Consider the following 72,089-nt stretch of genomic DNA (forward strand, 5'->3'; position numbering starts at 1 on the left):
ATCAAGTCCAAGTTGCGCTAACTATGCGCTGAAGAAAACGGCAACAGATAATGTTGAACATTTTGATGAGAAAACTGTTGAGACCGTTCGACGCAATTTCTACGTAGATGATTGTCTAAAATCAGTCGCTGACGAAAATGAAGCCGTCAAACTCGCAAAGGATTTACGAGATATGCTTGCACGGGGTGGCTTCAAACTCACGAAGTGGGTTTCCAACTCAAAGAAAGTTCTAGAATCGGTACCAGAATCTGAAAGAGCGGCAAAAGCAAAGAACCTAGATTTCGATCAAACCTCCATCGAAAGAGCTCTTGGTGTCGGGTGGAATGTGTCATCCGACACATTTGGCTTCTCAGTCGTTATCAAGGATCGACCCTCGACTAGGAGAGGTATACTTTCGGTCGTTAGTTCTGTCTACGACCCTTTGGGTTTTGCTGCTCCTTTCATACTAATTGCAAAACTGATTCTGCAAGATCTTTGTCGCTCGAAGCTCGATTGGGATGACCAGATCCCTGAAGAACATCTAAACCGTTGGCAAGCGTGGCTGATTGATCTTCCTAACTTGGAAAGGTTAGCCATTAATCGTTGTTTTAAACCAAAAACTGCGAATCAGCCAGGAATCAACTCCATTCAACTTCACCATTTCTCTGATGCTTCTCAGACTGGATACGGGGCAGTGACGTATCTCAGGACAGAAAACAGCTCGGGTGAAGTGACGTGTTCATTCGTCATGGGAAAATCAAGGCTAGCACCCATTAAACCTGTAACGATTCCACGAATGGAACTGTCAGCTGCCGTTGTTTCAACGAAATTAGAAAGAATGGTAAAGAATGAACTTACTCTACCTATCGATCAATCGTATTTCTGGACAGACAGTACATGCGTTTTACGTTATATAGAAAATACAGAGAAACGTTTTCAAACTTTCGTTGCTAATCGAATAGCTTCGATACACGATGCTTCTACACCCAATCAGTGGAACTACGTTGACACTGAGTCGAATCCTGCCGATGACGCGTCGAGGGGAGCTTCAGCCAATTCTCTACAACGTTGGATTGAAGGTCCGGATTTTTTGCGCAAATCTACCGAATCCTGGCCACAAAGACCAGCTGAACTAAGTTCAAACGTACCTGACGACGATCTCGAGATAAAGAAGAGCTCGGTTGTATGTGCAAGCAATTCACCGAAGCCAGCGCAAGAACCGTTTGCGGAAATATTCCAAAGGTTTTCATCCTGGACAAGATTAAAAAGAGTGATCGCATGGATGCTCCGCTTCATCACAAACATACGTCGCCGACAGCCGAAATTGAACCACAGATATTCGAACATCTCCACTTTCCTTGAGAGAATTAGCAAATGCAGAAAATTGGATCTTGAAGAGTGTACAAGCAAGTTGTTTTGCAGACGACATCCGTCGTCTTCAAAGGCTATCCGCGTCAAGTAAAACAATCATCCAAGCACATCTAACAAGTCCAGTACTTTAGTCAAACTAGACCCAATCATGGAAGATGGTCTAATCCGTGTTGGAGGTCGTCTCCAACAAGCACCGATCGTATGCGACGCACAACACCAAATTATACTACCCAAGAAACATCATATAGTCTATCTGCTGATCAGATTCTATCACTACATGTCCGGGCATTCAGGCTTGGAATACACCCTATCCTTAATCCGTCAAAGGTTTTGGATCATAAAGGCAAGATCAACCATAAAGAAAATATTGAACGAATGCGTTAGCTGCAAGAAAAGACAAGCATCGGCTGTAGAACAGAAAATGGCACGTCTACCGAAGGACCGCGTTACGCCGGCAAAGCCGCCCTTTTCATTTACTGGTGTCGATTGCTTTGGGCCATTCCAGATTCGGCATGGTAGAGGGACAGCGAAACGTTATGGCATCATAATTACGTGTCTGACACTTCGAGCCATTCACATTGAAGTAGCAAGTTCGCTGGATACAGAATCATTCATCAACGCGTTGAGACGGTTTATTGCGAGGCGAGGCCAGCCAGAGGAAATGCGTTCAGATAATGGGGGGAATTTTGTTAAGGGAGAAAGAGAACTTCGCGAGGAAGTTGAAAAGTGGAACCAGTCTCAGATTCATGATTTTCTTGTCCAAAGAAGTATCAAGTGGACGTTTAACCCACCTGCGGGTTCACATCATGGCGGAGTGTGGGAAAGATGTATTCGCACCGTTCGAAAGGTTATGAGATCAATCACAAGAGAACAAAACGTTAGATAGATGAAGAAGGCCTCAACACGCTGATGTGCGAGGTTGAATCGATCGTGAACGGACGACCCCTGACTAAATTATCAGACGATCCACGTGACCTAGAACCCTTAACCCCTAACCACCTGTTACTTTTGCGAAGTGGTACGAAGGTTCCACCAGGCGTTTTCTCCAAGAGATAGCTATGATAGAAGACGTTGGCGACAAGTGCAACATCTCGCAAATGTTTTCTGGAGGCGATGGATACGGGAATATCTACCCTCACTACAAGAGCGACAGAAATGGAACAAACAGAGACGAAATCTGGCCGTTGACGATGTCGTTTTGATCATGGACGAAAAGACGCTGCAATGCTCATGGCCTCTTGGACGTATACTAGAGGTTTACAAAAACCGGAAAGACGGACTGGTACGTTCGGTGAAGGTAAAGACCAGCACATCTGTGTTTGTGCGACCCGTGGACAAGATCATATTCCTGGAATCCGAGGCAGATACAGTGAACGATAAGTGAACCTTAAAATACCTAGCGCATGCATCAATTAAGTTTAACGTAGATCACACGGACGGTGATGCTTCTATATAGTTAATGATTATTATCAATTGTTTCGAACCCATGTACGTATTTGTAAAGGCTAATTTAACGCCTTTAAGGGGCCGGAATGTTGGTTTCGAAACGGAAGAGACTAACCAACGGATGTTTTCTATAATATTGTATTGGCAAAAACAACCTTGTTATTTTTCGCAGCCACAACCGCTAAACCAAAATGCGTAATTTTAGTCAGTCAAGCAAACTTAAGTCAGTGTTTAACGTGAACCTGCTTGTGAGTAAGCAACTGTCGTTGGTGCCTTTATTAAATAATTGGCGTATATAAAAATATAATTGTTATTCTATGCGCTATGTTCACATTTTGCGCCATTTGTTTATTTAAGTAATCTGCGCATAATTCTTTGATAATGTGTTAGTTCGCATGCCGCACATTCTAGTTAAGTATCGCTATTCCAAAACGCTAAATTCGCTGATTATTTCGCATGCCTAATTCAGTGTGTTTTGTTATATCATTGATAGCCACATATATATCGGCAATAGTAATTGTAGTGTTAAAGCATGTTATTCTCAGTATAAGTACTTGTTAATTGTCATATCATATGTTATCCTAATTAGCTTTCTGTGTTATATAGTCGTTTATAGTTAGTTTGTTTAATTGTTATATTCTAGTTCGAACCGATATCCAGTCGATTCTCAATCGATCTACAGTCCGTTTCCAGTCGTATTATCTACGGACAATCATTTCTAGCTCGACTGTGTTATCCCAACGACGAGTTCGTGTTTGTCAGTCTATACATGTAGTATCGTTGATTTAAATTAAATCCTCAGAACATTGTTATCAGAATCGTCTGTCGAGTTCGTTTTGTTATCCACGCACCCGTCTATTTAGTAGTTTCGTTTGGATTGTCGTTGCTATTCAAATTCTGTTCAGACGAAAGCTACACAGCATGTAATTTAGAAGCAGTTATTTTGCGCAATGTTATATTCAATTATTTTAAGGAACAACAACAAACTTCCTTAAGAGTTAAGTGAGACTCTGGCCTTTTCTCTGCTATTGTTAATTAGACCTGATGTAAAACCATGTTTTGACATTAAATGTATAGCTAGAACTTATATGGCTGATTGTGCCCAATGCCATATTATTGTGCCAAATGCCACCGCATTGTGCCAAATACCACCACATTGTGCCAAATACTATTGTATTAGGAACATAGATTATCCTAGTTCAGGTTTATCAATTGAAATAATTTCATACAATTTTTAGAATGTTTATTGCCCTTCCAATTCTACTTGCTATCAATACAACCCTATAGTTTTGTTCATGACGTATATTTGCACAAAAGATTCCTCTCCTTGTGGGTAACCGCAATCAACCCCCATACTGTAAGCCGTAATTAAATTTCCGTTCACTGGAAAGTTCCCTCTGTTTTTTCCGATGTTGTAACAACGAAGTTCGTATTTCCTGATGTCTTAAATGTTGTATTCTTGTTTATTTTTCTCTGACGCATTATACAATTCCAAATAGCTACTGTATAATATGTACTTATATAGCATCTGACAATATTCTTTTTTACTGATCTATAGTATAATTACTGCTTATACTATAATTAACAGGGGTCGGTTGTATCAAGCCCGTTTAGCATGGTTAAGTTGAAAATACAAAGCAAGTCTGCCGTTTTATTCAAAAAGCGAACTAAATGTTTTTGACGTTAATACAAAGATACTGTTTAAAACTACATATTCAGTGCATAATATTCAAGTTGACTCATTCAAGAGAGTTGTAAGAGTGTTATTTAATTTTGACTTAGCTATCCACCGTTTAACTTTCAGTTAAACGGGCTTCATACAATCGGCCCCGGTGCTCTATACGCATGCATTTATCTGTTTGCAGATTATTTAAAATTCTCTCCTTCTAGACATGTTTAGAGGTCGATTAGCTGTTGCATTTTCGGTTCAGATGAAACTAGCTGCTGCGCACTACGTCACAGAACCGCTCTAAGTTTTGTCGATCTGGGGCCGGTTGTATCAAGGCCGTTTATTTTAACGGTGGATAAGTCAAAATTACAACTCTCTTGAATGAGTCAACTTGAATATTATGCACTGAATATGTAATTGAAAACAATATCTCGATATTAAGGTTTAAAAACATTTAGACTGATTTAGTGAATAAAGCAATAGACTTGCTTTCTATTTTGAGCTTAACCACCGTTTAAGCTAAACGGGCTTGATACAACCGGCCCCTGCAGATTTTTTACAACTGCTGATTTTTATAGTATCCGGATTTAACATTATCCTATTCTTAATATTAAGACAAACCATATCTATATCTTTTTAGACTCTGCCCTAAGGGTCGAATAGAGACAACTTTGCAATAAGTTTATGTGAAGCGCTAAGATTGTCTATTTCGTCTTATAGTTTAGACATACACAAGTAACTACGGAATTTCTGAATGAAGTATTTGCATGCTTACATTATAGGGATTAAGATCAATCGCATTTGCATTACGCCCTTTAAATTTGAGAGTGACGACACTTGAGAAAAAGGACTATTTGGTGTTTACAAATTTAACAAGTTTCTTTACAGTGAAATATATATATTAGAGTTTCTATTTAGTTACCATTTCAGTAAAAGCGGCATTCCTGAATTACGGTAGCACTAGGCTACTATAGAATGCGCTAGCCATTGTTTTAAGGCATATCAGTAAAAGATTGATTGTCAATCAACATACAAACATCAATGGCCAAGGGTGATCGTTAAATGTGCTTGTGTGTGTGCTAAAATTCATGTTAGCAGATCGTAAAAAAGAACAATTTGAAAAGAAACAAATAAACCTGAACTTGAAAATATTAACAGTACAGTAGCCCCCCCATTTAACGATGTTCCATGGCCAGTACTGAACATACTATCGTATTTAGATTGTAATTAAAAACCACTTAAAAGTCATGACCCTATTAACGCATTTTATAAAACAATCTGTTTAGTCAAACCATTTAAATTAATTAACGCGCAATAAAAACATACATACCGCAACACAAAATTACGTGCTATTTCGCACGTATTTTCAAATTTTAAACACAATACAAAAAGCTTACAAAGTCAGCTTTATTTCATTAGCATATTGAAATCAAAACTGAAGATGGATCTTTTCTGAGCAAATGCATGTCATTAAACCACAATAATTTCCAGCATGCAATTTAGAAGCAGTTATTTTGCGTAATTTTATATTAAATTATTTTAGGAACAACAACAAACTTGCTTAAGAAAACACCAAAACAATTATTCTGGATTTATTTAAACAATTATAAACTGGATTTATTAAAACCTCACAACTCACAAGAGTACAAAGATAGAAACTAGACAGAATGATATTGCATGTTGTGGGTGATAGCTAAATTAATACTGCGTGTAAAAAGGACTAAACAAGTTAAGATATGTCAGGGGATGTAGCTTTATGTTTTTCATCGAAGGTTAGAATAACTACGTAATAAAAACCGCCAATATCCCACATCCTAATCTGCATCCTTTACACACCTATTTCCGTGTGCATCAACAATAAGATAATGTATTACGTTTACATAACAGTTTGTATTCCCATATAATATAAATACCCTTCCATCATAGTCTTTAAGCAGTCTGTTCTGAACAGCATAGAGAACGATATTTCATTGGTGACCGTACTTTTTTTATGCGAAATGTTGTGTCGACACTTTACAGATATTTTTCCGCCGAGCAAGTTGGATTTTGTGAAAAGCTGTATTGCTAAGATGCATGATATTGTGGAAAAGGTAAGCAATAAGTTATTCAAGCATTTTACTGATTTTATATTCATTTTTATATCACTTATTCTGGCTAATGAAATACAACGGCAAAATATGAGTCAGCTAATTTTTTCGTCAGGGTATAACTGCACTGAACTTTAGTAATTAATTCCATTGGTCTGCAGCAATAATATAGGGGGTAGTATAGTTATAATAAAGTAATAGTTAAATATATTCAAATAGCCTTCTCAAGAGAAAAAATGAGGAAGCCAGTTATATAAGTATTTGTCGAGAATAACCGGGCTCAGCCAGCGCACGTGCATGCGTTTTCCGAAAAAGATAAAAGGAGACAATGCAGTGAAAAGCTTTCAAAAATATTGATGATTGATGAAGATATGGTTATAAACCATTTCAGAAACCATGTTAAAACATTTCATATTTCAGAAATGAACATTTTATATTTCAGAAATGAGCAAAATTTTTCTCCACTGCCTTAGTAGGCAAGGATTTTAGCTGATGCATTTCTGGATCCATAAATGTTTTTTTACAATTCAAGAATTGGTTTAGTTTTTATTGAAGGGCACCCATTCTAGTCCAGTGAAAATTTCAACAAGTCAGGATTTGTTTTTCTAGGTAATGACACCCCCTATCCAAGGGTAGCACCAACTTACACTCACAAGGATGACTCGGAGTTGATAAAACTGAATTTGCTTTTATTTATTCCTCTGGAAAGCACGGTATGACATGCTTTGCAGCAACTATATATAAGTAGAGGGACGAATCAATTCAACTTGAATTAGATGCATCTGTTATTTTCTTGTTTAGACTGAACTTCAATGCACTATTGATGAGCTTGAACTGGCTATTGATGAATTGGAAGTGGCTGATATTCAATTTATCAATGAACAAAGAAGTTTAGACTACGAAGAAAGCCCAGAACTTGTTATCTCTGATGAGGAGGGTTCTAGTAAGGACCTAAACCAAAGAAGATTTAGGAGAAAGCGTGCCAAGGAAGGTAATGGGAAGGACGACGAGAACATGCAAGCATTAGAAAATGGGTATGTACCATTGAAATAGGAACCAATATATTAATAGTATATATATCAAACTACAGTCAACCTCTACTCGCTGCAGGTGGATGCAAAGGCCTGTATATTTAACAAGTATCTATGAGTATATAAGTATGTCGTCCAGTTTTCATAATCGAAAATTATACTTGTGAGTAGCTTCCTAAGTTTAGTAAACTTTGTGTCCAATAGACTTAGAGAATCCAAAGACTTTTTATTACCGTTGTGGCAGATGTATAAGGTGCTCTCAATCATTCTTAGGCTAAAGAAAAGCGAGAATGCCCATTGTGTGGTCAGAGCAAGGCTGATATGGTTAGCCATCTAAAGAGAGTACACAAGAAGGATCATAGAGAAGCTCTTAATTTATCACAAGCTATGCGGAAGACTAAACAGGATTCAAAAACTGTTTTAAATCGAGTGGAATGTCCAATTGAATCGTGCAAAAAACCTGTACAACGACTTGATAAACACCTCAAAACCGTTCATAAACTTCAACCTGGATCACCAAGTTTTATACGGTGAGTTTAGATATTCATTCCCATTAAATTTGCTGTTTTTTATCAATACAAACGCCCATATAATGTACACTCCATTAACTCAGTCAATATGCTCTCAATGTGCTCTTTCTTATATTTAATTTAACTATATTTGATATTTTTCTAAAACATATTTCGAAAACGCAAAAAAGTCTAACCCTCTCTTTTTGACTTTGAGCTGACAGACTTAAATATATTTAAGACTGTATCAGTCCCAGTGAATTACATTTCCCATGTATACTCAGTTAAATTGATTCGATATACTTTTATTTAGGTATAATACAGAAGCTCAAAAGTTAAAGAAGGAGAACGATAGTAAAAAGCTCGTAAAACAGTAGAAAAAATATGACCCACTTAAAAAAAGGGTTCCAGACCCTCGTCCCTCCAGGAGCAGATCAGTTAAACGTAGGCTACACGTAGAGGAAATCACTCCTGAAGTTTCATCACCGAAAAAGCGTTCTTCGGATAGTTCTTCCCCACAACATTACTCTTCTGAGGATTATATTCCGAGTCAAGACTCTTCCAATGAATCCTCGCACAGCCGATCAGCTGATCAGATCTCGGACCGTGAGCACTCAGACGCTACTGCAGAGATTAATGTAGAGGAAATTGTGCCTAAAGAAATTCCAAGAAGCTCAATAGCAAAAGTGTGTGAAACACAACCACTTCTTGATCGTTTCCTTAAACATTTATTATCGGTTGAAGGAGGTCGCCGAGGTGAAAAACCTTCAAAGGAAGCCCAATGGCGAGTTGGCCGACTTCTCTATGAAGTGGACGAAACATTAACAAATGTGAACCTTCTGTGGAACGACGATGCTATGGTCCACATACGTAGTGCCTTCATTGAAGGCAATCATCATTTAACAAAACCCAGGAAAGTAGGCACGCTTAGGGCATATCTTACCGCTTTACTAACATTCTATAACTTTTTGTTAACCCGAGCATCAAGTTTGATTAATGAGTTTGGTTTGGTGGAAAAGGATTTTGAATTGGTAAAAGAATTTAAAGGCAGAGTATCTAATTGGATGAAATCATTTACGGAGGAGTCAGCCAATAGAAGAACCGAAGTACATCGTGAAGATTTTGGGTCACTTTTCACAAGTTCCCAAATGTGGAATCTATTCAATTCACCTCTGCATGAACAATTTGAGGCAAGATTTGTTGGGGTTATCAATCCAGAAGTAGAGTTTGTCGAGCTCCGGCACTATTTAATAACCATGCTCCTTCTTCAAAGTGCTCAACGCCCTGGGACTGTGTGCAATTTAACTCTAAATGAGTTTGAAGCTGGTGAGTGGGATGTTAGCACCGGTGTTAAACAATTTGTCACATTGACCAAGCGGCATAAGACAGCAGGTGAGAGACAGGTTTGGTCAGAATACCAGAGTTTGTTTAAACATATCTTGTTAACACTTTTTACATGTGCATCTTAAATTATATGGGTGTCTCTACACAAGTAATTTTCACTATCTTTTTAAGGAATGGGGCCAGCAAGTCTGTCCTGGGATGAGCATACTTACAAATGCGGTGTGATTTATTTGGAGAAACTAAGACCTGCTGTTGCAAATAACAATTCGTTTCTTCAGCAAAAAGGCAAAAAAGAAAAAGAACCACTCTTCTTCTTGACAGTGAGAGGGAATCCTCTACCTTCTTCGCAAATTTCAACCAGGGTTACAAAGGTGGTTAAAATGCTTGACCCATCTATTTCTGGAACTGTTACTGGAAAACGAATACGAAAGTCGGCGGTGTCCTGCCATAGACAAGTTGCTGAATCAGGCAAATCTGGTGGTCTTTCCAAGCATGAACTTGCCCGGCAAATGTCTCATTCCACATCGACCGCTGAAGGACACTACGCCATGAGAGATGCAGTAAAAGGTAATTAATTTTTTTGTTATTTCATGAATAGGGAATCTTCCTTTTAAAAACTAAGATGGGACATAAAGAAACAGTTCAAAACCTGTAGTTTAATTAAGACGTTTGTAGTAGACGTTTATGTAACAAGCAGTTTGCACAGTAAGTTTGCATATTAACATATTATTCAAATCACATATGGAAGTTGCCATATTTTTTCTTGCATAAATCACTCTGATGAAATCGTTTCTTTTCCCAAGGTCATGCAAAAGTATCAAATTTTCTACGATATGTCGCCACAACTACCCCTGAAAAAGGTGTTGAAAAACATCCAGGTGAAAATGACCCAAAATTTATTGAACAAAGCCCTGAAAAAAGTCCGGAAGACAGTCATTCGAGTCCAGAAAAAAGTCAGGAAAAAGTGGAGGGAAGAAGTCCTGAAAAAAGTAAGATACTGGCTGAAAACAGATACATAGGGACTGTAATAATAGCTACCGGTATATTAAATGTGATCCATAAACATAAATAATTTAGTTCTACATTGCTTTGAATGACGTTTGAATGGTGATTGTGTTGTCCCTTTTTATTTTCTTATACCTCAATCTCTTTGTCTCAGAAAAACGTTTGATGCAACAACAATGGAGGCCTGTTAAACGTGCGAAAATATCGCCGAAGAACCTTTGCGAAGTGTGCGAATGCAACTGGCATGTAAGTCTTGAGTGTGTGATTTGTATGATAGGAAAATATTTGCTCCTCTGAATTCCAAAAGCTCATTCTCTCGTATTTTCCCCAACCAACGAATGCTTAACCTAATCAGTTTCTCAATTATTTCGTACTGTAGCAAGGCGGTTTAGTCCAAAAAAGTCCAAAGAAGAAATATTTTTTGGCAAAAGAGACAGCAGCAGTTTTACAGGCGACAATAGACCTCCAACGTAAAGGCAATCTCAGCGATGACGCTATTTGGAAATGTATTATCAATGACAAGGTCTGCAAAGAGTTAGGACTTACAGAAAAGTACAGCAAATACAGCTTATAAAAGTAAAACGCTGCAATAAGAACGGGAAATATGCTAATTTCAAGTGAACATCATGTAATACAACTTAATAGGATAATAATTACGTGATGCGTTAGAGAATAGCTACCTTCACTCGGCTAATCAGCTGCCAGTATTTGCATGCTTTATATATTCTCATAGTGTCGGGAATTCATTAAATTCATTTATTAATTTAGAGTGGTCTGATTACGATAAATGTACTGGGAGCCAAAGGCCCCTGGTGATCTTTTACCTAATTCTCGGGATTCTATATTCTCATGGAGACGTGATTATTCTAACCATTACTTAGTCATGCCGAATTCAATTGTATCTTAAAATTACATAAAATAATCTTACGACACGTGCCTTTGAGAGGTGTGACAGGGGACTATCATTTGCAAGTGATTTTTCCTAATTTACAATAGGCCTATGACAACTTGCTTTTAGTTTAAAAAGAAGTTGAATTTACTTTACCAGGTTGTAATTACCTATGCAATTTGTAACAATTAAAGCATTTCTTGTTTTTTAGTAAAAAATAAAAGCCTTAAAGTTAATGCTAATGTTTTGTTTTGACTATTTTTAATTCGTTTACTAGGATCGCTTGTGACAAAGTTCGTTGTGGTCAGAACGAAGTTTTCAAAGTAAGATATATTCAAGCCAAATCTTGAATAGTTCTTGTATGGAATATAAATGTTGTTTGAGATTTTTAAATCATAAAGAAGCATAACATCTTCCACTTCCAAAGCATCTTCTAAAAACATTGCTAAAATAGCCATCTGGTATTCAGCTCTGTTTATGTTTAAAAATTAGTACCGTGTTCGTAGTCGTATAACTTTGACAGAACTGCTAAATTCAAATATCCTGCTGCACGAAGACTTAAGACGAAGACTACTATTCCCAGTCTACCTCGGCCAAAACAAGTCTTCCTCTTCGTACTTCCTTTCCTTGCTCACTCGCTTGTACCTGTTCTGAAAAATAATTTTTCAATACCCACAGGCATTCGATATTGAAACAGCATAATAAAAAAAAACGCATTTTTAAATGTAGTGAATTGATTTAAACGTGTATATTGAAAGTAAACTTTTATCCACAAACTTAGGTAATTAGATACTATATACATGCATGAGGTAGGGAACAGCATCGCAGCCAGGGCCGTAACTAGAACGATAATTGGAAGGGTGAATTATTCATATATTCAGTTCTGCCTGACGGATTTCGATTCTAAGCTCTTTCGCTTAAAACGAAATACATACTAAAAAGTAAGGAATGGTAATCCACGGCATAGAAGGGGGAGGGAACAGTTAAAAGTTTTGAAAAAATCAGTTAAAAATGTAAACACCATGAATAGAGTGAGAAAGTTCAAACAGGGTAAAAACTAGGACTAAAAAAAAGTGAATACCTTCACAATGCAGTAAAAAACAAGGTTAAAGTAAAAACAAAAATGGCCGTAAGAATATTTAAAAAAATTAAATAATGCCTTTACCAGGGAAAAAGCTTTCTAAAGATGTGGATAACAAGACAACTTGCTTCAGTCAGAATTCATGTTGAAAGACTCATTGGACTGACAAGGCAAAAATACACAATAATGCAAGGGCCTATTATGATTCTCCTGCTTAAGAAAGACGATGAGACTGGTTTAATGGCATTTGATAAAGTTGTTCATGTTGCTTGTGCTCTTGTGAATCTGTCAGAATCTATTGTACCTAAAGAATAAACATTAATATATGCTTTATTCATATCCAGTAAACCATTTACTGTAGGATTTATTTTATTATAATATAATTGAAATAGATTAGTATATATCATGTACGTACTGTTAGGCTAAAATTTCAGTTGCCCTTGCACTTTTCTTTAGAGCTTCTCTCTTTCCCTCAGCTTCAATTGGCCAACAATTAGGACAGAGGTATTTCTTCTTCGGTTTCTGCTTGAGCCCAAGACATTGCAAGTGGAATTTCTTAAACTTACAAAAACCAGATTGGCATTCAACAACTAGATCTTGGTTTTGTTCAGACACAAGACAAAAACATGACAGATTACCACTGATGATTGCTTTGGGTTTTTTTTTCGGTGGAATACCATTTACCAAGTAATTCAGGTTTTTAATTCAACATAACTTGTAACCAAACTGAAGAATTGCAATCAAATAATCCATATTAAATGGAGTAATGTCTAACTTAAAGTTTGATATATTACATATGAAGTTTGAACGAGTAGTGTCTGAGATATTTGCGTTTAAAGTTGTAGCAACTTTTTGAAACTTGTCAAAAATCAGGAAAAAATGGCCTATTAAACTTGTTTCAACAATACCGGTTCGTAACATGGTATCTTGTAACTTATTTTTTATTGTTTTTTTAAAAATCGTTTTTTACTTGTTCTTATTCATCTGCAAATTCATGTCCACCAGCAGCAACGCACTTTCTTGCCCGTTTCAGCATGCTATCAAAAGACCTTTGAATCATGTGGGCGTCCAAATAGCGACATGACTAATCGCCTCGCGAAGATCTCCAAGTTTTGAGGTTGTTGGTCATGAGAATTCCAAAATCTGCTGTTTAAATAGCCCAGAGGAAGAAATCACACCGGTCAGGTCAGGGGAGCGTGGAGGCATGGCCAATCGCCGCGTTTACTCATGAGTCGACCAGGAAATTGCCCCTGTAGATATCGGATTGTTGCATTAGACAATTCCCGTATTAGACTAATTTTTTTATGTTGGCAAAAAAAGTATATTCCCGGAAAGAGCATACTAAAGTTAGTAAAATTGCGAAGTTTGGTTGCGAAATGTTGTAAAATGTGGAAGATATAGCCTTGCAAAGTTTGCAATTTTCTATACTTTTCTATTGCGTTCGGAAATTGCTACCACATTTGGGCCGAAAATGGTAGCAATTTAGACGCGGTGCTAAAGTATACAAAATTACAAACTTTGCGAGTTTATATTTTCCACATTTTATATTTTCCCAATTTTGGTATGCTCTTTCTAGCTGTGGTGATTTTTTTTCATTCCCATGCCTAGATAAAAAAATAGTGTAATCTGGGAATTGTCTTTTAACAAGCCATTTTTTGCTGATTTTTAACACATTTTAAAACGCTACTGTGTCTTTCAACGCGAATATCTCGGAAACTACTTGCTCAAACTTCATATGAAATATATCAAACTTTAAGTTAGACATTACTCAACTACACATGGATTATTTGATTGTAATTCTTTAGTTCGTTTTTAAGTTATGTTGAATTAAAAATAGGTACTTTTTTTGGGACACCCGGTATATGTCTATAGTCAAAACTGTATATACTGTATATTCTCGCTTTTATAAACTCGCTAGTCTGTATATAGCTAGTGTAAAGTAAAAAGCAAATTCAGAATAAACAAGACATCTTGAGAATAAAAATATAATTCAAACAAGACACATATTGAGACTGTAAATTTTCGACTTTATTACAAAGTCATCTTCAGACAGAATTAAATACAATACTTTACAACGCATATATAAACAACAGAGAGAGAGAGAGAGAGCGCACATGCCAATCCAGCATGTAGGCGGAAGGCAGGTAAACCAAGCAGAGCGAAACATGATAAGGTATATAGTGTATATATAGTGTATCTTGTGTATCTATTTTAATCTATAGCCAATTACATTTGGTCTTTGCATCTCAGTTCAGATTCTAAATCATTGTTAAATCGCTCGTTTACAAACCAAAACAAAACATTGCGCTTAAATTGTAACATCTTTCTTGTCAACTTAAAATACACATTCAATCTACGGAAACCTTGCTCACATGATTCTGTGTTCGTGCCTCTGATCGCATCAAATTCCAGTAACAGTGGATGTTATTTACATTTAGGATTATTTGGAGGTATACGCACTTCTTCTGTATGTTTCGATACATGGAAAATGTCCACCAAAAATTTCACATTTTCCATTAATATCTTTGCCCCAGCACTGCCATTTCGACGTTGGTTCATCAAGAAAGGAACTAGTCCACATTGCGCGATCGTAACCAACAAACTTTAATCTTTGAAAATCCTCGGTATTATCACAAAAGGTTCTTAGTATGAAAAGGAATACTTGTGTTAGTGATTCACAAAGTAAACATCTCCGTCATGCTTACCACAATACCACATGGACATATAAGGGCAAGCATACCGGCTGTTGTTTCGAAAAATAGTGAAATATTCCCCTTTTTCTTGCATCCTTCGTCACTCTCTTCTTTTTCTTCAACAACACACGAGTATTGTTCAGCAGCAGAATTAAATTCTATAGGCATATCCACCTGATCGCATAGGTCCTCCGACTTGTGCGTTGCATGCACTCTACAGAACTTTGAAGGAGCTTCGCTTTTCCCGCCACATATTGGAGAGTTCGTACAACACCTAAATACTTCGAGAAGGTCACAACATAATCTCACTTTCTCCTTCGGTACAGCACATTTTGCATGTTTCAAGTACTTGTTTCCATCCACTGTAACATAACCTTCTGCGCATCCTTTAGTTTTACATTTGTGCCTTACCCACTTTTTCGGAGAGCAGCATATATCTTTCCATACTAACTCAGACAGTTCTTCCGTATTCAGATGTTAACTTTTTTCATTGTACTTAACATCTAAGTGCGTCCGCTCAAGTTCGCCTTTCTCGTGGAAATAATTTACCACTATCCATATGAACCAGGCATCGTTTACGCGATCTTCATTTATCAAACACTCAGCATCTTTCGTTCTAGCAAATTCTTTCATATCTGCTAGTCTCTCGTTATTCTTTTGCGCGAAATTAGCGTTATAAACTTTAGCACACGACTGGAATGTATAACCACTCACCCATATGTTATTTGAAATATCTTCTAACAACTGTTTATCAAACACTGTTTGTGACGTTACTTGAAAATATTGCATGTTTTCATCACATGGATTATAGTAGACACGTTTGTTGTCCATAGTTTTATAGCTCAGATAAAATGTTGTTTTGCAGCCAGTGCATTGACTGTGGAATTGCGCTCCTACGTATGTCCCATTCATAGTGTATACGAAAGGAAATGATGGCCGGTTGTCCATTTTAATTCGCTTGCCACAACAGTCTAACACAGGGGGTAGGAGAATAACTTTTTGGTTTGAGCTCCACAATTTTTCAAGATTTCACCTTTTTTTCTTGTATTTTTTGCATTATATGTTGTCATTTGTGTGTTAAATATGAGTTTGTTTAATAAAGTAACTAAGGATGAATTTTTGGCATGTCTCGAACAGAAATTAGAGGAAAAACTACAGCCAATGTCGAGAGTTATGGACAGCCTGACCGAGAGTATCTCTTTCATGAGTAACAAATTCGATTTATTGATTAAAAGGATTGATTCTCTTGAGACAAAATATAATGATGTGCAATCCGAAAACAAGTGTTTAAAAGCAGAAGTACTCAGGCTTAGCCAACGTGTTGGTCAGTATGAAGAAGAAATGAATAATGTCCAACAGTATATGCGAAGAGACTGTGTTGAAATTGCTGGAATACCCCAACATAGGGGGGAGAATACAAATCATATTGTTATAAAGGTTGGTGAAGCTATGGGCATAAATCTTGATGAAACAGACATTTCAGTCAGTCATTGTCTTCCCGTAACATCAAGAAATGAAAGTTATAGCTCCAGATTGAGATCTGGTAGTAAAGATAGAGTCCCACCTACCAATCAGATTCCCAAAATTATAGTCAAGTTCACCCGTAGAGAAATGAAAGAAGTTATTATAGCAAAAGGAAATATTTGCGTGATAAACCATCTTTGGATATTGGCATGGACACACCTTGCCATAACAGGATTTACATTTCTGAAAGTCTGAGCCCCAAAAATAAGGAACTATTTGCCAAATCATTAAAGTTTAAGAAGGTCAACGGTTTCAAGTACATATGGACACACTCTGGTCGAATCTACTTGCGAAAGGACCAAAATGCACCATCTCATATAATTAATAATCTGCAAGACCTGGATAAATTGTGATAAGTATATTATTTATCTCTATATGTTGTGTATAAGAAATGTTTTCTGATGTTATCATTGATCTGCCCAGATTGCAATTATTATCTGGCTTAACAAATATATCTACATTAAATGATTTTGATGTAGATAGTAATTTTGGAAATAATGTTGATTTTAGCTATTATTCAACTAATCAATTTAACAATAATCAAAATATTGATAAGATGCTTACTGAACTAGGTTCATTTTCTGTATTACATAATAATGTAAGAAGTTTATCTGCCAATTTCGACCACCTGATTAATGTATTGTCAGTTGTCAAATGCAAATTTGACATTATTGGTTTAACAGAAACTAAGATAAGGTCAAATCACCCAACAATTACCAATACTGTTATACCCGGCTATAACTTTATTTCACAACCCAGTCACACAGAGGCTGGAGGTGTGGGTTTCTATATCAGGGATGACTGTGAGTGTCACATTCGTAGTGACTTCACTGTTTCGACTAATGATTATGAAATTCTTACTGTTGAAAACACAGGGAGTCACAAAGCAATATTATTTGCTCAGTTATTTATAGACATCCAAATGGCAATTTTGATAATTTCCAAAATTATTTTTCTAATTTAACCAATAAACTCTCTAATGAGAGGAAATATACCATTGCTATGGGTGATTTTATCAATTTATTGAATTATGAAACACATCCCCCTACTGAAGAATTTATTAATAACAACTCAGCCTATTGCTTTCAGCCACATATATTGCAACCTACCAGGATTACTGAACACACTGCTACATTAATTGATATTTTTTTAATTCACTTGAACATCAGTGTATCAGTGGTAATTTACTAACTGATATATCTGACCATCTTCCAAATTTTCTCATAATTAGCAAGATTAACATTAAGACAATCTCACATGATGTGTATCGTAGAGATTATTCTTATTTTAAAGAGGGTGATTTCGTTCGGGAAGTCAGAGCAATTGATTGGGAGCAGGTACTGCCTCATACACAAGATGTGGATGTTATCTTCGATTCTTTTCACAATACAATTCGGAAATTATTGATAAACATGTTCCGCTAAAAAAACTATCAAAAAAGGAAAAAAAAATTATTTCAAACCATGGATAACAAAAGAAATTAAAGTATCCATAGATAAAAAGAACAAACTATATAGGATTTTTTTAAGAAATAGGAATGAGTACAATCACAAAAAATATAAATTATACAGAAATAAAGTGAAACACCTGCTAAATATTAGTAAAAAATCTTATTATAAAAGCTATTTTCACATAAATAATGGAAATATGAGAAATATATGGAAAGGTATAAAGGATTTGGTCACTTTGAAAAAGCCTTCCATAACCACTCCGTCAACCCTGGCAGTAGATAATGTTAATTTAACAAATTCCGAGGATATTGCAGATGCCTTCAATAAGTATTTTTCAACTATTGGAACTAATATTGCCAATACAATTCCACAAGTAAATAATTCGTTTCAACACTATTTAAATATACCTAATAGCCATAGTTTCATGTTATATCCAACTACAGCTCAAGAGATTGAGAATGAGATATCTGAATTGAATAACTCAAAGTCCACTGGTCGTTTTGGAATCCCAACAAAATTGTTTAAGTTAATAAAGACATTTTTGTCTACACCACTTGCTCATCTATTCAACTGTTCATTTTCATTTGGAATTGTACCAAAAAAATTTAAGGTGGCTAGAGTGCTTCCTGTCTATAAAAACGGTTCAAAATCCCAGTTATCTAACTACCGTCCTATATCATTGTTATCAGTGTTTAATAAAATACTGGAAAAATTAATGTATAAACGATTAATAAATTTTCTTGACAAATACAAATTGTTATTTCATGGACAATTTGGTTTTCGATCAAATCATTCCACAAATCATGCATTATTACTGATCACTGATAAAATACAAAGAGCTGTTGAAAATAAGGAGTATGCTTGTGGCATTTTCCTTGATTTGAGGAAGGCCTTTGATACTGTCGACCATACTATTTTGTTGAAAAAACTAGAATACTATGGAATCAGAGGTCTGGCTAATCAATGGTTTTCTTCTTATCTATCTAATAGGAAACAGTTCACTTCTATAGGCAATGTTGTATCTGAACAAAATGATATTACATGTGGTGTTCCACAGGGATCAGTTCTAGGTCCACTCTTATTTTTGATATATATTAATGATTTTTCGTGTTCAGCTAGAGATGTTGACTTTCATCTATTTGCTGATGATTCCAACCTCTTTAAATCTGGCACTAACTTACGTCACCTAGAACGGTTTCTCAACAGCTGTCTGAGGTTGATGAGTGGTTATGTGCAAATAAATTATCAATAATATTGAAAAGACTAATTTTGTTATATTTCATCCAGCACAAAAGAAAGTCAATTATAGCGTGACCCTGAAAATACGTGATCAATATATTACTGAGGATAATAGTGTCAAATATTTAGGTATTCTTATTCATTCACAATTAAACTGGAAAAGTCATATAACTGAATTATCAAAAAAAATATCCAGAGGAATAGGTATCTTAACAAAGCTACGGCTGTATGTGTCTACTGATGTCTTGATACAAATTTATTATGCTATTATTTATTCATTTATTACTTATGCTATATTAATTTGGGGAAATACTTATATTTCAAATTTAAATCCTTTAATTGTTTTACAAAAGAAAGCAATACGTATTATATCCTTTTCCGATTATCGATCACATACATCTCCGCTATTTAAAATGTTCAAACTATTGAAGTTATCTGATATTGTTAAATTTCATACTGGGGTATTTGTTTTCATATGGAGCTGGCCTGCTTCCGGTTGACTTCGATGACTTCTTCATCGAAATCAGGGAGGTACATTCATACTACACCAGGTTGGCGACAAATGTAAAGTCATATGCTTTATCTTTACCCCGTACAAATTATGGGAAATTTAATATAAGATTTATTGGTCCTAAAACCTGGAATTCAATACATGACTCATGTGAAAATTTTTCCGCTAAAAAAATTTAAAATGAAATTTAAATGCCATTTGTTAGAATGTTATGGGGTTGAGTATTAAGTTGTAATACTCATATCCATGGCATTATGCCGATGTGACTCATTTGTATTCTATGTGCATGTTTTTGTCATTGTGTATTCGTCTACACTTTGTTATACATCGCTGATTGTTTTTATTTGTCAGTTAATCTGCAACTTCCATTCTATATAGTCATCCAACTCGATTAGCCCTAATGGTTATTTTTGGGTGACTTGACTCATACCAATGTCTACGATTACTATAATTATTGATATTGTAAATAAGTTGTAACAATGAGCGAAAATAAATGTTCTGTTCTGCCGTTCTTCCACTGACGTTCAGTTGACTAACATTGTACTCGTTCGATAACAAAAATGGATAATTTTTGCATAAAAATGTGCTCATTATTCGGCAGTTGGTATATCCTCGCCTGGATTATTCGCTTGACTCTTCACACATTCAGGTATCAACTCCCATCGGGATGGTGTTCCTTCGCGGAAATGCTTAACGGCAAATATAAATGAATTAAGTTTGTCGATTTTTGTTACCAAGGCACACATCTTTTAAGACTTCCCTAACTATAACTGTAATATCACACAACTAGATCAAACTTTACTATGCCAATCTATAACACTGCACGAAATGATTTATTTCAATTACACCGGTACTTCACCACCAGAACAGTAACAGCCTAATCCAATTTCCTGTTTGCTATTCAGTTACTATTGGAAATTCCTTTATACTTCACCAACAAACTTTTATTTTTTAGGGGTTAGGGGTTAAAGTTTAAAAGTTAGGGTTAGGGTATGTAAACTTATGTTAAACAGTGACTCGGACATTTCACTCAGACTTGGGTTTTTATTTCTTTTTGTTTTAAATTTTTTCATTGTTTTCACTCGGTTAAGCGATCAATTCGCCACCTACACATTCATTATCTACACCAATTCATAATCATTTCAAAATGGAAACGGGATAACCAATTTAGTTCGAAATCTATTACACAGTGTTTGTGACACCTATTAAAATAGTTATAAATACAAATGAGTTAAATGACATGACATCATCAACCGACAAAAGAATAGCGACAGACACACAGAGTATACACAAAAGTGACAAATCTGCTAAATGATGTTTATTACAGACGAAGAAATTCGTTTTATACGATTTGCTACATTTATTACAAGTCTAATTCTTATTCATAAGATCAATCTAATATGATATACAGTTAGCTATTCACTAAAACTTATGAATATAACACTAGGGTGTTCAATTTCTAACGTCATTAATCATTACCGCAAAACACATGCAAAACATCACATCCTGTCATTCGCGTTTAATATGACAATTTCATGCACATTTTCCTGTTATTCAACTCTGATACCGTTGAGCTAAACATGTCCTCTCATACAACATCGCTCTCGCTTGCTCAAATTGATGCTCATGTCTGCGCTGCTCAAGCAATTTCCCTCAATATGACGAAGGTATCAACTGGTCCACTCAACGCACTTATAACAGCACACGCCAATGCCATAGGAAGTCTGTCAGAGTTCATATTTTTCTCATTAATTTCCATTGCTGCCCACTTCACAGGACCTACTCGAGTCATGATTAACAAGGACTGGCTAGAACCCCTGATACTGTGGAATGTCGTTCTCGCTGACAAAGGTCAGAAGAAATCACCCGCACTCAACAGGTTCGTAAAGCCAATACAGCAATTGGAGCTCGATCTGAATGACGCTGTAAATGACGACAGTGAAGAAAAACAGTTGCGGCAAATTTAAATTGAACATTTTTCTATGGAAGAACTCCATTACACACTAAAGAGGAATGACGGAAGAGTTGTTGGCCTTTACAATGAGATTTCCCTGCTGTATGAACAACTGGATAAATACAAAAGCGGAAATTCTGATCGAAAGACATTCCTTTCACTAATAAACGGCAGTCCCTGGCGAAGAAATTTTAGAACATCTAACAGCATCGTCCTAACTACTCATTTCAATATCGCCGGTTTCGTTCAACCTGACGTTATTGTTAATCTCCTGAATAGCAATGATTACGATGGCTTCTGTGATCGTCAACTTTTCGTGTGCCCACCCGAACAGGACGTCGACTACGACGACATCATTCAACTGCCGGTAGGAACACCTGACCTAAAAGATCTATTTCGGGTAATAGATCTAAACCATGGCTCATCCAATGACCACTACATGTTGTCCAACGACGCGCATGAAGAATTTGTGTCATCCCATGACCAACTTAATGAGAGAAAAAGAAGCCAGCATCGACGCGACAAAGACCGGAAAAGTATTTTGTCGAAAGCAAAAGGACAGGTTGCTTGTCTTGCTGCCGTCTTGTTCGCCCTTGACCAAGCATTGAACTTAGTCATACAGCAAAGCGACGATCAACCATCATGGTGCAAAGCGACAATCAACCATCATGGTGCTTTGAAATTCCACGTGAATTCATGCAACGGGCGATCCACTTGATTGAGTTCTGTATTGCTCAGAAATTTGCCCTCGGGAAACCCGCTTTTAAACCGCCTCCCACCACAACTATTAACACTGACAACGTTCAACAACCAAAGGGCACGAGTAAAACGGTTACTTGAGCTACCGTCCCCTATATCCGTGACACATATTACTCAACGTCATATACAAAAAAGAGTAGACAATATATATAGGAAAGAAGAAGCAGAAGCATTAATGGAAGACGTTTTACAGCTCAACCTTGGCGCAATTGTCACTGCTGAGTACCAAGCAGGAAAACAAAAACGAGAGAAGAAAACCCTTGTCAAGAGAAAGATCGAAGATCTAGATGAAGAGCAGAAAAATATTCTGAAAAGATTGAAGGTTGACCTGGAAAAATTCAATCAATAATACACTTGTATATGAACACTATATAATATCTTATACTTGCACGCAAAATCTCAATCTTATATGCATGTATACTAATCAAGTCTTTAAGTTATAATATACGTATATTTTGTATATATATACACTATATACCCAATAGACACTATATACTCATTGAAATTCACTCAAACACTCGCTATTTACACGATATACACTTTTGACTATATACTGATAATATACGTATATTTTGTATATATATATATATATATACACTATATACACAATAGACACTATATACTCATTGAAATTCACGCTCACTATATACACGATATACACTTTTGACCAAACATTGTCGATTGTGAATATGTTATATAGGCTGCAGAATATACATAATATATCCTACATGTCTATAGTGTATACATATATACAATATACAGGCTATTTTGTATATATATATATACACAATTTACACTATAGATATAAAGTGTATATTCTGCAATATCGGGCCTTACACAGCCCCATCTAGGGAAAAATTTTTATAATGATTTTTTCTTTCAAATCTGCTATTATATTGTACAAGTGAAATTATACGGAGTAAAATAGCAAATACTAAAATAGGGTACATGGTTAATAGTAACCAGTGGCTGCAGAATTAAAGTTGTAAGCATCTGGGTAGCAAATTGATTTTATTAGACTTGTGGATGGAGCAGCTGGATCTGTCTTCACAGCAGCCTTGAACCTTGATGCTGTTAAGCCGGTTTTCCACTAGCGATAATTTTCGTGCGAAGCGACTTTTTTCCTTTGTATTTAAGCAATTTGTTCAAGATGGCTGCAGTTGAGAGCTCTGGGACAAAAGTAAAATGTAACTTCGCGCAAAAAATATCGCTAGTGGAGAACCGGCTTTACTCTGCCTGCGCTGTAGACAAACCATAGTTTACTCTTTGCTTGTTCTCTTGTCTCCTTCTCCAAAAGTTTGGCCTACAACATTATTAAAATAATCTAGTGGTCAATAATGGCCTAGAGGTTTTATGACCAAAGAAAAATTAAGCTGAATTAATTTATTTAAGTTGCATTTTGTATTCCCAGAGTGTGTTAAGAAGCAGTAGCTGCAAACTTTTCTATAGCAATGCAAGTAAAAATAATTATAATTGCGAAAAAATGTGTAATCAGTTAAAAAGTACAATCATATTTGATACAAATGCAACAGCAATATACAGTACAGTATTGTTTTTGTTGCTAGTAGGAACAAGCATACCTTTTCACAGTCAAATTTTATCTTTTGAAATGCATTGTCACATTTTTTTAGATGAAAAGATGACTTAGATGAAAACAGCTGGGAATATCCAGGAACAAGTTGCAGAACAGCTGACTTAGTACCAGTTTCATGAAGCATTTTGAAGAAATCCAGTCTGTCAGCCCTAGGTGTTGCACACACTTTGTCCTTTACTTGGTTCTTTGAAGATGTGTTGGGTGACATATTTTCTTTCCCAAGGTTTTTAAATTTTTTAGAAGGGGTGCTGAAGTCAATGTCACATCCTTCCATATAAATGTCATCATTTCCTTTGGTTGATTTAATCCATTCACAAGGCTTAGAAGTGCATGTAGTTTCTAGCATCTCGATTGCTTTAACTACTGAAAAAAGGGTTGCAGCAACATGGGAGGAAACCTCCCCAAGTCGTGTTGGTCTTTTGCTCAATCGATCAATACTTAAAAATGTTCATAACACGAAATATTTATCATCATTAAATTTCAAACATCAAACTTCCGGGATCTTATTTTACAAAGTTACTACATATCCAACCTTTTTTAATCAAACTAAGCTTTCTGTGACATAATTTTTTTTATCTTAAGAGTAAATATAGACTATATTTTATTCTTTATCATCAATATAATAAAATAATTTACAAAATACTTTCAAATCTCTAAAACTTAATACCTAGTATATAAGTAAAGTATAATTTATATATATATATTATATAATATATATATAAATATATACATATATAATACATATATATATATATATATATATATAATATATATATATATAAAATAATATACATATATATATAATATATATATATAATATATATATATAAATACAGTCAATTCAAAAAAGGTTGACTTTTGCAGTTATGTATTTATGTATCTTGGACATTGAGCGCGCAAAGAACTTCGGGAATTTTCATGCGAATTAATGAACCACATTATTTTGTTGCAATGCCGGCCCCATACAGTCAAGATATACGCTGGAGAGCAATCTTCTTAGCCGAAATATTAGATATTGAGTTAGAGCAAGTGAGTTTTTATCTGCAAATATCACAGTCAACAATAAAACGTTATGTAAGAAGGTTCAGAGAATTGGGAAATGTCAACACAGCTATCATCGGCCGGCCATACAATTGCATATCAATACATCCTCACGAAGAGCTTGTGATTATTGACTTGGTGCAGCAATATCCAGAAAAAACCATTGCCGAAATACTGGACAAAGTGTATGAGGAAACAGGGTCGCAGTATGCGTGCTCGACTCTGCACTATTTTTGAAGAAAAACGGCATAACACGAAAGAAGGTTAGTAAATATATGCAAGACATAACGAAGTCAATATCCATTATAAAGAATTCTAGAAATGTCTACATATCAACTAACAAAATCGTACAATCTGACTTTTAATTATAGCTTACCAAAATTGCACAACAAAGATCTGAAGATGCAAGGGCAGAATTTCGTGCTTCAACATGCTTATTCTCCCCAGAAATGTTCGTTTTTTTAGACGAAAGTGGCTTTGTAAGTTTAACGACAAAAGCATTTTTTGTATTGAAAATAATTTCAACATGGGGTCACCGTATAGCGAACCGTCTCTTGAGATTTAGTATACAATTCATTTACTCATAATAATAAGTAAATATTTCCACAGGATAAGCGAATCATGCGAACATACGGCTACAATTTGTGTGGACAGCCTGCAAGAATATATCGTCGACATACAAGCTGGAATCCACGCATAACCGCAATTCCAGTGATATGTATGGAAGGCCTGCTAGATATTGGTGTTTACCGAGGACACGTAGATGGCGAAATATTTCTTGCCTTTGTCAACAATATCCTTGCTCCATGCCTGCTGCCGTTTAATGGTTTTAATCCACGTTCCATTGTCATACTTGGTAATGTAAATCATTCCCTTACTGCATGCATACAGTACTGCGTAAAATTTATAATTTTCAAAGGTAATTAACTTTTTTATTCTTGTAGACAATGCTGCAATACATCACACGCAAGACGTTATTGATGCTATTAATGCTACTGGGGCAATGCTAATTTTCTTGCCAGCTTATTCGCCGGATTTCATGCCTTGTGAAGAGCTCTTTGCTCAGACCAAAAGCTATATTCGCCAAAACGACATCGCATGGCAAAATTGCCCAGATCAGGAATTAATGGTATGGGAATCATTTCTGCAGAGTACAGATGAAGAAATAAGAAACTACATACATCACGCTGGCTACATGTAAACATATAATTATATAATCTGTAAAAATTGGTTATTTTATAAACTTGATAATTCATTTACAAGCTTTTTTTTTGTGCTTCAAATTCTTCTGCGTCTAAAACTCCACTCTCTTTGAGGACTTTCAGGTCTTTCAATTGCTGAATTATTATTGAGCGGAGTTTTGCCTAAATATGTGATGAAATACTTCAGTTTGATAAAACGCATCGACTAAGCTATACATATATCAATAGCCTTTTGTCATATGCTACATGCATGCATGCAATTATCTAATTGCATTGTTTGGTCAGTCGAGATATTTGCCTTCCCTAAATTTCCCTGTCCCTTACTTATTAGCACATCATGCTTGATTGTGAAGGCTGTAGCTTTAATTACCACTGGGAAAAAGCCTCCGTACAATGTCAGTACTTCAGAAATACATTATCTAAAAATAATACTGCAAAAAAACAGAAATTCACATACTTTTGCTTCCATCGATTGAGGCATTGACATTGTTGTGTGTGTTGTAGCTACAGTGGTTGTTGCTGATGCTGTAGCAGCTGAAATTGGCGTCACTGCAGGGGTTGACGCTGTTGGATTGTTTCGTACCTGGCCCGCCTTTAATCCAGTGAAAAACGGGATTTTTGGAGGCATGTCATAACTGCTGTGTGTGCCGTTGCTCTTCAAACAATATAAGTGAAACTTTGTAAAGAATAATGATGGCATGATTGCTTTCCATTTCAGTAGTGTAGTTTATAAAATCTTCAAATAATTGCAGCTATTTCAATTATTAAGGTTGACATTGACAGTAGCAAATGTACAATATGAACGGTAAAAGAATGATATGGCAAAATCATAAATTTCAATATGCTTAACAGATCAATTGATTACCGAGACATTGTACAAATTGTGCCAACGTGTATAACACGTATTTCAAACTGTGAATTTTGCATTCATTCTTTTGCGTTCCTATAGTACATTTGATTTTTGATGTCAACCTTATTGAACCTTAATTGAAATTCATTGTTTTAATAATGCATTTAACATGCACTACACTTACCAACATTTTAGCCCAAACTCTGAGTTTGAATTCGGCATAGTCGCCTCCATGCTTCTTTTGTAATAGCGACATTATGCTCCCCATATCGGCTGCTGAAGATGAAGTTTGTGCTACACATTTAAAGATTAATACCTAAAATCATTTAGGAAAGGTTATAAACAACGCTTTTTCAAATGAAACACGTATACCATTATCATCATCATCATCACTTTCATCTAAGCGGGCTCTCTTGGTTCCCTTGCAATTCGATTTAGCTGGAAAGTCTGCAGCCTCTGCCCACAACGTTATCCAACCGTCTTTAGCCATGGAGTATGCTTCAACCAGGTTGCCATCGTTCACCATAACTACCCGTCTGTTTCTACCAGCAATATAGCCGAGCTTGAATGACTGTTCATCATCAGCAGGGGACAGTTCCACAGCGAAGTTTCTTAGCAAATACTCTTTCATCTCATTCAAACTATCGAATATTGGAACATTTTGGCGACTGTAAGTGCTATATTTTGTTCTGTTGCTTTTACACACGATTTTCAGGATAACATTGACTGTAGCTTGCTTCTCCATGTTTGCGGTCAGAATGTGATGAATTAGTCAGGTATTTTAGCAAAGCGTTTAATAAGGCAAGAAAAAACAATGATTCCTTTGGGATTAACCTGTTGTATTCAATTTCAAAGGACTCAAGTTTAAAGTTTTAATGATTTATACACTCTGTATTAATTTTCTTTTACTTTTATTCCTTCAAGATGACTTTTTTGTTTAAATATTAATTTATGGGAAAAGTTTAGTACTGTATTTCTTCTCAACTTTCTAATGTTTAATATGGGCTATATCATTTCATGAAATAGGTTCAGCAACTGCCTAGGTTTACAAGAGAATTTCTTGAAGTTTCGACGTAAGGCTATCGTTAGGAGAGTTACTATACAGGGTGTATTCAAAAAAAGGAGAAATTCACCTTGTAATTATAATTTGAATGCCTGAGTATTATACGGAGCCCATGAGTGCGTAAACACAATTGAATCGAATTTTTTGCATGGGAAGTTATTTAATGTTATTGCTTTCGTTCAACATATGATTAATTGTAAAATTCGAGCTATCGAACAAAAAAAAACACGAACAGAGGTCAAAGTATACCAATCAGTATTTGCTTGAAAACTTCGCTGTGGAACTGTCCCCCGTTGATTAGCATTGAGCAGTCATTCTAGCTAAGCTACATATATATTGCTGGAGAAAGAGACGGATAGCTAAGTACGAAATAATCCAACAACGTCGACCCTGCAGTGACGCAAATTAAGCCTGCCGCACACGAGAGCTACTAGCTGAGCTAAAGACCTCGCGAGGCTGTTAGCTCAGCAAGTTTCTCTCGTGTGCGGAAGTTTACGGGCTTAGGTAACTGCCTCGCGAGGTAGTTAGCTCAGCTGATAGCTCTCGTGTATAGCAGCCAATTACAGCTGCTACAGCATCAATAACAACCACTGTAGCTACAACACACACAATTGTATGCAATTGTACTCACATATGCAATTGTATGGCCGGCCGATGATAGCTGTGTTGATATTTCCCAATTCTCTGAACCTTCTTACATAACGTTTTATTGTTGACTGTGATATTTGCAGATAAAAACTCACTTGCTCTAACTCAATATCTAATATTTCGGCTAAGAAGATTGCTCTCCAGCGTATATCTTGACTGTATGGGGCCGGCATTGCAACAAAATAATGTGGTTCATTAATTCGCATGAAAATTCCCGAAGTTCTTTGCGCGCTCAATGTCCAAGATAAAACATAACTGCAAAAGTCAACCTTTTTTGAATTGACTGTATATATATATAAATATATAATAATATATTAATATATATATATATATATATATATATATATATATATATAAATAAAATCAAATCTCTAAAACTTAATACCTAGTATATAAGTAATAGTAATATATATATATATATATATATATATATATATATATATATATAAATATACATATATATAACATATATATATATATATAATTATATATATATATATTATATTATATATATATTAAAATCAAATCTCTAAAACTTAATACCTAGTATATAAGTAATAGTAATATAATATATATTATATATATATATATATATATATATATATATAATATATATATATATTAAATATATACATATATAATATATACATATATATATATATATATATATATATATTATATATATATATATATATATATATAATATATATATATATTATTTATATATATAAATAATATATATATACATATATATATATATATATATATATATAAATATATATATATTATATATATATATATATATAAATAAATATATATATATATATTATAAATATATAATATATTATATATATTATATATATAAATATATATATTTATATATATATATATATATATATATATAATATATATAAATATATAATATATATTATATATTTATTATATATATATATTATATATTATTATATTATATATATATATATATATATATATATACATATATATATATATATATATATATATATTTATTTATTTATATTTATATATATATATATATTTATATATATATATATTTATTTATATATATAAATATATACAGGGTGTATCAAAAAAAATGTCCCAAATGTAAAAATTCCGTTTTTCAGGATATTTTGCAGAATTTGGCAAATTTTTGTGTTTCTAGAGATAGTTAAGACTTATCTGGTTTTTCTAGGCCAAGTTTGGTTTTTCATTAACAAAATTATGTTACCGGGGGGGTGGTTCCTTTCCACTGATATTGAGAGGGCTTGCGCGCGAAAATGTGAAGCTGAAATTGAGATATTTTTTAGCTGTCTAAAAGTAGGAAAGCTTTTTAATAAACTGTCAAAGTTTCAGGAAAAATAATGCATACTGGGAGCAACGCGCGACGCCTAAAGGTGACAAATATTTCATTGCTGGCAGTGGATTAAATGCATCGTTGACTTTAGCGTGACCGATCTCATACAAGGTGGGCAAATGAATAAATTAAAGCGAGAAACTGAACACAAAAACAAAGCGATTTATTCGTGATGTTAATCCTCAGCATGTCATTCTAAGCAAACTGCGGCTTGTCTGAGCATACTAAACACTGAACAGCGAACCATTTGTCTGTCCATTCGCCTAGATTTGCCGGTGGTAGCGTATAGGCGATTTGCAAGAAAGAATTTTGAACGAAATGGATAATTTGAGGCAGGACAGACAAATGTGGTTCGCCGTTCAGTGTTTACCATGCTCAGACAAGCCGCAGTTTGCTTAGAAAGAAATGGTGGAAATGTTGAGGATTAACATCAAGAAAAAAAATCTTGTTATTAAATCGTTTCGTCTTCTTGTTCAGTTTCTCGCTTTAATTTATTCATCTGCCCAGCCTTGCATGAGATCGGTCACGTTAAAATCAACGATGCATTTAATCCACTGCGCCCAATGAAATATTTGTCACTTTTAGAGGTCACGCGTTGCTCCCAGTTTGCATTATTTTTCCTGAAACTTTGACAGTTTATTAAAAAGCTTTCCTACTTTCAGACAGCTAAATAATATCTCAATTTCAGCTTCACATTTTCGCGCGCAAGCCCTATCAATATCAGTGGAAAGGAACCACCCCCCCGGTAACATAATTTTGTTAATGAAAAACCAAACTTGGCCTAGGTATACCAGATAAGTCTTAACTATCTCTAGGAACACAAAAAATTGCCAAATTCTGCAAAATATCCTGAAAAACGGAAATTTTACATTTGGGACATTTTTTTTGATACACCCTGTATATATATATATATAAATATATATAAATATATATATATATATATATATATATATATATAAATAAATATATATATATATAAATATATATATATTTATTTATTGCTTAATAATATTTACAAATCGCTACTCAGAGTTTCATGCTAATGCGATTTTCAAGCGATTGAGATACTACTCTCTAAGCTCTAACGGGTTTGTTTGGTTCGCGTTCTGGTTGCTGACGCGGTCTTCTTGCGTTTAAAATTCCACGCGCTGAATTTGTTTCTGTGACAGCATTTCGAGAAAAGCTCATTTCGTTTGTTCAGGAGATTTTCCGACTTTGACTTTATAATTTGAAGCTTTTCCTCTGTGCAGAGCTTGCAACGCTTTCCGCCCGGAGTATAGGCTTGTGCACGCTTAATTATTGACCATTTTATAGCAAATTCTTTGCAGGCATTCTTTAGTTTCCACACAAAATATTCGAAGTTTTCCTTGTGGTCTTTTAGAGTTATGTACGAATTTCTTTGTGCCATTATATCTATTCTGTTGCTAATACCAAGTTTATTTGATATAGATTGTAGTTCTTCGTTAATATTATCTGTTACGTTCTCGTCAGCGATTTTATAAGTTTTAGTAACATTGTCTTGAAGTAATTTGTTGTAATTATCGACGGAGGTCGTGTAAACATTGGTTGATTTATCCGCAAAAACATGAACGTTGTTCGATGTCACCTCGAATAATGAATAATGGTGTTGATTGGCACCTCCAATATTCATCGGAAAATGGTCACCTCGAATAATGAATAATGGTGTTGATTGGCACCTCCAATATTCATCGGAAAATGGTCAATAATTAAGCGTGCACAAGCCTATACTCCGGGCGGAAAGCGTTGCAAGCTCTGCACAGAGGAAAAGCTTCAAATTATAAAGTCAAAGTCGGAAAATCTCCTGAACAAACGAAATGAGCTTTTCTCGAAATGCTGTCACAGAAACAAATTCAGCGCGTGGAATTTTAAACGCAAGAAGACCGCGTCAGCAACCAGAACGCGAACCAAACAAACCCGTTAGAGCTTAGAGAGTAGTATCTCAATCGCTTGAAAATCGCATTAGCGTGAAACTCTGAGTAGCGATTTGTAAATATTATTAAGCAATAAATAAATATTTCTGCTCTGTTACTTCTTTATCATCGAGCACTCTTCATATTAACAACAAAATTGCATTTTTGTTTATTTATTTATTTATTTTACGCACCTGGTTTCCAGTCGTGCACTCTTCGTTGTGAATATTAAAAACTTAATAAACATGCAAAGAATTCCTATCAACTACTCACTCAAGAACATTGGCATTCCATCTAAAGACCAATACAGACGGCGTTTGATCGAAAAAGTTGAAAGTGTGACACAAAGAATGCGTTGGAAAGCAACTTTTTTCCTGAAAAAACAACCAGAATCAACATCAAATGACAAATTTGGCTTACCATCTAAGGCGTTTGCTCCACCAGTACCACAAATGAAAGCATTTGAGGAAGATTTATTAAAGCTCACATCAAACATTTCTTTTAGAAATGTTAACGACCCATTTTTAAATCAGATCAACGAAGATATGAAAAACATTCGGACATCGAACAACGTTCATGTTTTTGCGGATAAATCAACCAATGTTTACACGACCTCCGTCGATAATTACAACAAATTACTTCAAGACAATGTTACTAAAACTTATAAAATCGCTGACGAGAACGTAACAGATAATATTAACGAAGAACTACAATCTATATCAAATAAACTTGGTATTAGCAACAGAATAGATATAATGGCACAAAGAAATTCGTACATAACTCTAAAAGACCACAAGGAAAACTTCCAAACAAATCCAAAATTCCGGCTAATCAACCCTACAAAAACGGAACTCGGCAAAGTAAGCAAAGTAGTTTTAGACAAGATCAATAACAATATCCGCAATAGCATCAAGGTAAACCAATGGAAGAATTCATACTCCGTGATTGAATGGTATAACTCAATCGAGAATAAATCAAATTGTATATTCCTCACATTTGACATCGTCGAGTTTTATCCTTCTATAAGCCAACAACTTCTCGAAAAAGTAATACGATGGGCTAGGACAATTACAACCATAACGGAAGAACAAGAATCCATCATATACCACGCCCGCAAATCCCTTCTCTTCCACGGAAGCACTCCATGGGTAAAAAAGAACAATGATTCCATGTTTGATGTCACCATGGGTAGTTTTGATGGTGCAGAGATCTGTGACCTTGTTGGTCTTTATTTGCTCTACGACCTCGCCAAAAAATTCGGTAACAAGTTCGTTGGTTTATATCGTGATGATGGTTTAGCAATCATACGAAGTAAAAGTGCAAGAATAGCGGATAAGGTGAGAAAAGAAATGCATGAAATTTTCAAAGATCATGGTCTAAGGATAACAGCAGAAATCAACCATCAAACAGTAAACTTTCTAGATATTACCATGAACTTGTCAGATAGTACATATGCACCTTATACGAAACCTAACAATGTGCCTTTGTACATCAACCGAAATTCAAACCACCCGCCCGCAGTCATCAAGCAAGTGCCCAGATCCATCAATAAACGTATATCATCGCTTTCTGTCAACCATTCCGCGTTTGAATCAACCGCTCCCGTTTATAGAGAAGCATTAAACCGCAGTAATTACAAGGAACCATTTACATACCAACCTACAACCAATCCTAATAAAACCGGTACCTCATCTCAAGCCAATACCACCAGGCGACGAAACATATTTGGTTCAATCCACCTTTTAGCAAGTCCGTGAAAACTAATGTGGCAGAATCTTCCTAAATCTTATTGATAAACACTTCCCCTCTCCACACCCTCTTCATAAGATATTTCAAAAAACAACGTAAAGGTCAGTTATTCGTGTATGGAAAACATCAAATCCACCATCTCTAACCACAACCACAAACTGTTGTCAAACGCTCCGCAAGCTTTAGATCAATGCAACTGTAAAAGTGTAAAAGAATGCCCACTCGAAGGAAAATGTTTGGTCAAAAGCATTGTGTACAAAGCTGAAATAACATCGCAGAATAGCAATACAGTAAAAACATACATAGGAATGACATCAAACACCTTTAAAGAGAGATATGGAAACCACATTAAATCATTTAGGCACCTCCAATATTCATCGGAAACTGAACTATCAAAATATGTGTGGAAACTAAAGAATGCCTGCAAAGAATTTGCTATAAAATGGTCAATAATTAAGCGTGCACAAGCCTATACTCCGGGCGGAAAGCGTTGCAAGCTCTGCACAGAGGAAAAGCTTCAAATTATAAAGTCAAAGTCGGAAAATCTCCTGAACAAACGAAATGAGCTTTTCTCGAAATGCTGTCACAGAAACAAATTCAGCGCGTGGAATTTTAAACGCAAGAAGACCGCGTCAGCAACCAGAACGCGAACCAAACAAACCCGTTAGAGCTTAGAGAGTAGTATCTCAATCGCTTGAAAATCGCATTAGCGTGAAACTCTGAGTAGCGATTTGTAAATATTATTAAGCAATAAATAAATATTTCTGCTCTGTTACTTCTTTATCATCGAGCACTCTTCATATTAACAACAAAATTGCATTTTTGTTTATTTATTTATTTAAATATATATATATATAAATATAAATAAATATATATATATATATATATATATATATATATATATATAAATTTCCCAAAATTTGAGATTAAAAATTCCCAACAAAAACTATTGAGGTTATATGCTTAGTAAAAAGACAGTCCAGCTGTGTGTGAGGGCTAGTGCAAAGTCCTCTGAAACCTCACGTGGTTTAAAAGGTCTTCTCGATCTTCGGATACATTTATGTGTACTTCTCAGGATGGCAACCGAGAGTTGTATGCGTAGCCATGAAATAACGTTGGCGTACGATTCATTTTTCTTGCGTGAAATCTTCTCTGCAAGAGTTCTAAGGAAGTTCTGACAGTCTGCTCCCATGCCTCCGTTTGTACCCACCACTAAAGGTGTGAAAGTTTCCATTTCAACATCCATAACTCTCTGATTGTATTTCCTTTTCTTCTCATTTTCTTGCTCTCTGAACATCGTTGCAGTTGGCTTGCCCTGGTTAGACCTGGAGTTGACATGCGTAACACGAACGTCGAAGAATGCTGTCACTTCCGGTGTCCAGGACCCCCCTGCCTTCATATCTAGTCTCCCTTCTTGACCAGTGACTGTAGATTGCAAGTTGAACCCTTCATTATCAAGGGGGTGTAAAGATGGCTCACTCTCTACGTCTTTACATACTGTATTGACGTGTAAAGTGAAGAGGTCCCGAATAGTATCATGCCTCTGGGCCACGAAGCCTCCTTTCTTGCAAGACAGTGCATGATTGACTGTGAAATGCTCTTCGCAGGTGCAATGGCTGGGTAGATTTGGCAGGGCCAGATTTTGAGCGGAGGCAAAGGAAGTCCCTGAATTCCTGCTTGTTCAGCGCTAGTCCATGTTCTTCAATTGGTATTGCGTTCAGCCAGGAGCTAGCTCCCTTGTCCCGTATTTGCTGCACTGCTTGAAGTAAAGCGGGCGATAATTTCTCGTCAATCTTGTCGATTGTAGACTTAACGCTGGCTCTCCTTCGGACGTTGATTCCGCGTTTCCTTTCTTCCACTTGCTCCTGCGCTGGGTTGGTAAAGCTTTGAGCAACAATAACATTGACGTGTGACGCTGTAATTTCTACGGAAGCTTTAAATTGCTCTGTTGCAGTACTTCTCAGATTAGTAATTCCTAGTCCGGCTTGTGCGGGTGATAGGGAAACCAGTTCTTTAACATCTTCAGGTAGAGGCTCTGTTCGACCAAATAATGTAGGGAGAAATGAGGTATAAATCACATCTTGAATAGGATCTGCGTAATCCTCAAATGATTCAATCGTTCACATATACTAGTTGAACTTGGATTTGAATCTCTTAGTGAAGGCCACATAGGCAGCATGTGGTTGACTCCTGCTGATCTCTGTTAGAGTTGCCATTTTGTTGCACTACTTGTCGACTTTCTCCTGGCAGTACTGATCTTTAAAGTCCTTAGAACCAATAACCGCACCAAGATGACGTCTTCCATCCAAAGTTATGTTTACCTCATCTCCAAAAATCTTCTTTGCACTCGCTATCACTTCACTACTCTTAACGATTAACCAACTTTTAGTCCCATTAACGATGTATCCATACTTAACTTCTTCTTTACAAAGGGACTTGTACCATTGATAGAGTGACTCTATGCGCCCCCTGCCCGCAGAATCATCAGCAAGCCAAACTTGTTTGACTTGTGGTGTAATTTCTCTAAGCCTATGAATTAGGTGGACTGTATTTATGGCATACCAGGGCATTGCCAAAGGATCACCTTGGGTTGTGCCTTCTTGGGAGAGGATCTCTCCTCCACCACTAATGAATAACCTATACGTGTTAATGACATACAAAGCAATCGCTTTACAATTTATCTGAATATTATGCATGGCTACTTCCCTGTTCATACGATTAAAAGCATTTGACGCATCGATTAACAACACCGCGTCCGTGCCCTCCTCGTCGAACACCTGGCTCATTGCATGTATGGCAGCTTCTGCTCCAGCAGTATGACCTGGACAGACTTGCAAGGGGCCAGCAGCTTCCTTAATCTCCTCCTTGAACATGGCAGAGATAGTTTTGCCAACGATGCCATGTAAAACCTCTCCCACTCCAATTGGTGTGACATAATTAAGCTTTCTGTGACTAAAAATGCCCAACTGCATGGAATATAAAACGCAATTGATTGACATAAGAACTCACAGCTGCCTAAAGCACGTTTGTTTTTGGATATTAAGATACATAACTTTACAGGTTTACCAGCACCCACTGTTGACAGTTTGGACAGAATAATTGACACTAAACTATTACTTGCAAAAGTAATTGATATTTGCAAAAGGCCAAAAATTATATTTACTCATGCATTTTGTGGCAATAATCAAATTACTCATTCACATCATACCAGTTGATATTTCCTACTTTTACAATTATGATAATATGCATGAACTGAGCATAATAAACCCTTGCATAACATTACTCCTGATAACTGTTTCCTGTTTAATAAAAACAGGTTCTTAAATAATAATTGCTAGTACATTAATTTCTTAACCAAAATGTTTTCCTTGAAGATGTTTAAAGACATTATGCATGTTTTATAGTGTATTGCAAAAGGCATAGATTTCACAAGTATAAGTATTTTAAGGCAATTTTGCTGCAAATTGCAACACAATATTGGACAAGGTGAAGTTGTAGAAAAAGTATGTTTACAAAGCAATTTTAGAGAAACAAGATGCTTGTTCTGGCATTAACAAACCATGCCAGTCTTCAATATAAAGCTTCTAAACATAAAAAATACAGTTCATATTCTTTTAAATTAGATGCCTTGCAAACCTAAATGTTGTTTGATTGCAACATTCAGAAACACATCATACTTTAAAGAGTATAGAAGTTCAATTGTTTAAAAATGTACATTGGAGTTTGTGCTTCAATCTTCAATCCTGTGCAAACTGCGATGTGTCAGCAAGCCCATACACAGCCACATGTTGTTTAACGTCGAAATAGTGATATTAGTAAAATAGGCAATGTGACCAGACTTTTTGAAAGGGAATTACCAAACCAACCTATCAAAAACCACTAATTGAAGCTAAAAATTATTAAAAATTACTAAGCTAATTAACCTAATAATTACTATCCCCAGTCTTCCACACCCACACAAAATTTTGAGTTTCAATCTCAATGTCACACTTCAGAGAGCCACCTTTTAGGGTCTTTTTGATAAAACAGAAAGGTTTAGCGCTATGAATATCAATTACTGGGAATTATACAGCTATATATTGCTTTAACAAGTGTTTTTAGGCATAGTTTACGCATTGCATTTTGGTTGTGTTGAATCCAATGGAATCAATAATTGAGTTGTAACATCATCTATTCCCATAATATGATTATATCTATTGTTTGAAATGGATTTGATGCAACAAAAATGCAATGCATAAACTATCCCGTAACATAACTGAATAACCAGTGTTAGGTAATCAAATGTATAAATATTAGGAAGAACACAACTTTTTTTTCAAAAGTAACTAAACTAGTCCCAAAAGACAAAAGTCCTAATGTCATACAGTCTCTGATTATATTTCGAACACAGAAGTTCGATATAACAATGCTTTATTCCACATCAAAACGCTTACACAGCTGATGGAGGACTACGTCCAACACTACAAACTCAAAACGAGGTAGCTTCGACATCGTCAAATCAGTTTTTCATCAGCTCGCTTTCACAGCAGACATGTTTTTTCATTGTGTCTGAAATAAAGCTCAAAGTAGATATAACTTTTATAAATTTTTTTGAGAATTTTGTAAGGTTATGGCATCCGATGGTGAGGCAGTGCCTCAATCGGTCACTGAGGGATCAGAGAGTCAACCTCTGTCAACGCTGGAAATTCGTTTGGGAGAAAAACAACCGGTCGAGAAGCAACCAAGCAAAAATTTGGCCAAAGACCGCTCGGCAGTTGGGGCTCACGAAGGGAAGCGTAAGGCTTCCAAAAGGATAAAAAAGCCTTCAAAGAGGTCAAGAAAGTCTAAATTTGAATATTCTTCCTCTTCTTCAAGCTCTATCAGCTCTTCTTCGTCGGCGAGGGAATCAGACATTTTGAATGTTTTTTCCATCACTGCTTGCAAGCTTGAGCGGGAAAAATCTTTTCAGTCATCTCTGGCCAGTGAAGACAATACACCGTGTCAGATCAGGTGTTAAAATTTGCCATTTTGGCCACCTTTAAAGGGCTATCGAAGTCAAAGCATAAAAATCTAGTGAAAGAGTATTATGGATAGCCTCGTTGCACACGGTAACCATGGCGACCGGTATAAGCCTTTTCGGTCGCAGCCCGGAAGAGGCCCGGGCTTCAATGCCCGACCGAGTAATCGCATCTGGAACAACAACCAGCGTTGGTATCAAGGGAAACAAACCCCTTACCGAAGTGCCTTGATTATGGATAGTCTCGTTGCATGCGGTAACCATGGCGACCCGTATAAGCCTTTTCAGTCACAGCCCAGAAGAGGCCCGGGCTTCAATGCCCAACCGAGTAATCGCACCTAGAACAACAACTGGCGTTGGTATCATGGGAAACAAACCCCTTACCGAAGCGCTGGTTCAACAACCCCAATTTCAACCAACATGGTACGCATGCCAGGAAAGACAAACAGGAAGAGAAATAAGTCAAGGTATTTCAAACGACTTAATGGTAAATCGGCACATTCCCGTCGAGGGGATGAGTTTGCAACCCACAACAATCGCTCAAACCTCAGTGTCAAGTCGTTTAAAAATTGATTTTCACGCTATCACCCAGCCGGAAAAACTAGCCGGTCAGTTAGTTCACTTTCTTCTAAATTGGCACCTCCTTAGGCTCGATCCCGAGGTCTTATCGGCTGTCGCGTCTACAAACTCAAGTTCGTCAAGGCACCTCTGCAATCACATGCACCGCACCCCCTAAGGTTCTCGCATTTGGACTTGTTCAAGATCGACGCCGAGATTTTGACCCTACAGGAAAAGGGGGCACTAAAAGCAGTGGCGCCAGTCTCGGATCAGTTCATAAGCAATCTATTTTTAGTTCCAAAACGGGACGGGACATCCCGCCCTGTGATCAACCTGCTCGGTCTGAATGCGTTTCTTCAATACCGTCATTTCGAGGGTATTTACCTCCTCCGCGATCTAGTCCAGCCCGGGGACTGGCTGGGGAAGATCAACCTAATGGACGCCTACTTGATACCCATTCGGGAGAATCATCGAAAATATCTCCGGTTTATGTGAAAAGGGTCCCTTCAGGAGTTTTCTTGTCTCCCATTTGGACTAGCTCTAGCCCCCCGGTTGTTCACCAAGATTATGAAGCCTGTTGTGGCTTTGTTGCGTCGGTCAGGTATTCGTATGATAATATACCTAGACAATCTTTTTCTCATGCACACAACGCCAGAGGGTCTGAGGCGGGACATGGTCACCACTCAATACTTGTTGGAGAACTTGGGTTTTGTACTAAACCTGGAGAAGTCAGTGTTTATACCAACCCAGTGAAATTTCTGAATAGCTGGTGTCTCAGACTGAAAAATCACATTTAACTTGTTTACAAGGGAAATTATGTAATTGAGAAATGCAAAGTACGATTTTGTTATGGGATTAGATGACTCCTCAAACAAGAACTGAGAGGTTTGCAAACGATCAACTAAATGCTGCGAGGTGAAGTACAACTTTAAAGCATCCCATTGAACAAGCAAACGCTAAACACACGACCCAAACGAAAGCAATCTGATATCACAGAACCTAAGCATTCTATATTGCTTGGACTCTGTGAATTCCTAGAACTCTTTAAATTCATTACACTGTTTGCTGGAAGGAGCAAAATAATTGTAACATTCTTTTACAACTTGCTCTAAGTTTCGTGGCAGGAGGGCACAAGCGTGAGAAACTGCCAGTGCATGTGAATGGCATGCACATTTAATGGTCAGACAATTTGGATTTTCTTCTTTTATGCGACTAGCAACACTATTGTATTCGCCAAAATTACGTTCGTTGTGTCTGCTGCAAATCCAATTACTTGCATCATTTAGACATCATATTTTGCCTATATCTGCCTATTCAAAATACCCATACATTACTACTTTGCATACACGAAAAGAGAGATGCTCACAGGGCCTGGATCCTTAAACAAGCCGAAACCAGGATTTTTGCCATAGCGTTGGGTTGTGGAAAAAAGCCTGGCTTGCGAGCTTCAGGTTGAAAAATACCAAGCAAAATAGGCCGGTGTCACTGTATATATATATTCATGTTTTTAATATATTAATATATAATATTATTTAATCAATGTTCATAAAATATTAATATTAATAATATATTAATATATGAATCAATTATTCATTGAATATTCATTATTAACAAATATTGCGAGAACCACTGAGTATTTTCATAAAATACACAACAATTAGTAACTCCGAATAAAGTAAGCATTTTGATTCAAAATGCTTACTTTATTTGGAGTTACTATTGTTGTGTATTTTATAAAATACTAATAATATTAATATATTAATAAATGATTAATTGATTACTGATTTATAGTTTATGAATTTTTGTAAATATGACAGTTTTAGAAAAAGGAACGTCAGATATTCAGATCTCAGTCTCAAACAATTCTTGATTTTGGAAGATCAGCTAGTAAGTTTACAACATGCATGTTCACTGTTTTACTGCACATTTTATTTACCATTTTTCAATTTAATTTCAATTTAATAAATAAATTTACCACATACAGAACACACAAGAAGACATAGCACAATATGCGGTGAGGAAGTCAAACAAGAAACCATAGAGCCTTATGAGGATATTTGACTTCCTCCATATACAAAACACTTAAATACATACATTAATTCAATTTACTATATGGCATACGGTCTCGTGACTAAAATGGCATGCTTTGCCGGTCTGGAATCTCCCAGTATTAGACCGTTGCCGTAGTAACGGTCCAACTCTCTTATTTCTGAACAAAAACAAGCTTGCACTGTCATTTTTGACACAAAAAATATCGACGGAGAATGAACGAATTATTTGGTACATGTGAATATTATATTTATTCATCTTTGATTTTGGTTTATATTACTGTATCATTCTTATTTAACAAGTAAAAAACAATGTTTTGTAAGCCACTTCAGTGCTTGCTTGGCTACTGGCTGGCGAAAGAGCCGGCAAGAATGCTGCAGCGCATTGTATAAATAAATAAACTAAATACTGTATGCCATATAATAAATTCTTTTATTAACCGAATATGTTCGATCTGTACTGGAAAAATATCAGACCTTGGTCTTTTATGTACGGACCTCGCTAATGCTCGGTTCGTACTGTCAAGACATCAGTCTGATATTTTTTTAGTACAGACCTCAAATTCGGTTAATAAGTGGTATATACAAAACACTTAAATACATACATTGGTTGCACTTTATGATTAAATTATAAACAATTGAAACAAAACAAAACAAAACTGACCAAAAACATAAAAAGCAATTGCAAGAGTAGTGTTTTTTGTTTTAGGAAAAAGCAAAAAATCCCGGCAGAGAGCGAGACGACAGAAGCAGACCAGCAGCACGAACACGTGCAAAATCAAGCAGCGGAGCGCAAGGTTTTTGTTTGAGCCACAATCCCATGGAATCTGAGGAAAGTCAGAGAGAAAAAGAGCACAAGGGCATTAAGGTAGAATTTATATAGCCACATAGCAGAGACAATTTATCATCCTTTAGCATTTTACACTTTGTGAATTTATTTTGTCATTTTGATGCAGGACTTCATTGATACATTGGACGAGAGTTTGGTGAGAAAGCTTGCAATTTGAGGCTTGTGCAGGGGAATTGGTAGCATGGACTACATACATTCCTTGTTACTAATGAAGGATGACCTGGATGAGGCTGGTGATGAGATGGTCCACACAAGACCCAGAGGCACAGGATCAACCAAATGAGCCACCCACCCAAGATCCAGAGCATTTTGGAACAAATAAGCCTGACTGGTGTAATTGTGGAAGGTGTCAACCCATGCCACAGGAGGTTGAGAACAAGTGCTGTAAATTAATAAAATGCATCACACTTTCTTCCCGCTTTACAAAATTATGCCTCAACCCTGATGTGCTGGAGCTGTGTATAAGAAATACAGGAGATATACGTAATGACAAGGAAGATAACAGCACAAGAGCATTTCGAAAGGCAGCATATAGACAATTAATTTTGGCACGCCATGGTCACCTGGGCAGGGGTAACAGACGAGTATGCCCCTCATGTGTTGTGTTAAAAATTAGAGAATGTTTTCCATCAATCACAGGAATTTACATGGGATTTAGGGAACACTATAATTTTAAATGGGGACAATGAAGTTTGAAACATGAAGGGTCTCTCAAAAAAATGGGAAACTCAAAAGTATTTTTTTAAACTGAATATTTCTAGCACACCAGGGGCTGGTTGTACAAAGGCTAGATAGTGCTATCCACCAGATAGTGTTTTTTCAATTGCCCTAAAATTGCCATTTGCTGAGTTGCTATAACCTGTTAAATCTGGTGAATAGCGCTATCTAACATCCATACAACTTCTCCCTGGTACTGTAATTTATTGTTACAATATTATTAATTATAATATTATTACAATATTATTAATGTAAAGAAAAAACAATAAGGGACCCAATATAGATCTTAGAGGGATCCGAAGTTGATTGATACTTATTTATTGAACAAATTGAAACCTGTTTGATAAATTCCTATTCATCCATTTTAATGCAACACCATGAATTCTATAAAGTTGAAGCTTTTGAAGTAAAATAGTTAACAGTATGAAATGCTTTTGAGAGATCTAAAAAAATACCTATTGAATATTCTTTATGGTGTATTGCAGCTGAAATATTATCAGTCAAAGAGATTAGCGCTAAAGATGTGGAATGGCCTTTCCTAAAACCATACTGGTTATTGGTCAAAATGTCAAACTGATCAATAAAATTACTTAAACAATTATAAAAGATTCTTTCAAGGTATTTCGAAAATGATGGTAAAATAGAAATTGGTCTATAATCACGAGCACAATGGCGGACGGATGTCTTTCCCTTCGCTGCGGCCTAAGTGCTATATTTTTGTTTATATCCTGGCTAATATGGATTCCTACGAGTGATGTACATCATGGGATTACTATTCAGCACAATTTGAAGTATACAACTGTTCAACTTCGTTGTATTCGTTGTATTCTCTCCGTGTTTTATCAGAATGCTCGAAGCCTTAAAGCTGCTGTAAAAGATTGCGACGAGCCAAGGAATTACATCTGTAAATTATCGCTGCTTCAGGACATTGTGTACAGTGCTGATTATGATTTAGTGGCTATTACAGAAACGTGGCTGAACCCTACTATTTCTAGCCTGGAAACTCTACCGCACGGGTACGATATATATCGCAAAGACCGGGAAGATCGTATTGGAGGTGGCGTGTTACTCGCTGTTAGGAATACAATCTTTTTTTGGTTGTAGTTTGTTATAGGGCTCCAAACAATCATGAGTTTCTAACCCAGTTTAAGACAATTGCCGATGTTGCAAGTCAAGATAAATACTCTATGACATTGATTACTGGAGACTTTAATCATCCCGGTATTCATTGGGTCGACGGATCAGGTTTTGTAAACAGTGATATTGGCGTGGAATATGAGTTTACCAATTTATTGTCAGACGCGTTTTTATACCAGCTCGTTGATGCTCCATCAAGGGGAGATAATATCTTGGACTTGGTTCTATCAAGTAATGTTGACTTAGTGGACACCATTTTTGTCGAAAATACATGCTGACTTCCCTCTGACCATAAGAGCATTTCTTTCAATTTATTCCGTTCGCTTAAATTAAATAATCAACCATCTAGATATATTTATGACTTTAAAAATGCTGATTTCGAGTCCCTAAGGACAAATTTGTCCGAGAATATTAATGACATCTCCCATGAGAATACTGATGACACGTTAAAGTCATGGAAGGATGATTTCCTTGAAGCAGTCAATGTTTTCGTTCCCAGGTGAAAAGTCAGACACTCCCAGCGTGCACCATGGATCGATTGCGATCTTGCCTATGCTATTAAAAAGAAAAAAACCTTTTGGAACAATGAAGTACGTCGTTCTAAAGACCCCGCAGTTTTTGAGGAGTTTAGAAAATTACGCCAACGAATTAAAAACTGGATCCGGGCAAATCGCAAAGCCTACTTTAAAAGGATAGCATTGGAAATTTATTCCAATGCAAAACCGTTCTGGTCTTTCTTCAAGTTAAAGTCTAGACGTCGATCATATCCCAATACAATGTTATTAGAAAGCAACATCGAATTTACATCTGATCTAGATAAAGCGATAGCCTTTTCCGACCATTTCCGGTCTATTTTTACAGATCACTCGCTCTGCTCCTTCCCCTCTTCTGAACCAACGGATCAGCCCTTGTTGTCCGTAATCATCCTTAGCGTTGACAAAGTTTTAGCCGATCTGAAAGGGTTAAATATAAGAAAAGCAACTGGTCCCGATGAAATCCCGGCCAAGCTGATTGTCGAATGTGCCGAAGTTATTGCCAGCTCTGTGTGTGATCTTTTTAACCTGTCTTTATCGACTGGTAAATTCTTTACAGAGTGGAAAAATGCAAACATTATACCACTTTTCAAGAAAGGGAAGCAAATATTTTTCAATAATTATCGTGGCATTTCTCTACTACCTATATTGTCTAAGGTGTTGGAGAGGTGTGTCGCGCGTCGGATAGTTTCAGGATTTAGATTCTCTCTCAGTTTGGGCTTCAAATAATGAGCTAATGTTTCAACCCACCAAATGTGAGAATCTTCGTATCACTCGCAAACGTCGCAGCCCACAAAGATTGTTTACTCTGAATGAGACAAATTTGAAGATTGTCACAAACGCACTAGATCTTGGTGTACAGGTTTTTTATAATTTGACGTGGGCGGATCATATTGCGAACATCATATCTAAAGCCAATAGAATGCTCGGTTTTCTGCGAAGGCATTGTTCAAAGGGTGTCTCTTGTGAAATACAAAAAACTCTTTACATCTTGCTGGTAAGATCACATCTTATCTATGCCAGCCAAGTATGGACACCCTGTCTTCGTGGTTTAATTTACCTGATGCGAAGTTTGGAGAGAGTACAAAGGAGGGCTACATGTTACATCCTTCGTGGATTTGAACTTGACTACAAGTGCCGACTCATTCAACTAAACTTATTATCGCTGTGCTATTTCTTCGAATATCTTGATCTCCTCTTTCTTTTCCGTTGTATAAATGGCGAAATAGGTCTCGACATATCAAAATTTGTACAATTTTCGCACTCTAGGACTCGCTGTGGATCCTCGGATATGGACCTCCGCTTAAATTTTGCTTGAACATCTACATTTCGTGAATAATTTTTCATTCGTATTTGTCCTATGTGGAATGCGTTACCTCTTGATATACGTACTTCAGAGTGCACATCAGTTTTTAAGATCCGACTGAAAAAGTTACTCTTTGCTCGCCTTCAGTCCACATTTGACTGGGAAAATACGCGTTCGTGGCATATAATCTGTCCCATCTGCAGAAGCCCCAATGTGGACGAAACGTGTAGCTGCTGACTATAATATTTTAATTATCTACGTTAATGTAACTGCTTGTTTGTACAATGTGTTGCCTGTTATGTATGTTGTGATCTGGAGTCAAGCCTTTGTAAGGGACCATGTGTCCTATTGCTTTGTCTCCTGTCAACTCGTTTTTGTTGCAAATGTCTTAAATAAAAAAAAAAAAATTAACCAAAACATGATAATCGCCAGCCTTATATAAAGGTATAACTCAAGCTATTTTCATTTGATCTGGTACAATACCACATTCAAAAGAAAGATTAACAATATATGCTGATGGGCGAGATATAAAACATATACATTGTTTAACCAAACCCATAGAAATATTATCATAGCCTGGGGCTTTACGCAATTGAAAACTTTTAGATACATCTATAATTTTTTGAAGCCTTTAATAAGTAAATCAACAGAGCGTTTTCACCAGTATCAGTAATTTGCCAATAAGGAATTGCAACCTTTTTACTGTTTAGAGTTCAGTAACAGAAATAGAGGGTGAGGTCATGCCAAAAGAAAACATAATACGGACAAACATTGTGAGCATGCCTAGTATTCAAATTTAATTAAACCGTCACTGGTTTACATCGATTATGTTGCACTAATTTTAAAAAATTGTACATTTTAAAAAATTGTACAAAAATTGTATTGTATAATCAAGACGTACACTAACTGCTGATGTAGGCTCATTAGTAATGTCACTTACCTTTATTTTTAGGCAATTGGTGCTAGTATACCAGTGACTGATAGTAGAAATCTCTCATTCACCGTGGAGGCAGCAGAGATGAACTGTGAGCCAAAACAGTCGGAATTAGGGGTGAGTGAAGAAACATTCAATTTGGATGATTTTCCGAAACTGATTAATTACTGATTAGGTAAGTGCAGGCATTTTAAAGACATGCCACTAAAAGTGGACAAATTAAACTCAGAAAGAATCCAGATTAAAGATGAATTAGTAGCTGATAATAATCATAGCTATAATAAAAATGAAGAGTTTATTCATAGTGAGACAAAGCAGAGTGTCGAAGCTGTTACTGGCATTTTAGAGCAAAAGCGAACCAACCAATGCCCCCCTTCTGTGTCTTCTCGCACTTCAAAAAGATCCAGATGGATACCCAAAGTCTTCACACCAAACAGTGATAAGGTTTATTGTCTGTGCCAAAGCGAGGATAGCAGATAGTACCTTGTATGCAGTTTTCAATATGAGAGATGTTTCATCTATTACCATTCAAAACGTGTTGGGCTGGCACATCTAAAATATCAAGAGGATGGTAAAGAATACAGTAACTGCCAGGATGGCAAATCATATATGTGTCCTTTCTGTGAGAAAGAACATGGTAAAAGCAGGAAAGGAAGTCATCGCACACCTGGTGATGGCAAGATAACGACAAGCTATCTGAAGAGGTGCTAAAGCATAACTGCACTGAGGAACAAAAGATGATCGTGAAATAATTTAATAAAACTTAAATAACTATAGCTTGCGTTACAGCTGATATAGCATGGAAAGAAACCAGTATCTAACTTTCAAGAATACAGCAATCTAAAAGAAAACAGCAGTACGCTGCACAGAGGACGCCATAAATGCATGCGACTATAATTAAACATAAGATGAACATGCAAACAGAGCGTATTAACAAAACCATAATATGAAACTAAAAAAAAAAAGTTTCATGAAAAATATCACTTACATATCAGTGCCCACAGTGCTGAACTAGTTCTTTCACAACTCTACTCTTTAGCCGCAAATTTTACGGACCAACTAACACAATACAGGTGTTACTTCTGTGATCTCACACAAACTAAAACTATTATTAAACATATGTAGTCTGTTCCTTTACTTTATAGCCCCGAGGCCGATAAACGCTTTCTTGACTTTCAGATGAGCCTAGCTCTTGAATGTGCTCATTATCTTGGTTGTTGGATGGCCATTGATCTTCTGGTTTCTACAAGAACGATGGTCCAGAAAACCACTTGGATTCTGAAATTTTCTTAGCTTTTACCTCGTGAGACGCTTCATCAGCTGGATTTGATTTTGACTCAACATATCTCCACTGAACGACTAAGGTATGATCTTGAATTTCTTGCACTCTGTTGGCAATGAAGATATGAAAATGCCTAGTTTCGTTTGCTTTGTAGCCGAGCACTACTTTGCTGTCTGTCCAGAAGATGTCCTGATCGATTTCCAAATCCAATTCATGATGCAACTAAACATCAACTCTTATGGAACAGACAGTGGCCATTGGTATGGTTACTGATTTCAACCGAGCTACTCTCGACTTCCCCATCATGAAAGCACAATGAATAAGATCACATTCATCAATAAACCGTAGATAGCTGCATTGACCATAACCGGCCACACTGGCGTCTGAAAAATTAGGAAGCAATCCTGACTACGCGACCAAAATCGATTATGGTTTATAGCATCTCGGTATGGAAAAACCTTTCGCTCTAACCAAATTTAACTTCCATTGTTCCCATCTCGACTTTGCTTCATCCAACAGAGCGTCATCCCAACCAATGCTTTGGCGACATAGTGCTTGAAGAATTGACTTTCCGTCAGGCAGAAGGGGGCTAATGAATCCAATTGGGTTGAATATCAAACTGACGGTTGACAGTATACCTCTTCTTGTACACGGTTTGGCCTTAAGCACAATTGGAAATTGGAAGCTGTCTTCACAAGTAGCTATAAAATTTCATGTGAAGGGGCCAATATCGATATTGTCAGTTGATTCAGAGGCAGAGGCAATAGGTCAGACTATGCACCTTCCAAGAAGCGTTCTTACAGCGCATGGTTCTTCCCCCTTGCTTGAGACCACTTCCTTTGGCTTGATTGCTTTTAGGCAGTTGCACCCAATCAGGAGACCAATTTGAAGGTCTGCTTGACATGGAGCTATTTTATCCTTAATTTTCAGTAAATGCGGCCATTTGTCTGCAACCTCGGACGTAGGAATCTGGTCGCGTCTTCAAGGTATGTTATCTCTGGCATAAACTCTTGGTAGATCCACATGGGCATGCTTATCTGGCCATCATACCACCAAACCTTCGACTTTACACTCAGAGATTTCTTCACAGTCAAGCATGGTGCTCAAGACTTTGTTGAACACTGTTTGTTATGAATGTTGTGTTGCTTGCATCGCCCAGAAGAGCATAGACATTGACTTCTTTTTCTGGGTTATCCTTGTGGGACAAGATGACTGGGACGATTTTAGAATTTGTAGTATAGTAACAACTGCTCGTATTGGTTTGTGTAGCACTGATGTTTGCATTATCGTAAGAACTTCCTTTTTTCTTTATCCTCGGCAAATCTTTCTTTTAACCACTTAAGCTTCAACAAGGGTAGGGTAGAAAACAAATTGTCAAAAAATAGCAAGTGGTTGCAGGTGGCTGGCAAGTTCTCGCAAAGTTTTAGCACAACTGATGCTGTGGTACATTTTGCTCCACCAGTACTTTTGGCACCAGCATAGAGGAAAAAGTCGTACTTCATACCGCTTTTTCCTGCCTGGACAAAATTCTTGAATCTCCACTTAGTTGGCTTCTTTGGGTTGTATTGTCATATACCACAATGCTTTGTTTTAGCTGGTATGATTTGCTTATCAATGGAATGGCAGATCTCTTGCTCTGTCTTGAGATAATTTTGTCGGACTCCTTCAATTACACCTCTTTGAAGGCATAACAGAGGCAACTGGTTCATAGCATGTCTCTTTTTTCCAATACATTTCATAGTTTGGTATTTTTACAATGTTAATTGTCACATACACTTTTCAAATGATAGTATATTTCTGCTGAAACACACTTTTGATGACGAAAAATAATAAAAAACAAAACAAAACCTAAAGAAATTTTCAACGCCGTTGCTCATGCTGGAGTAAATACATTGTATTAAAAGACCGGTAACTTTATCAATCGCATATCAGATAGAAATGTAGGTAAATATATCTTACAAATTTTTTCTGCTCTCTTTGGAAAAGATATACATTCTTTTATGCAGTCAACACTAACCTAAAAAATAACATTTCTGGCCTTTTCTAAATGTTAATCGCAATTGGTACTACATGCTTTTGGTGAGTTATTGTGAAGAATATTTTCCTTTCAAAAATTATTTGGTCATAAAGAGTAAAGCGTTCTCACTTAGCCAATTGGCCAATGTCAAAATCAATGTTACACATGTGTTTACTGCCACTTTTTATTTAAACAAAGTGGTGATTTACTTAATGAAATTTCAGAATTTTGGAAAAGTTCTTTATCATATTTCTTAAACCCTTATGAAATACCTCATGGGATTTTTTTTTTCGAAAAAATACATGTTATTGCTTGTTACTGCTTTTCCAGTGTCTTACTTCTTCCAGTGTTATTGAGCAAGTGGCTTGCAAAGAATGTGGTGAGTTTGCCTTAGTACTAGAGGACAAGTCATACGAGCAAAGGGTTAGTGCATCTCATCTCCGCTTACAATGCAAGGAATGTGGTTGGGTCTTCAAATTTTATTAATCAAGGACGATACCAGTAAATAACTCATTTGACCTAAGTGAAAGGTTTGTGTATGCTATGAGATCAATTGATCAAGGACATACTTCCATGAAAAGGTTTTGCACCCACATGAACATGCCATCACCAGTGCACTTTGACGCATACAAAGCATGTTGCCTTAAAGTCCATGAATGATGCAGCTGTTGAAGTGAAAAGTGAGAATGCTGATCCAATAACCTGATGTAGTGTCTCATGTGATGGAACCTGGCAGTGGCTAGGATACTCATCTCTTCATGGCTGCATTACCACATTGTCCAATGACATTGGAAAGTGCTTTGATGTTGAAATCCTGACAAAGGTTTGTTATGGGTGTCAAAAAATTGCTAGAGAGAAGGATGCCTCTAAGAAAGTTACAGTTACTAGAGCTGACATTACAACTTTGGGATTGGTGCAATCAGAGAGACCTTTTTGTCATAGCCCATCACCTTCCAGGAAAGACCAACATTCAAGCAGACCAACAGCGCCACCAAGCTTGCCATATTGTTTAGTTCTAGTTGTAACAATTGAATCAATGTCATTCAATTAACCAGAAAACAGTCCCTCTTGTTTATTGACACACCCCTAACACACTAACAAACACAACGATCACTACTTAAATGGAATTATTACTCACAAAGGTTAACCTTCATTTTTAAGAAGTCCCATTCAGCTCCGCAAACCAAAGCAACCCTACTGAAAACCCAACCCACACCCAGAATTTGCCGATTGAAAACCCTGATAACACAATCCCCACCCTTGACATAAACCCATCCTCCATCCAACCCAACCCCCCACACTCACCTGACATGTCTGATGAACAGATAGATGAATTTTTACGGACTGACGACAGAGACATAACAGACTTGGACACCTCCCTTATTTTTGGCCACAAATTGATCATATCAGATCAGGAAACTAATGAAATAATAGAAGGCCTACATAAAGAAAAACAAAAACTTTAAAGCACAGAAGACGAAAACCCAGAGACAAACAGCACACCCCAAATCACACAACTAACCTCCGAATCACAACCAACACCACACAATGACAACCCACAATCCATTCCTAACCCCAACAGCATACCACCGCACCTCCTGGAAACATTCCACATTATTAGCATACAGAAAACCAAATTATCTAAACTCAAATGCACACTTGACGAACTGGAAGAACACAAAAAAGCACAGACACTACCCCCTATATTAGAAATCACACACAAACTGAAACATCCTAAAATATTTGAAAACACAACGGAACACAAATAGCAACAGACACAAAAGCAAAAATAAATTACATAAAAAACTCAAATATATCTCCCAACACAATACTATTGTCAATCTCTCTAAGGGGGTGTTTATATGGAGGCGAGCTAGCCCGGGTACCCGGGCTGGCTTGCTTTGCCGAGCTCATTTTATTTTGTGTTTACATGGGAATTTGTCAGCCCGCTCAGCTGAGCTGGTTCAATGGCGGGAAATTCAATTTGAAAGATGGCGCGTAGTACGAATGTCATTTTAGGTATATTTTTTATAACGATCCAAATGGCAGTCTATATGACAATGGTCATGCAAAGGCACGGTTTGATTTTTTTGTTGAAAATTTTTGAAAAGCAAAGGAATAACGCAATGGTTGCTTGGATTCAACATAAAAAAAGTTATTATTTGTAAAAGCTGAAGCAGGCAAGGTTGCGAAGATTACGGAGAAGCAAACGTCGGTGTTGGGTATTACCTGGAAGAACAGAGCAATGGTGGATTAACATGATGAATAGCACTGCACCTGAAGAATTCTGGCACAAAAATTTTCAAGTGTCACGAAAGTCATTTATGAAACTTGAAACGGAGCTGTGACCTTACATTTCACCTAATCCGATGTCACCCAATTTTCGATCTCTTGGTATAGCATGAAGAAAGTTGCTATAACATTGTATTATTTGAAAGACACCAGATCTCCTCATGACAGCCAATGCATTTGGTGTGGCTATTTGTACTGTATCTGCAGTGATTATCGAGGTTTTGAAAGTAATCAGCAAAGTACTTGGACCAAAATACTTGCACTTACCTGCAGATATAGATGATATGAGATTAAAGGTATCTGAATTTTAAACAAAATTTGGATTGGTGCAAGCCTTTGGATGTATTGATGGGACACATATACCTATCCTCCGCCCAGTAAAAGATCCTCAAGATTATTTTTGTTACTAGAAATACATGCATGCAGCAACCCCTCGCCATTTCAAACGAAGCAAAATATTTCTTCAGCTAGCCAGACCTAACCTTCAATGTTATGAAATGTCCTATTAAAATGTAAAGCTGATAGCTCATGTTTCAAACATTTCGGAAACAAACACAGTCGTAAAGGTGAAGTGAAATCACCCGTTTTCCTGCTGCTTTCCGTTGCATTAAGTTATAGACTTTCACAGTTTAAGTGAGAGTTAATACTCTATTATAGCTAAACCTTCAAAACATCAAAACAGCCCAAATAATATAAATAACCAAGCAGTGAACGTCGAATGTTGTTTTTCGATTGTTAAAATCATGCAGTGATTGCAGTCGACTATATATAAACCTTTATAGTGATATTTGTTATATTAAAACACCGAATTACACTTTTAAGGACTCTTTTGGAAGTTAAAACGATGATGTAAAGCCTTAAATAGTCTGTCACGTCTTCGCAAAACCGAGCAAAACGACATACTGTACCAAGGTCATAAAATGTATTCGTACAGCAAACACGAAATAAACCTCGAAATAAACAAAATAGACTCCTACCATTTCAAGGATTACAATCGAGTTGTTTTCACCGCTAATTCCTCCAGTTCTGATAATATTTTAAACTCTTTCCAGTGTTTTATCTGTTATTTGATTCCACATTTCATATTTTGTTTTTGAAATATTTTTTTAAAAAATAGTTTGCAAAATGACAGTTAAATTGCTGACGTTTTTCACTGAAAAACAAACGTTTCGTCTTAGCCAATCAGTAAGTTGCTGATTACCAGTCTACACTCGTTAGCATTTCGCGCATGCACACAAGTACCATGACCATTGAACGTCCATGACATTTGGGCAACTTTGGATTCCGCTATGTTCTCCCGGGTCCCGGGTGTAATTCCTAATCTCCGGGCAGAATTAGTACCCTCGCACGGTGCTCCGCACCGGCTCGGGGACAAAGGATTTCACTCTTTAAATGTTCAGGCAGTATGTGATTATAGGGGGATTTTTATGAATGTTGAATGTATGTGGCCAGGCAGTGTTCATGATGCTAAAGTGTTTGCAAATTAAGGAATAAATAAAGTAAATGCAGAAATACCACGTACATTTCGGTCAACTACACCAGGTGCTGAAAAAATACCTAACTATTTAATTGCTGACCCTGCATACCCGCTAACTTCTTACTGTATGAAAGAATATGCAACATGTGCAAGTAACGAGGAAGTTGTTTTTAACTCTCTCTTACGATCAGCTAGAAACCAGGTTGAGTCTGCATTTGGCCGGTTAAAAGCACGATGGTCTTTTCTTACAAATAAAGTGGATTTAAAGTTGGAATCAGTTCCAATTGTGGTCTATGCTTGTTTTGTTCTTCACAATTTCTGTGAAAGAAACATGTCATATATAGATGAAGACCAAGTAAAAGCACAAATTGAATTTAACAAAAGAAATGAAAACCAATACAAGGAGATGTTGGACCCCATATACTCCTGTAATGCTAGTGAGGGAGAAGTAGTCAGAAGATTACTTACAAATTATATTAAAGATAATCTGATAGCTTGAACTGTTAACACTTCAGAGAATAATTAAGTAAATTTGCAACTATGTTCACCAAGTTTTAAAAGGGGTAGATTGGCTCAGTTAGACAATAATGATAAATTATTTAACTTGAAGTTACTTTGTAAGGCCATGGCTGAAATAGTACTCACATAGGTAAACAGAGTAAGGGCAGAGTTGTCTTGATAATATAATTATACAGTATATGTTTAAAGTTTCAATACAGTAAACATCTGTTTTTTTATTTTCCTCTGCCATTAATTAAAAACTAAAAATGTAACAATACAATAACAATATATCCCATTATTTACTTTGTTCCAACTAATATCTACAATAAAAATATAACTGTTGTGTTCACTTTTTCATCAAGTCAGACTGTCAGAGGTGTAGCCAGGAGTTTGGGGAAGCGTGAATCAGCATAAACCTGGGTGAAACCAGGCTAGTGTGACTTGTTACAAAAAGGTCACACAAAACCTTCTTTGCAGACTTCTTTGGCATTAATAATGGGATATTTTGTTGGACAAGATGACATAGATGTACAGACAGTTTCGCATTATTTTTTAGAAAGAATATTCTCAAGAAGGGCTTAGCTACACCTTTGACACAAGTATGGTTAAATAAAGCAGTCGTTCAACATTAAACTTTATCAACAGAATATGAATTTACATAAACAATTCTTGTACAGAATTTCAACATGAATATCAAATAACAAAATACTGAAACTTTGTAACTTCCAACACAGTACTAAACAAATGTTATACCTTACATCAGAGTTGATGATACATATTTCCTTCACCATTACCCTCGTTTGGCTGATAGTCTTGTTGAATCAAGTTAGGTGTACCAATCTGTTGCTGGGCATTTGATTGCATATGTCGAGCTGTGACTGAGTAGGAGGCAGGAGCTGGGTACACATTAGGGACACAATTCTGATAAAAATGATTTTGATTAAAGGGCATAGATTGTGCAGTGGCCCTATAACTTTTACCCAAAATACACAAAACTAATATTCCAGGTCGACCGATTATCTCTGGTTGCGGTGGACCAACAGTCAAAGCTTTCTCAATATGCTGACCATCTACTCAAACCACTCCTACAACACATACCATCATATGTCCAGGACACTACAGAATTTCTATGCCGGGTATTTGCTCAGATTAACACACTACCAGACAACTTCATACTTATTACTATTGACGTAAGAAGTCTCTATACCAACATACCTAATGATCAAGGCATCCAAACCTGTATAGACATGTTGAAAGAAATCAATACAATTACCCCTGAAATGGAGAGACTAGTTCATGACATCCTATCCCTTGTACTTAAGAAGAATGCCTTTGCTTTTAACAACAAACAATTCCTACAAATTCATGGCACTGCTATGGGATCACCAATGGCACCTACCTATGCAAACATATTCATGGCAGCACTTGAACAGGAGCTCCTTCAACAAGCTCCTGAAAATCTTATACCTATTGAATGTATAAGATTTATAGATGACATATTTGCAATTTGAACACATAGCACTGACAAACTGGAAAAATTCCTTAAATACATAAACAATTTCCATCCTACCATCAAATTTGACTTTTCCTTCTCTGCGGAATCTGTCAACTTCCTTGACACAACTATCTACAAAAACAAAAAACTGGAATCAGACCTGTACATTAAACCAACTGACAAACCCTCCTACTACACAAAAGCTAATTTCACCCCACCACATGCAAGAATGCAGTCAGGCACTACGATACAGACGCAATATTACAGACAACAACAAATTTCAACAATGACTAAACCACCTCCTGATTGCACTGAGCCATCACGGATATGACCATGACACCATCACCACTAACTTCAAAAAAGCCCTACAATACACTCAAACAGACATACTTAATAAAAAACAAAACCAAAAAAACACAAGCCGCACAATTTTCTCAATTCCATACAACACAAACACAAAATACATTGCAAACGTCCTACATAAACACTGAAATATATCAGAGAATGACCCCACACTAGAAAGTCGACATCACTTGAGAGAAGATGGAAAGTATTACGTAAATCTGATATTGTGCATTTGGACCCCTTTGTGGATGAAGATGGAGTGTTGCGAGTGGGTGGTAGCCTGAATCGATGCGATCTAACGTTTAAAGAAAAACATGCAATCATTTTACCAAAAAAAATCATATCTACCGTTATAATCAGGCACTGTCACAAAAAAATCCATCATCAAGGAGGGTTGAAAGGTTAGGCTTTTAAAGCGTATATGAAATGATAAATATACCGACCTTGTCAAAAAATTCGGACAAGAAGTTTGTCAAATTTACAATTAAATTTTGATTTTTAGACTCTTTACTGTCAAAATTCCTAACATTCCATTGTGCAGCCAATGACGTAGGCAGTGTGGCACAGCTTGATCTTTTCATATGCAACACTACAATGTTATATAGCTGTGTCTATGTAGAATATGGATTCCTAAGTGTTTTAGACGAATCCGCTTTTTGTAGTCACAAATTTTAATTTATAGACAGAATATAATTACAACATGAAGAATCATAGCAGCCAAAAATGCACTTTTTTATGCTGCAAGAGACTATGTACCGCATCTTGAGGTTCAGACATACCACGTACGTACCGCATATTATGTAAAAGTAATATCAACTATTGTAAACAATGTAGAGGAGTAACTAATACTAGAAAATTGCATTGCTAAATTTAATACAAAATATCAACATTAGGACTGAATATGTAGGCTATCTATCTATATTACTGACATCATACCGTATTGACATTTCCCGCATAAGAATGCATGGTGTACGATAATTAATGCTATGGAATTTGTAACTGCTTCAAACGCAATATACTTATTATATAATTTGCATTCACTCACAATCACTGGTGACGCTCACATTGCATGTTTTTGCACTTAAAATAAACTGGAATTTGATTGGTATTTTCTCACATCTACTTAGAGAACATCAGCTAGAATTGCTTGATTGCTTTGCACGACAGACACAGTGACAGTGCATCTATGCTTGGCTACCGCATTTCTCTCCTGTTACAAATTTCAAACCTGCACTCGCATGCAATCAGTACAATATTGCCCTATAAAAGCAGTGTGTTATGAAGCATTTTGAATTCAACAAGCATGGCTTCCAGCATGAGGAGATTAAATCATAGATTGCGCAGTTTCATGAATATATTATCACATATCCATGCAAAAGTTTCCCGCAAATGAAGAACAGAACTTTTTACTCCAATGGGTTCTTCAGTAATATGCTCAGCACATTTTGAGAAGGCTCTGTAGCAACAAAAGATTCGGTTGTTCTTGAGGAATTACCAGCAACATCACGTACGAAAAGAAGGGTGAGTCTGGAGATATTCTGTGCAGAAAACATTCTTCATTTTGCTTATTTTGAAATATTGTGTCCAAACAGTTGCTTTGTCATAGTCTGTCAAAGCTTTTTTGCAATTTAATAGAAAATAATTGCAACTCTTGCAGATTTTACGGGATCAGCTATCTCCAACGACAAGTTGCACAGGTGAATTATCCAGTCCTGAAGCAGTCAAAGCAGTGACATTGGCCTACAAAATAAGTGACGAGTCAACTCCCAACGAGACAGAAATTTTAAACATGAGCAAGGAGGAGCTTATGCAAAAATGGAGGGCAAAGCTGGGGGGGACATCTCAGATGGGTCATAAAGCTCTGTTTGTAAATTGTAGCATAAAACAGGAGATAATTGAAAAGCTTCAGAAGTTGTGATCGAAGCAAAAGAAGTGTAATTTGAAGTTGGAAAAAGAGAATATAAACCTCCAAAAGGTTTGTTGTAACCAATTACTTGTATTGTAATGCAGCAAAATTTTATCTCGTAAAAACATTAATTTTTGCGTTTTGGCCACCTAGATGTGATTGAACATTTGACTGATTTAGTCAGTTGAATATTTGCGAAAAGATTTGTCCTCTGAAGAAAGCAGCACTGACAAAGCAGAACACGAAACATGTGAAGATATTGGTATTTTAGACGAAGCATGTCATTTCGATAATGAATTAATAATAGGGGATAGTTTGGATGATATTTAAGAGGGGAAACAAAAGATTCAGACTGGAATGCGAACATGGAGGACACAAGGAGGAGAAAACCTTAGTCAAAGATGTCAAAAAGCTTTCACCTGTTGTCCAAACTAGCACTTTAGAGGGTTTTCACTCTGCTAAACCATTGGCATCCTAAAATGATTCACTTTTCTGTATGCAATAATAGTAATATTTGAGCTTATGGGAATTGTTTTACACCTAGGCACATTCTAGCATGTTTACACTTCAATGAAAAACCTTTAGGGTGACAAAGATGTCCAAGAAAGGCATTCCATATATAAGGGTCTCCTACCCAAAATATAAATTGGGTGAAGAAATGGTCAGAGAAATTTCTGTTCCAGCATCATATAGTATATATAAATAAAGGTGTAAAATGGTATGAATCCATAAATTAATACTAATGGTATTATTTATAACATCTCCTCGAAGTTATAAATGCGTCATGAACTCCTTTATAAGTGGGAGAGGTTTAAAAAAGCATATTAAACATACAAAGCTAAGGAACCTGGTTCACAGACCAGCTAGTTTTCTTAGCGCAGGAGTAAGGAAGAAGCTATTAGAAATCATACACAAAGGAAAAGAATGCTAACTGAATTGTTTCCTTTAGGTTAGTGCTTGGTTTGTTTTTATCACATAATTGTGTACATGTAAGCTTTATAATATCCTGTATGTTTTGTTTAGCTGATATTCAACACCAATACCAACAGAAAGAAATGTTGAAATCTACTAGCAAGCAAAAACGCAAGGTACCTTGTTGCAGAAAATGTGTACAACCAATGAAAGGGCATTAAAAAAGCATGTGAATCAAATACAGCTGGTCAACAACCAAATACTTAGTATTTAAAGAATATATACATTCATATTGGCATATTTATAGTATAACATACCTCATAATGAGAAATGAAAATAATAAATTCACTGCATTTTCCTTTTAATATATGCCCCTGTATCTATTATAGGAGTTTGCTGATAACACATTTAGGAAACTGAAAGTGCAGACAATTATTTCTCTCTTTAAAAACATCAAGTTCTCTGCGTTGATTCTTTATATCCAGTGGTACTTCAAGATTAAAACCTTCTTATTTCATTATCCAGGCAGGCTGGAAGTGGTCTAGAATTGTCCCACCCCAGCATGCCAAATATGCATCTCACCACCAATCCGTATGGCACCACTTGTAAATACCTAAATAATCAAGCAGTGAGTCGTTAATTCGACGTTTGCGAATACCAATGATATTACATACTTCTGTTGTGTATAGCCGAAATCGATAAAATACTCGACCTATTAGGACTAATTTTTACATATGAGAACATATTAGCAATGTTGTACAAATATGTACATACTTGTTTTGCCGATCTTGTGTCCTGCTTGTTGGGTTATGATATTTTTTTCCCAACTTGTTGGAGAAAAAAGTTCCTGCTGTCTCTAACACTGTCCGGTGTGTGACCACAGCATAATCCCAATGTTGTGTTGCTGCAACGCTGCATCCTTGCCCTCATACGTAAACTTGCCTGTTAACTCAAGAATTTCTTTGCAACATTGATATTCTCTGGCATCCTGTGACAGCTCTACTCTGCGATGTCCGCATGTGCACCTTAAAATATACAGAGAAAAGAGGAAAAGGTTGTGGTTGAACAGCCTAAAAAAAGGGGACGTGCTGGTCAGGGTCAAGACAATGGGAACTCGTTGTGGGCCCCTGGCATAATGGGCCCTTTAGACTATAAATTGAAATTATGTAATGAGACAGTAATGAGATGTAGCGACTTTTTTTTCCATAGTACTTAAATAAATGGTTAATTTTCATCAATTTCATTTAAGAAAGTAACAATACATCATAATTTGCTTAATTTATCAAATAATGCACGTCAAGTGCCCAATAGAACACATCATAATACAGTATAATAAAGTGGAGACAGTTTGTCTAGTTTGTTTTTGTTTGGATCGCGCCCTTGGGCCCCTAAAATGTTACTCATTCGTTGTTCTTCTTGAAGACCCAGCACACCCCTGGCCTAAAATAATATTATTTTCATGAAATTACTTACCACGAGTTAACAGGTAAATCTCTCTTTAATCCTTTTTTTTAATAGACGTGCCAAATATTTATATAATATAAAATGATATAATTTTTTATTTACAAATGTGGGCTAGGAGCCTACCAGAAACCATATGGCTTTTATTTTAGGCCCCTAGTTTACTGAACTAAAATAGTTACTTGATTAATATAATGTCAGTTCCAATGTTATTTTTTTATATTAAAAAGATACAAAGTCAAAGGTATATTAATATATATATGTATAAAAAAAAATTAAAAAAAATAGTAAGGAGTATGGTGATATAGGTGATAAGGAGTATGTTAATATTTATCTAAGCATAATTAGTGGTTTTTGATAATTTTTTTAAAGGAGTCATTAGACCTTGGTTTTTAGTGCAAAGTTTGAGAAACTTTGCAGTATTGTGATGAGTGGCGAAAATTCAGTCAGTCATAGTGTAAACTTTACGGGGGGGGGGGGTGTTATGATATATGTTTGTGATGCTCTATTGTACTTATTCAGTGCTTTGAAGGTTATTTAATTAATTTCAGTTGTTTTATTTATGTAATCTTAATAAGGCTGACAAAAATCTTGAGGAATCTTTCTTGTTTTTGTAAATTTTATAACATTGGTTTCTCGTATTGTCGGTATATCGTAAAGGAAATTAACTTATATTACCCTCCGGAACACCCGATGCGTTCTAAGTCCTCTTGCTTTCACAATTTGCTTTCCACAAGATACCGGAAAGATTTTATTCAGCAACAAGCAAATGCATTTATGTGGAAATTTAAGAGGATGTTTCACGCTAAATCTAAGAGTAAGAGAATACGAAGGGCTGTACGTAAACAATTGTCAATGCAAAACTTGTCAAGTGTAAAAATCAATATAAAGCGTGCTAGAAGTAAAAAACACAAATTGCTTAAGTGGAAAATAGTTGAAACTCATATTATATGCGCTACTAAATGTAATATGCAAAGAATAAAGACATCTGCCAGAAATTTCTTATTTGTGTGTGGTGATGTAGAATTAAATCCGGGTCCCATAAATACTTCAAATATGTCAGTACTGACCACAAGACTAGCTCAAATAGGATGAAAGCCAGTGAACATTGTTGGTGATGGTAACTATTTATTTCGTAGTGTAAGCCACCAGCTTTACGGAACAGAGAATCGTCATGTCCAAATAAGAGCTCATGCAATTCAACATTTAATACTTCGCCCAGAATATTTCATAGAGTCTAATACTGAACAATCCTGGTCGCATTATTTACAGAATATGTCAAGACTAGGTTCATGGGCAGACCATATTAGCATACAGGCAGTTGCAAATGCACATAATTTGAGGATTCATATTACAGAAAGTGCACACAATTTTGCTGAAACTACAGTTGTTACCTCTATTTATGCTCAGTCTGGGGGAAATGTAAGAGATATCTACATCGGACATCTTGATGAACTACATTATGTTTCTACAACACTAATTCAACAATCTGCTTCTGAACAAATGCGAAATCAGACAGCAACTGATAAACAAAAACTATACCATCAAAATTCACAATCTAATAACAATGAAATTATCTTGGAAAAGCCAGTCTCCATGAATAATTCTCAAAAAAGAAAAGAATATATGAAGGAATACATGAGGAAAAAAAGGTTGAACAACGAATTTAAAGAAAAAAGAAACTGTGAGAAAAAAATCATATAATAAGAAATACAAAAACAGAAATTCTGAGAAAATAAATGACTTTTGGCAAAAAGCAACTGCAACATACAGACAATCAAATACTGAGAAAATAAAAGAAATTGCCAAGATGGCCACTGCAACGTACAGGCAATCAAATCCTGAGAAAGCAAAACAGAGTTTAAAGACATCCACTGCATCATACAGACAATTTAATCCTGAAAAAGCAAAACAGAGTTTAAAGACATCCACTGCAACATACAGACAATTAAATCCTGAAAAAGCAAAACAGAGTTTAAAGACATCCACTGCAACATACAGACAATTAAATCCTGAAAAAACAAAACAGAGTTTTAAGACATCCACTGCAACATACAGACAATCAAATCCTGAAAAAGTAAAACAGAGTTTGAAGACATCCATTGAAACATACAGACAATTAAATCTCGAAAAGGTTAAAGAAATAAATAAAACAACTACTGCAACATATAGAAAATTAAATCCTGAAAAGGTTGCAGACTCGTCAAAATTGTCAAATATTATGTACAAGCAAAAGTATCCAGAAAGAGTTAAAGATACCCAGAAACGACAATATGCTAAAAGAAAGTTAGATTGTAGTGAAAATGGAAAAATGATTAATAAATACAAGAAAGTAGAAAATAATTTGAATGACAGTATAGCTGAGACACCAGAGATACCTAGTAACTCTGATGATTCGAGACAACAAATTTACCTTACAAAGGCGATTAAGTTATTTCATAAGAACATAAGTGTGGGACCAGAATATATTTTTACCTGCTGTGATCAATTATGGTATAGATCATCTGTCAGTGAATGTAATGTTTCTTTATATAAATCTTGTTCAAAAAATATCCTTGATTTATGTCTAACTGGTGTGAAGAGTATTGATAACATTGAATGGATATGTGGTACATGTCACTCAAATTTAAGAGTTAGTAAAATCTCAAGTTGCGCAAAAGCAAACAAAATGACCTTCCCAGAAAAGCCTGAGGTCTTAAAAAACTTAACACCTCTTGAAGAAAGACTAATTTCTCCAAGAATACCTTTTATGCAGGTACGGGAATTGCCTAGTGGAGGTCAATTAAGTATTCACGGAAATGTAGTTAATGTTCCTGCAGATGTTAACACAACCGTTAGTGTTTTACCAAGACCATTGAATGAGTCACAAACTATTCCAATAAAATTGAAACGTCGTCTCGGTTATAAACACCATTACCAATTTCAGAATGTTAGACCTACGAAAGTGGTAGAAGCAGCTCAATACTTGGTTCGGACTAGTGAAATATTCAAAAACAAAGGAATACAAGTAATGGATAATTATGTGTCAAATCCAGTCAATAATGACAATGAATGGTCAGAATTCATTACTAAGAATAACAAAGAAACTTCAGATATTCCATCAAACAATGTAAACACTCAAAATCAAGAAACAGCAGACACAGGAACAAGTAACAATCCCGTTGATAATGACACTGACGATGAGTGGTGTGAAGTAACTGAAAGACCATCAGGTGTTATGGATACGTTATTACAAGAACCTGACGTTACTCAACATGGTGATAAAATAATCAGTTTTGCACCAGGAGAAGGAACCACTTGGTATATTTTTAGATAAAGATGCCGAATTTCTGTCTTTCCCTACCATTTATTGTGGCAAATGTCAAGCTGATAACAGTGAAAGACTAGTGCCTGTTCACTATAGTACGATTTGTAAGTGGGAATTAAGAAGTCAGGATCGAAGAGTTCCTCAGTCTGTGCCAAACATTTTTTACAAATTAAAAAAATTGCAGATAAAACAAATTCAAGGAAGTGCAAGTTTATCGTTGCGTAAATGTAAAACTAAGGGTAAGACTTACACAGCAGGAGATTTGAAGTCTGAAAGTTCTGTTAATAAGTTAATCAATTTAGATGAAGGATTCAGAGTTTTAAGAAATTTACATGGTTCCCCTCCATACTTTGAAAGATGTAAGAAAGATCTATTTGCAATGATTCGTCAGCTTGGGACACCTACATGGTTCTGTTCATTTTCAGCTGCTGAAACGCGCTGGATTCATTTGATTAAAATTCTTGGTCATCTTATTGACAAAAAAGATTACACTGACGATGAGGTTAAACAAATGACTTGGCAAAAGAAGTGTGAACTGATACAAAAAGATCCAGTAACATGTGCACGAAATTTTGAACATATGGTGCAGTTATTTATTCACAATTTTATAAAAAATCCATGCCATCCAATTGCAGAGGTTGTTGACTTTTTCTATCGTGTTGAATTCCAGCAAAGAGGTTCTCCACATATCCATGGATTATTCTGGATAAAAAATGCACCCGAGTATGGTAAAGATTCAACAAAGTTATTACCAAATTTGTAGACACCTACATTTCGTGTAAGACTGACTCAGATGGCTTAACTGAACTAATAAATTTACAAAGACATAAGCATTCCAAAACGTGCAAGAAAAGAGGAAATGTTGTTTGCAGATTTAATTTTTCATTACCACCAATGCCAAGAACTATGATTTTAGAGCCTTTATCTGAAACTGATCTAGACGAAAATATCTTGGATATACCAAAGAAAGCTTTAGAACGAATATGTTCTTTATTAAACTCTATTGAAGCTGATGAAACCATGACCTTTGACGAGTTTCTCGAAAAGTTAAATTTATCGGAACAGCAATACTTAAAAGCTATAAGACTTTCTCTTAAACATAGCACTTTATTATTGAAATGATCACCTACAAATTAACTGTTACAATCCAAACTTACTCAGAGCATGGAAAGCAAATATGGATATTCAGTACGTGTTAGATCCTTACGCTTGTGCTGTTTATATACTTTCATATATTACTAAAGGTCAAAGAGGAATGAGCAAGTTACTTCGTAAAGCATGCGAAGAAGCAAAAGAAGGCAATGAGAACATTGTAAACAAAGTGAGACATATTGGTAACAAATTTCTCAATGCTGTCGAAATAAGTGCACAAGAGGCTGCCTACTTAGTAATGCAAATACCTTTGAGACGATCATCTCGAGACTTCCAATTTATCAATACATCTGACCCAGATGAGAGAACATTCTTATTAAAAAGCATGGATAAAATTAAAGAACTCCCTGATAATTCTGCTGATATTGAATCAGATAACATTATTAAAAGATACTAGAGAAGGCCAAAGAAATTGGAAAATTTATGTCTGGCGGATTTTGTCGCTTGCTTCAATTGTAAAAGTAACAGTAATCAACAAAGCAAACACAAATCAAATTTAACATTAGTAGATGACTATCTTTTAGAGAGTAATTTCGATGATGTAGATGATGATCTTTCTGATAAAGAACAGGAAAAAAATGAAAATGACCAACATGAAATGAAAGGTGGAATATCGCTGGTGAAAAGGCAAAAGCCAAAAATAATACGGTCTGTTAGATTTAATAAAAACAAAGATGCAGAAAATTATTGTAGAGAACAGATAATGCTGTACACTGCTTGGAGAAATGAAAATACAGATCTTTTGAAGGACTCGAAAAATCACCAAGACCAATATGAAATTGTCAAAGATGTGATAGAACAAAACAGAAAACAATATGAGAATCACACCGAAGTTCTTGATCAGCTTGTACAAGATATTGAAAGTGAAAAGAATTTAGTCGCTCCAAATACACAGTATAGAGATGAACAAGACAGAGAAATTGGCCCGAAAGCAAGTGAACTATTCGGATGCTTTGATCCTGGAAAAGATAAACAACATGTCCAGTATGGCTTGATAAATGATATTGGCATTTATCCGCGAACAAACAATGATGAAGAACTTGTTGTAAAAAGGCTTAATGATGTCGATTTTAGAAAACTTGTCCAATCACTTAATGTTGAACAAAAAGAGTTTTTTTACCATGTACTGAACTCTATCAAGACTGATAAGCCGCCAATCAGACTATTTTTAAGTGGAGGTGCTGGTGTAGGTAAAAGTACTGTAACTAATGCTGTAACTAATGATTTAATTATTGTACTCTAGATAGAGACCGGTTGAATACAATAAGATATCAGTTACACAGAATGCAAGTTATCTTTATTGACGAGATATCTATGGTGGGCAGTGGTATGTTTAATTTTCTTGACCAAAGATTACAACAAATCATGGGCACAAAAGAACCATTTGGTGGTCTTAGTATAATAACTGTTGGCGACTTGTTTCAACTCAAACCTGTATTTGATAATTGGATATTTGAGAATTCAAAGGACGGTTATGCTGCATTAGCAACAAATCTCTGGCAACAATATTTTCTAATGTTCGAATTATCAGAAATTATGAGACAAAAAGAAGACAAAGAATTTGCTCAAATTTTAAATCGTATCAGAGAAGGAAATCATACTGAAAATGATCTTGAGGTTTTGAAGGAAAGAATTTTAGACCTTAGTCCACAACATCCTCATTATCCAATATCTTTAACCCATTTATTCAGTACTAATATGGCAGTTGATCAACACAACCATGACGTTTTTCAGAAATCTTCAAATGAAAAGGTCAACGTTAAAGCAATAGATATTATACTTGGAGACTTATCTGACGATTTAAAAGAAAGACTCAAAAAGCAAATCCCAAACGATCCTTAGAAAACCATGGGCTTGTACTCAGTGTGTTCAATACTTAAAGAAGCTAAGTATGACCTCACGACAAATGTATCAGTTGTAGATGGTATGACTAATGGTGCTGAGTGTATCATCCAGAAAATCGATTACAGCGTAGAAGGTTCATCAAGACCAAGTATCATCTGGGTTTTATTTCAAGAAGAACACATTGGGAATGATTATCGCAGAGAATACTTTATCTTTACAATCAGAGTATAGAAAAAATGTGGGTTCCAATTCTTGAGATAAAAAGACAGTTTACCAAAAATAAAATACAAGTTCTTCATAGACAGTTTCCCTTAAGACCATCTGCAGCCAAGACTATTCACCGTTGTCAAGGAGATACATTAAATGAAGCCGTTGTTGACCTTCCATCTTTAAAGCGAGAGCACATGCATTACGTCGCACTTAGCAGACTTAGAAACATTTCGGGATTACATATTCTTAATTTGAACGAAAAGAAAATAGCAGTGAGCAGGAAAGTACAAGAAGAAATGACAAGACTAAGACAAAATTGTGTACTAAAAAGTCACCTTCCATTTCTCTATAAAGATACTAGTGGAGCATTTAAAGTATTATTCCAAAATGTCAGATCATTGCATCTTCATGTTGCTGACGTTGCAAGGACGACAATCAATTATATCAGATTTCAGGCTTTCAACTATTCCGAAATGACTTTATCCCAGATGGTGCTAGAACACCTTACGAAACTGCTGTTTACCTAAACGACAATATACAACTAATGTCAGAACCTTTGAGGTGCAACTATAATCATGTAGAAATGACATAACTTAAAGCAAACCAACCAACCAGTAAATAATTTACATATTGTAGGAATTTATCGCTCTAAATCAAAAGTAAAAATTTCAAGGTTCATAGATGCTTTAAAACATTTACATTCTACGTATATAAATTATCCAAATACTCCTGTTATCATCTTGGTAATTTTAATGTTAAGCTTCTTGAAAATGTATCCGACAAAAATACACTCACTAAGTATTTAATCCAAGAAAAGCAATACGTCCAACTTATTAAACAAGTGACAACAGACTATAAAACACAAATTGATCACATATATACTAATATCCCTGAAAGAGTAAAAAGCAGTGGAGTTTTAGAATCGTACTTCAGCGACAATAAGCCTATTTTCCTCTCACTAATTTCATATTTAAGTCACTATAATAAATACGAATGGTTAATATATAAAAAACCCCGATAAAATTTCAGTTCACTATGGTAATATAGTCTAAATGTAAAAAGTTGCTCTTCACAACAAAGGTAGAATGTCCAAAATGAGTCAAAAACTAAAAAAGTTATTCTTCAAAGCAAAGGTAAAATGTCCAAAACACTGGATACAGAACTAGAAGATCCTTTCCCTTCTCTAAGAATTGGAGGTTCTATGTCCCTACTTCATAGGACAGAGGAAGATTTCTCCGTGATGACCTCAAGTCTTGAGGAGGTAAGTTTTTTAAATCTGATTTTGTGATTGTCATTTGTATATTCTTATATATTCTTTTATTATTTCAGTGACATGGTCATCCATTGTACTTAGTAAAGATTAACTTTTCATACAACACTATAAAAGGAAGCTGCCTAAGAGAATGAAAGCAATAACTAAGGTACGGAAACATATTATTACGTTAAGTTTCTGATCACATCTAACTATTTAAGAAAATTTTTCCTGCCGCTGTTCAAACTCCTGTATTGCGTTTATTTAAGGTAAACTATGTACTGAAGTGCTTATTTTTTATTGCAGACAAAATCACACAAATCCAAGAAAAACTACAATATTGCATCCTCAGGTCTAAATGATAAAATTTGGATTTTGCCAATTATTAGCAAGAACGAAGATCCATAACTTTAATAACTACACACTATATCTACTCCTGGAACACACCTATCAATTCTAAATTGTCAGTTATCGTGATACAATGAAGTGACATGAAAACTACCGAACTACAATCAAGTTAAATCGTAAAGAGCGAATTCCAGGCAGCGTGAAAGATAACAACAACGCACAGTTTAAAATAAAAGCCACGAGGAATTAATGCCAGTGACATGAAAAGAAATTTTACAACTATTAATTATTGGTGAACTGTCAACTTCTAGAAATGGGTGAACGGATTATTCAGTTGAGAACTGAGGTCATTGTTCTATCTTACACGAACAAGAGTGGTGAACGTAAATAACTATGATTTATCTCCCAATGAATCTACGAACCCATGTCGAATACTAATGGTCCAACGTAATACCATCAAACGTATACACGTCCTACAAAACTTATATTATTGCCATGCACATGAATGAATATATCGTACAAAGACTTTAAATTCTGAACATGCAGTTAGATATGGTTATCGTTTTAAGTGGATCATAAACAACGCCGACTGTAACACGTCCATCAATGTATCAGAACAAGAAACAAGTGATGGTAATGCAATCAATGCTACCACACTGAATTTAACTATAAGTGTCGAACTCGACGAACAGTTAGTGTGATAAACAGCTATTTTATCAAAGCTTCCAACGTACATGGAACATGCTTCTTTGTACCATTAAAGACACCACCAAATCTCCTACTTCATTCGGACAGTATCTACAATCCTGAAGATACGAGGACTTTAATGCCTGTATGTATGAAATCTCATACAACTTGTTCGTTAACTATCTCATTAATGGAATCATGTTGCTAACTTTACGATAGCGCATGACTAATTTGCAGGGTATGTCGTTCATTTTTGTCCACTGTTATTCTTTGTCTGCTTTTTACTTGTTTGTTAACTCCCCGCTACTTCCATTGTTTGATTTGTCGTTTGTTTGTTTGTCATGTTTGTCGAAAAGTGTGTCCTAATGTTTGTCTCACTTCACCAACAATTATTTCAACTGTTTTTGCAAACCTGTTATTGGAGAAAGTCTTCTCTATGTGTAAATCCAGCTGCTCTGTGTAAGTCTATATGTTTTAAAGTAGTTTGTCAGCCAGCTATCCTGTTTAAGTGTATATGTTTTTAAGTTGTTTGTCGAATAATTTTTCCTAATGTTAGTCTCACTCCTCAATGTTTACTGAGCAATTATTTTAACTGTTTTTGAACTCTGTTATTGTAGAACATCTTCTCTGTGTGTAATTCCATGTGACTCTTTATTTCTTTATAGCAAAAAGTGTAAAATAAAATAAATAAATATTATGCCACAAATTAACTCTTGTCACAAACACTAAATAGGAAAATAAAAAATTCAAACAGCCTTGTCGTATTTTACATCTACTTTAAAAATACACTGACTGTACTTTCGATGTTTGTTATCGAAGCACTGTGCAAGTTTAGATCTTTTACGGTCCTGAATGTTCAAGATGCAAACAATTAAAAAACATTACAAAAATATTACAAGCTACCGTTAAATTTTAATTTTGGGGACGTTGCCAAAAGAAAAGTTACACCCGTAAAAATGACATGTTTGACTTGTCAAACATGCTAATTATAACTTTTTAAAACCTTGTTTTGACGGCGCGCTTAACGGAAGCTTGCAAATGGTTGTATTGACAAAGAAATTACAATGCGACTTAACGTCACCGTGCAAGATTGACATGAAAATTGTGCATGGTGGGCAGTGACATGCAAGATTGTACAATATCTGTCTGTTTATAATCAGATAAAACGGCCCATTTTCGCACCCATTTTGCAGTATTGTTGATAATTTTCAAATTTCCACATTTGATTCGTTAACTTTCGCAGTAAGCATAGTTAATACACCTTTTCTTTATACGGTGTGCAGAAAAAAGCAACCTCTGAATTTCCTAAGAAACCACTTTCTGCTTAATGCTTATAAGGCACAAACTTTGCACTATCCTTGGGTCACTAGTTTACATTACTTGGTGAGCTTATTCCAAATTTCTATGCCTATACTAGCAAGAGTATGTTTTGCGTAGTTTGTTCTACTGAACTTTTTGTGTAGTAATCTCGAGTTTCGTGTGTTGTGATTATGAATTTCCTTATTAATAAAGAAATAATTTCTGAATATTTCTGGAAGATTTTGCAAATGGAAATATCGGAACATGAATATACTTGTTAAATAATCATTTATTTTGAATAAATTAAGTATTTAAAAATTGGTTTGGAATGATCAAAATACGATTTGAAAGTCATTAATCTCACAATTTTTTCATCGCCAACTTTGTTGGACATTGAGCCTGCGATGTACAAGCGGATGCTCTCATTAGCATAAACAAATTTACAATATATATGTATAGAAAACGCCATAAAAACGCCAAAATAACAAGAATATTGTATATTTTTGAATTTGCGCAGATGGAATAGTGTTCCTGTATTAATAATACACCTTTCAGTTAAAAAAAAGACAAAATTTAAAAACTTGAATTAAGCTTTATTCAAGAATCATGTATGCCGCTGGCGAATGTGTATAACATCGCTTAATATAAACACAATAAATGCGTCTGATCTCGAGCTTTTATTGGTAAATTTTGAGAAATATATAAACATTTTGTTAGCTAATGTTATAACCCAGTTACGAAATTTCGTGTCTCACTTTGAATAAATACCTGTTATATTTCACACCTTAAATTGCTTCATTTTCAACTACATTTTTAAATGCTATCGAGAATGTATATGGCGTTCGATTTGTTTGATTTCCGCAAGTTTCGATCGCTTATTTTAGCTGCAAAATCTTCGTTCCATGCCAAGTGTTTGGTATCAAAATAATCGCCACGATGTGCAGATTCCAGTCCAGTATTACTTGATGGGATATGGGAAAAACGATCATCCATTCCAGCGGCTAACACCATAACAACTGCGACTTCCGGTCTCAGAATTCCGCTTTGCGTGGTTCCGTGCACTTCCGGCGATATTTTGAAAATATAAAGTTTATTTCAAAGTATAATGAAGCTGTATTATGTCTGACGTTTTCAAAAAGAATGATGATTTTCAGAGGTACAAGCGTGATGTTGTAGTTGATGATAATCATTGCTTGCAGTATGTTAGGAAACAGTGTGTAAATTCTG

General features: G+C 35.8%; 1 protein-coding gene across 1 annotated transcript; it reads left to right on the plus strand.

The window, feature by feature from the left end:
- The first annotated feature begins 25,626 nt into the window (after positions 1 to 25,626).
- LOC114529207 lies at positions 25,627 to 26,378 on the plus strand. Its single transcript, XM_028550967.1, has 3 exons — positions 25,627 to 25,656; positions 25,787 to 26,033; positions 26,122 to 26,378. Exons 1-3 carry the CDS (start codon positions 25,627 to 25,629, stop codon positions 26,376 to 26,378), a joined length of 534 nt encoding a protein of 177 aa, XP_028406768.1.
- Positions 26,379 to 72,089: the final 45,711 nt, after the last annotated feature.

The sequence above is a fragment of the Dendronephthya gigantea genome, unplaced genomic scaffold (assembly GCF_004324835.1).
Source record: "Dendronephthya gigantea isolate DGI-Jeju-01 unplaced genomic scaffold, DenGig_1.0 000055F, whole genome shotgun sequence".
NCBI classification, from domain to species: domain Eukaryota; kingdom Metazoa; phylum Cnidaria; class Anthozoa; order Malacalcyonacea; family Nephtheidae; genus Dendronephthya; species Dendronephthya gigantea.

Coding starts and splice junctions, on each gene's coding strand:
- LOC114529207 (XM_028550967.1), top strand. CDS start 25,627: ATGTTCGTTTTTTTAGACGAAAGTGGCTTT. Junction 25,657..25,786: donor TTTTAGACGAAAGTGGCTTT/GTAAGTTTAACG, acceptor ATATTTCCACAG/GATAAGCGAATCATGCGAAC. Junction 26,034..26,121: donor ACGTTCCATTGTCATACTTG/GTAATGTAAATC, acceptor TTATTCTTGTAG/ACAATGCTGCAATACATCAC.